The sequence below is a fragment of the Scleropages formosus genome, chromosome 5, assembly GCF_900964775.1.
Source record: "Scleropages formosus chromosome 5, fSclFor1.1, whole genome shotgun sequence".
NCBI classification, from domain to species: Eukaryota; Metazoa; Chordata; class Actinopteri; order Osteoglossiformes; family Osteoglossidae; genus Scleropages; species Scleropages formosus.
The window spans coordinates 26,285,518-26,346,465 of record NC_041810.1 but is presented as its reverse complement, the minus strand read 5'-3'; the positions used below and the strand labels follow the sequence as shown (position 1 = coordinate 26,346,465).

The following is a 60,948-nucleotide window of genomic DNA, read 5'->3' as shown; positions in this document are numbered from 1 at the left end:
TTAAACTCCTCACCAACACGCGCAGAGCAGAAGTCGTTACACAAACTTGTTTTAACAAATTTAAGCGGGATGATGAGCAGGTGAGATCCTGTCCGGCAGCTGCTAGATCAGGACCCGTTCGTCCACTTTGACAATTTAATATGCGGCGACTCTAAATTGCCGTTTATGTGTGTGTCTCTCCTTGGGGATTAATGACGTGGTATCTGTCTGGGTTCACGGTTATTAATGTATCTGATGCTCTTCTCAAAAGCAGTTTGCAGTGTGAAGTTACACTGATTGACCCATTTATACAGCAGGGTAATTTTTACCGTATCATTTCAGAGTAAGTACCTTGATCACGGCGAATACAGCGTGAGGGGGAGTTTGAGCGTGGATCCCAAGCTCTAATCACTGTGCCACCGCCTGGCTGCATCCATCTATCGATCTATGTAATGTAAATTAATTTAATATGAATTAATGTAAATTAATCTAATCTGCAGGAAAAAACCCCACAGATGGGCTCTCACTGGACGTAGAACCAAGTACTCGTGTCGTACCGGTGTAAACATAGTTTACCTCCAATGACACTGCTTCTCACCTTGAACTTTGGGTGTCATGTACTGACGGACTGCGCCGCATCGCCGACACGATCTGTTCCCGCGAGTCTGAAATCTGGACGGCGGCTGGAGGAAGCGAGAGCGACTCGGCCGTTCGGACACGTCACCAGATCGACGCCCCGGCGTCGCGTTTCAGTTTCGGTGCGTTTTCGCGCCGTCGAGAAAACCGGCGCTCCCCGTCCGGGGCGACTAGCCCCGGCTGAGGGACCGGAGCTGGTTGCCATGGTGACGAGGATGCTGAACGCTCACGTCACCTGTTTGTCGCTCCTCTCAGTGCTGAGGTCACAGGTGAGACAGGAGTCACCTTTCCTACTGAAGTCAAAATCATCACAGGGCGTGCAGCCACCCCCCTGAAAGATACACACACACACACACACACACGCACAGAGCAGTGCACCGCAGTGATGGTGTATACCACCCCCACCACGGCGGTACGGTACACAGAAGGTCCCTACCTTCTCCACGCCGAGCCCGTGCCTCCAGGGGCTGTGTGCCGGGGTGCGTGGGGAAGCGGAACCCTTCCCGCCGCAGCGTCTGTGTCCCCGTGCCCCAGTGCCGATCCTTTCGGTCCCTGTGGGGTGCTGTGGGTGGGAGGGCGACCGTTAATGGGGCCCTTGTTCTTTTTCACCGCCTCGCCGTCTGCTTGTTGCTTTTCTAGTTTTGGGAGGATGCGGCGCGCTGCTCGCTTAGGTACCTAGGTGGCTGTTCCGTCACCATGGCAACGGTGAGAAGAGGGAGAAACAGGGAGTGAAGGAGAGCGAGAGAGAAAGTGCAGAGAAGCATCAGAGCACATTTCTGATGTTCCCCCCCCTCCCCCCACACCCCCACTGGCACTGTTAAGTGCAGTGCAGCACCCCCATCTAATGATACAGCACTGCAGTGTTGAGCGATTAAAGTGCGGCATTCAGCCCATCTCTCTGTCCCTCTGTCGCTCTTCCCCCCCCCCCCTTCTGCGTGTGTGAGTGTGCTTTCACAGCTTGCTTTTCTTTTCAGCTCAGTTACTTTATTGACAGAATCCCTGTCGAATGTCCATCCGCAGACACACACTCACATACACTCTTTCAGGCCTTCTCTCTCTTTTCAGTTTTCTTATTTCTGTGTGCTTTACTGACATGACAAATTTTGATACACCAGCATTGCTAAGCGACGGTCTAACAGTAAGTTACTCGGGATTATTCTGTAATTAATAATAATAATAATAATAATAATAATAATAATAATACTAGTAATAATAATGATAAAGTAAAAATGAGAACACGGTAAAAATAAAATAGAATAAGTATTACAATTAAATACCACACCCTGGGGAATGTGAATGAAACACAAAGATTCCACAGGAGTACTGAGCTTCACTGCAACCACACACACACACACACACAAGCTGTGACACGTCGGTCACAGCTGTGACAGTTAAGACCTCGTGAATGCTGCGTCCCCAAGGCCTCCGCGGCACATTTCCTACCAGCGAGCCGTGTGATTAGTGAAGTCGAACCCGCGGCTGCCAGTCTCCCATGACCTTGGGACCTTCCCTCCCCCGCTGGCTGTGACCACGCCCCCTGCTGGGACCCCGGCTGGAATGCAGTTTATTTTCCCCAAACTCCACGGCTGCCAGTTATGTTTTAATGACCTGGCGTCGAGAGGCCGTGTCTCAGCTCAGCTGTTTTGCACCACGGTTCACCCCCCCCGCAAGAGTTCTCACATCCCAGTCGAGAGCTGTAGACCGCTGACCGAGGCTGCAGCGATGATCTGTTAAGCGAAGAAAGTTTCACAGCTAAAAAGACATAAACACTGACATTTACATTTACATATACTAAATACGCTGCACTCATCATCGTAAAAAAAATTAAACGATACAATGTTTCTTTTTAAAGGTGAGAAACAATTTGCATCCCGAGGGCACGAGGTTCGAACGGAGAAGGAAGGGCGAGGCTCCGTTCGGGTCGAGGCCCTCCTGATTAGTAAGGGTCGCAATCCCGTTGACGATACCATCAAAGCGTCTTCGCCGTGGCCAGGCCCCACTCCCCCCCCCCCCAGTGTTTTCTTCGCTAAGTCCCCAGGATGAGGAGGGAAACTGCTCGTATGGACATGAGAAGGGTGCTTTCTGGCCCGGCGGCCTGTCAAAGCGCTCTGACGAGTGGCGGTGCGGCTCCCCCCTCCCCCCTGGCCCTTGGAGCCCCCCGCGCTGCGCTGCCAAAATCCGCCGTTTGCTTATAATTGGGAAGCGCCATTGTTTTCACTGTTTGCTCTGGAAACAGAAATCCTTTGTGTCCCCCCCACACCCCCACACCCCCACACCTCAGCCCCACCCTGCCTTTCAAGGAAGCAAAAACGGAGCCGCGTTCGCTGCGCGTGGGGTCACCGGGCACCGGCTTACATAACCTCGCGCGAGATCGGGGGGTTGGCGTCGAAGGACGTGCTTCGAGGGGAGGGTGGGCTTCCGCTTTTCCTTGGAGGAACCGAAGGGATCGAGGGGGGCGTTCCGGTCGAAACGCTAACGCTAGTAGCGTCTTTCCAGTCGGAGAAAGCCATACAGGGCACGGCGGGTAGCACTGGTGCCTCGCAGCTCCCAGGCCGTGGGTTCGAATGTGGCTCAGTCTGCGTGGAGTTTGCGTGTTCTCTCCATGTTTGTGTGGGTTTCCTCCGGGTGCTCTGATCCCCTCCCACATCCCAAAGATGCGTTTCAAATGAACTTGTGTGTGTGTGTGTGTGTGTGTGTGTGTGTAAGAGACTGCCTTGTGATGGAGTGACGTCCTGCCCTGGGTGTACCCTTCCTCACACCCTGTGCTTCCAGAATAGACTCCGGGCCACCATGACCCCGCACTAAACAAGCGGTTAATGAGAACGAACGAACGAACGGGGCACCGGGTGGTGTAGTAGTTAGAGCTGCTGACCCCTCCCCACCCCTCCACACCCTCCATTTCATTCAAAGAACTTGAGTTTGAATCCCAGCAGCTTGAAAACCACATTTTCCAACTTTAACATGTTTCACGAGGTTCATTCTCACTCCTGGCGACTTAAAAACAGGAGGGAAAAACAAATAAAGGTTCGCAGCGAGACGCCCCGTTCAGGGTGTCGCCGTGTGGGAGCTGCTGCCTGCTAAGCATGACAACAGACACACAGCGGGTTGTGTGTTCTGGCCGAGGACCAGAGGAAGCGTGAGCCTCGGCTGCATATGGTTCCTCGCGTTCTCATTCCTCGCCGCCGCGCTCCCGCTAACTGTGCTCGCTCATGCAGGAGGATCTTTCCACAATGCTTTGCTGCGCTTGGTGCCTGCGAAGCCAGTTAACTAAAGTGGGGTGGGGGGGGGTGACATTTGCATATTTGCGGCCTGCTCAAAGTTCCGTTCCTCGAACGTGACGCACGGCATTTGCATTTTCGTCTATTTTAGCTGCAAACTTCTGCTGTGAAAGCAGCGTACTATTTCAGGTTATCAACATTACGGCACTGGGGAAAAAGCATTCCCAGCGCTCTCCATTCACACGCTGGTGCCGCGGCCCCGACTCGCTCTTCGCGGTTGCACGTTCTTTGCAGCCGAGTACAACACCCCGCAGACCGCGCTGGAAAAGAGGCCGAAACACATGGGCGACGACTCAACTTTTTACTGTTAGAAAAATCTGTTTTGGGGAAATTCGGCTTAATTGTTATTTCCCAGAAATCAATTTGTTTACCCAGCTGGCTGTTTGCTGATGATTCAGGGGATACTGAGTAAAACCACAAAGAGACACCCTGTACCCAGCAGCCTTCTGCTAACAGGTGCAGTTATACCTGCTGCCCTGCCCTCATTTACATATTTTCCATTAACAAAAGGGGATTCAAATATTTTTAAAGTTGCAGAGTTCAGGATTGTGCCAGAGAATTCCGGAAAGATACCGGTGTAAAATATCATTCTCCATCATAATTGTAAGAAGAAAACTGAGCGGTATGTCAGGGGTCGACGAGGACACGCAACATACGCGCTTCACCTGCACTACGACATGAGGGGGGATTTGAACCTGTGTCCTTCCTTGTGCTAGCCGTAGCACTAGTCCTCCAGGTCAGCCGTAGCGCTGGCTAAAGAACTCCACAGGTGGGCCGCGAAGATGGAAGCGGGCCCTGTCGAACTGGCCACAAACGATCTGGGATCATAAAACGCTTCACCGCGAAACACGAGCTGCCGTGACGACGGAGCGGGGGGTCGGAGGGTGTCGCGGGTTCCGACCACACTTCCATACAGCCCCGGAGCCAGCAGGGTGGAGGAAAACAACTGACCGCTCCTGACACGCAACGGAGGCGCGAGTAACGGCCACACGACGCTGTGTAGCGTTCGCTTCGTGCACCAGGTGACTGGCATTTCAATAACTGATGCAGGATGTCCTAAAATAATACCTTAATAACACCCCCAGGGATGAGAGGGCGAAGCTCCATGAAGCACAGAGGTTCTTCCTGGTTACTGATCGCTTGTTTCTAAACAGGCTGCAAAACAACATAGAGTTAAATATAACAAAAGCAGAAACACAAACGCACACACTGTCTGAAACCGCTTGTCCCAAGAAAGGTCACGGGGAGCCGGAGCCTAACCCGGCAACACGGGGCGTAAGGCTGGGGGGGGGGGGGGGACACCCAGGACGGGACACCAGTCCATTGCAAGGCACCTCAAGTGGGACTCAAACCCCAGACCCGCCGGAAAGCAGGACCCGGTCCCAACCACTGCGCCACTGCAACCCCCCCAAAGCAGGAACAATGAATTCTATTTATGTTTTGAATTTATAATGAGATACAGTGCAAATGATGTCAATGACCACCGGTGGTTCAGTTTGTCGCCTTGTGATCTGAACGCTCAAGGTCTGAGTTCCTTCTTACTGCAGTAGCTTTGATCAAAGTACTTACCCCAAATTTCTCCAGTAAGAGTAGCCTGCTGTATAAATGGGTAAATCACTGTAAAATGCAGCGTTGTAATTCGGCAACAGCTAAAGGACGGTTACCAATAATAAGATATTTGTTCTTGCGGATTCTGATTTTGAGCTGTCGGGTGTGAAGTACAGTACTGCTTGAAAGTATGCGAACCCTATAGGGATGCTCATCATTCTCAGATAAAATGTTGAAATAAACTTATAAAATGGATAAATTACTATGATTTACACTCCCGACTTTACTCACCCACCTGGTCTAATCAGTGCGATTCGGGCTTCACTTATTTTTACACGTGCACCACCTCCGTGTTTCCACTACACACGATTTCCCCCGAACAACATATGGAATTGGTCATTACACACCTATCACGTCACATGAGAAGCTCCGACTCTCATGAAATAACTGTTTTGCGGTAAAACCACGGGACGCCAGGGGTTCGCACGCTTTCGATCAGTCCAGTAATTGATGAACCAAGGTAATCGCATTATCAACAGTTTGCAGAGATGTTTCCTTCAGACGCGTTCATCCCTCCACTTTGGTCACATTGAACCTGAAAGTTCAACCGATCCGGTTTCCTCGGCCGGGAAGGGGATCGTGACTCAGGCCTTCGTTCGGAGACAAAGCGGCGGACCTGGAGCTGGATGGGAGGCCCTATCCGGAGATGGGTCCGAAGCCGGACGAGATCGGAGATGGCTCGTCGAAACTTGGATTAGAAAGTGGATCTGACGCCGAGTCGGAAGTCGGATCGGATGTTAGGTTCAGTTCGATTCGATTAATTTTTATAGAGCTCCTCTCAACAGACGGACAGTTGGAGTTGGACGTACATAATGACTGGAGTATCCATGCACTTATTAGAACAATAGGGAGGAAAGGGATAAACACTCCCAGCTGAAACTTGTCATGATGATCGTGGACATGGGAGGGAAAAAAGCCCTGGGGGTCCAAGTGCCAGTGGCTGCCAGTGGCTGCCCACCCAACCTGGACTTGATTCTAGGCTGAAGAAGAAGACTCTTAACCTGGATCGGCCAGAAGTCGGATCGCAACGGGAGCGCCAGCGTGTGCGATGCTCAGAAAGAAAGTAGGAGGGCCGGCTGAGAGGAAGCAGCGACACGAGCTGCGCACCTTCTCCGCCGCGAGCGGCGGACCTTCGGAGCTCCGCCCTCAGCTGGCACCGCCCGCGCGCTCCCGCAACTTTCATTCTCCCGCGAGCGCCTCTCGCCACTCGGTCGGACAGGCGCGCGCCCCCACGGCACGGCGCGACACTCTGCGAGCGCGCGACGTTCTTCCCACAGCTGGCTGGCGCGAGACGCAGGAGGACATGCGGCAGCGGAGCGACGCGTAGCCGCGCAGCAGAGTCCGTCTGAGCCAACTAGTCTAGTGTCCCGCAGCATGGCGGGCCCCCCCCTGGGGACCCTGCTCCTCCTCGGCCTCTTCCTCCAGGTGAGACCCCCCCCCCCCGCGGCCAGGCACCTGCGCGCGCGCCCCGCGTCCCTTCACTTTTCCGCTCAGTCACGAGCTCAGTCTGCGCGTCTCTCCAGCGCGTCTCCTTTACAAACTTCTCCAACCGGGTTTTCCTGCGTTACATCGCTGTACCACGCTTTCCTCTGTTTCACTCTGCTAATTGTTCAGTGCAAATTCCTCCATCACGTGACACGGGTCCTGCCCGAGCGGAGTGGGGTTTGAACCTGCACCTTTCTGGTTACAAGTTGATCGCACGTCACTGTTACTCCTTCACTTAGACGACCCTTTGTTTCAGAGCGAGTTTTTACAACCCTCTTAAGTTAAGTGACTTTTACTGTGGTGAGTCAGTGTAAGCTCAGGACACCAGCAGTGAAGAGTGGGGTTTGAACCTACTACCTACGTGCGACCGTGACACCAGCAGGGTGTGAATTTGAAGAAAAGGGTGTTTCTGAGCCCGGTGCAGCAGTGTACAGTAGAACCTGTTTAGAAACTTTCACCTAAAACCTCTTACAGTGTCTGGCCCATTTACAGCTGGTAATTTTACTGTAGTAATTTCATAGTAACTGAAGCAATCGGCAGTTTCGTACCTTGAAAGTGGGACTCGAACCAGCGGCCGTAACCCTGTAGCACTGTTGTACAGTACACTACTTACTCGTAGCAATGGTTATGGGGTTAGAGCCAACAACTTAGATTTACGTTTATTAATTTTGCAGATGCGTGGGTTGGACCACAGTCCTGCTCTCCGGTGGGTCTGGGGTTCGAGTCCCACTTGGGGTGCCTTCTGACGGACTGGAGTCCTGTCCTGGGTGTGTCCACTCCCCCTCCGGCCTTACGCCCTGTGTTGCCGGGTTAGGCTCCGGTTCCCCGCAACCCCGTATGGGACGAGCGGTTCTGAAAATGTGAAATTTTGCAGATGCTTTTCTCCAAAGTGACTTCCAGTGACTTATCACAGTAGTGTTATGAGGCCACACACCTTATTCACCGCGGTGACTTACACTGCTAGATACACTACTTACACTGGGTCACTCATCCATACATCAGTGCAACACACTCTCTCCGTCACTCACACACTGTAAAATTGCAACCGGAAGGTCCTTGGTGTGAATCCCACTCCAGCCGTACTTTCCATTACAGCACTGACCCTGAATAGAGTAGCCACGGTGTCAGTTACACTGTGTAGCGGTGTAAAGGTGGTCGTGTAACAGTGTAAGTTACCCTGGACAAAGCGGTACGTGGAATAAAGGACAACAGTGCCAAGTGTGGCCAGTCGGGCACTAAGGTACTAAAAATGTGAAACATCTTTATATATATTTTTTTGTATTTGTTTATCGTGATTTGAAAATGATCTGAATAGAGAGGACACTTAGAATTTGGTGCGGTCTTTATTTTTAAGGGGGGGTGCGGTGGCGTGGTGGGTTGTACCGGGTCCTGCTCTCCGGTGGGTTTGGGGTTCGAGTCCCTCTTGGGTTGCCTTGCGATGGCCTGGCGTCCCGTCCTGGGTGTGTCCCCTCCCCCTCCGGCCCTTCGCCCTGTGCTGCCGGTTTAGGCTCCGGTTCACTGCGACCCCGTATGGGACATGCAGTTTGTGTGTGTGTGTGTGTTTATTTTTAATTTCCACAGCAGGAAACTGGCCGATTCTTAGGTAAAATTATACTTGTGGACATGAAAACTGTTAATAACAGAGAATTTCACAATTAATTGAGCAAAAATATCACTATAAAAGATAAAAGCTCTTTGAAATGACAAGACCGGTGAGAAGTGGGACTTTTAACCACGGTCGTTTCGATACTGTCGAGGCGGGAAACGGCGTGGATGTCGGAGTCCAGGGGCTGCGGGAGCCGCTCCTTTGCGTCTCCCTCCCTTGAGTCCTTTGAAGGAAGGGTTCGTGTATGATCGTGGAAAATCCGAACAAGGTGACAATAGTTACGTGCAAAATGTTCAGTGTCCTTTTCCAGGGAGCCAGTTTGTTACAGGTGCTCCGTCGGAGGGCTTTTCAGGAAGCGCACGCACAACCCGCCGGTAACTCGGCGCGAAGGCCCTTTACGTTCCTACGTTCCCTCTGTACGTTTTTGAACAGCTGAATGTAAATTTTTCTTAAAATGCGGTGGCTTCGCTTTGTCGCTTTGCGTCACGCAGCAACGCGAGGCGGACGGGAAATAAGGGACGCGTCTCGGTGCCTCCGGAGGCAACAAGTCTGGCTTGTGATTAAACTTTTCTGGTTCGCATCCCACGAGACGCCTCGTTGCGCCGCCGAGCAAATAAACATCCCTCGGAAAACATGCAGTTGTGCAAAAGGCTCGTCGTGTTTCTTTTGGCGAAAAAACGTCAGATAGGCTAGAAAATAGACGAAGGAGAACAAAGCCTGAAAGTATGAAGATGGAATGAGACGATGTTGCAAATGCGTGAAAGCGACGCAAAATTTATAGTGGGTTCAGGCAATCGGAGCCGAAGTCGTATGATGGAAAAACATAACCGGGAAGTACAATAAGGGTCGAGAAGCGTAATTTTGTGCCGTGCGTCCGAAGAAAAATGCTTGTTGCTTTTAGCCGTCGTCGGCCGCAATGACCCGAAATGACCTCGCTTCTCCAGGAGGTGCGGGAGTGTTTTGCTTTGCACGGCAGGTTTCTGTTCAGTTTATTACTGCGGTCACCGCAGGTCACGCAAGCGCCGCACGTGCGCGGATGCCGGAACGGTCGAGCCGATAGCGGATGAGGTCGGACGCCGGCGCGAAGGGCGCGACGTTGAGCCGGGCGCGAGCGTACGCGGTTCAGGTCATCGGAAGCATCGTCCCGCCGTTGTCCCGCGGAGCTCGGGACCTGTGATGTTTGGAGCCGCCCGCCGTTTGTGGCGCAAGAAGGTGCGGGAGACGGTGTCGCGGTGTTGGCGAAAGTGCGCGTTGGGCCTCTCGGTCTCGAAGGCCACGGGACGAGGACTCGACATCGGTGTTTGAACTGCGGGTGCGGTCAGAAACGGGACCGTGACACTTGTTTGGAACCGCAAGGAGTTCCCACAGTAGTTTGTGCCGAGGTTGCGTTCTCCTTGAAACGGAGACCGGTCGAACACGTTGGGGGCTGGGGGGGGGGTGGATAACACACCCTGGAGTGTAAACAAAGTGCCGTGCTTCGGCGCACCTTCGAGTCGTTTACATCACCTCTTTCCTGTTATTCCCCCCCCCCCCCGCACGTGTCTCTTCTCGTTTCGCATCTGCTGGCCCCTCCAGCACTGTTTACCGTGGTGACCCGGCAACAACATCCTCCGAAAGGACAGGAAAGAGAGCCGAAGTGCCATCGCACAATGCAGCGGAATTTAGCCCCGCGGGGAACTCGGCAGGTGCGTGACCCCAGGCACCATAAGGACGCGTCGTTACGGGAAGCGACGAAATATAGATCCTCAAACTGTGCGCGCAATACTTTTGACACTTGTGAAGAGCTCTCATAACTCACAGCCCGGGCAACTATGGATGGCCGCGTGGATCAATGAGGTGGAGTAGCTCACGGCAACGCGGGAGGGGGGGACGAGCTCCTGGGATGCGAACATACACGATTCCGGAGATAAGCTGGAGGAAGCGCTACGAGTCCCACAGCTCCATTTCTGAGCCAGAGAAGCCGGGCAGGTGGTTGAAGCGCTCGAGGAGCCGCCGGGCGACTTTTTCCCTCTTAAAGCCGAGCAAAAGAAGCGCTTCTCCGGATGGGATGTTTCGGGTCCCCGCGTCGCACGGCAGGTCGCTCTGCTGGCCGGGGGGGGGGAACGGACGGCTCCTGTAACGTGCGTGCGAGGTCCTCTAAAGCTCGATTTGCAATTAGCAGCCCAGGAAAGTACACCGCTTTGCATAAATGTGTGGCCGAAGCTGCCCATAGACCGTTGAGTTAATGAGGGGAACATTGTGACGCACATTATCGGGCCATCGCTGCAACGAGGAAGCGGCTCTTTCCCTCTTGCCATCAAAACGCGTCGCGGCTGCCGAACTCGACGCGATTTTTCTGAAACGGGGGTGGACTCGGGACGGAACGCGGCGCGTTCCTGCTGCACGTTACGTCATCGCTCTGAACAGGAACACGGTTTGCGGGAAGTTTGGGCTAATCGGCCGAGGAGCGGAGTGTTTTTCTCCGAGATGTGCGTCGCTTTGGAGAGAAGCGTCTGCTCGGTTTATACGTGTCAGTGTAGCTACGCGGGGTATGAATTAGCCGCCCGTTTCCAGATCCAGGAGACGTTGCTTGTTTACTTCCCCCCGAAAATTCTTCCTGCTCTTATACAACTGTCATGACCTGTAGAACATCCTACAGAGCGTGTTTAAAAAAAAAAAAAAAAAAGGCCATTAGTGCTATTTCTCCAGGTGGCCACTAGGAGCGCCACAGAAATCACAAAAAAATGATGAGGAGGGTAAAATTGTTTTCTAAAAAATGGAAGCGTTGAAGGAATTTGGAGATGGTAGTTCTGGTGCGATAAGACGCAGCTGATGTTGGACGGACCAGACCGCAGGATGGTGCAGCAGGGAGTCGCATAACATTTATTGATTTAGCTGACACTTCTCTCCAAACCAACTTGTAATACTAAGTTACTTACGATTATTTACCCATTTATACAGCGGGGTAACTGTACTGGAGGAATTTAGGGCCAGTACCTTGTTCAAAGGTGTTACAGCCAGAGGTGGGGATCAAACCTGCAACCTTCAGGTTCGAAAGCAGCAGCTCTAACCACTACGCTACCAGCTGTCTCCATAATAATCGCTAGTGACTCTATAAATGAGACGTTTCCACTCTTACGAATCTGTAGGGCCCCTCCCCTCGCCTCCCCTCCCAGGGGGCACCGCATTTTCGTTATGTCGGGTAACAATGGCCTTAACCACTTGGAAAAGGTTTAAACCCTCACTGGCGCCGCTTCTGCGGAACATACCCCACGTTTTCCCTTTGTGCCAGGGCCCTGGCGCATGGCCGCTGGAAGAAATTCGGCGCGTTGCTTTCGTACAGACACGCTCCTCCACGCTGTCGGACGAGGGTACGGTCCGCCGATGACTTGTCGCACTTTACTGGGAGCCCGCCAAAGCCGAGAGCTGGGAAGGGAGGACGATGCGGCGCTCGTGGGAACCGAGGCGGCTCCTGCGCTTTCGTCCGAGGTCATGTTTCGGGGAGGGCGGTCGCCCCTCCGGGACGTGCGGCTGAAAACCCGTCCTGTTCCTAGAGTCCGACGCGTAGAAACATGGAAATGAAGAACCGGGCGTGTTTGGGATCAGGTATTTCGTTGTGCTTTTTCCTTCTGCCGCGTACTCGGTTAGGTTGCAGCTCTTGTCAGCGTGAGGAGTCGGTTGCCGCGTTTTACCCAGAAACCCGTTTGGCGTTTCGGGGCCAGACAAGGATGGACAGAGCTGCTGTTCCGCAAGGGGACGCACATGGTTTAAGTCCCCTTTTTTGCCCCCAAATATTTTTCCCAGTTAGGAGTTTCTGACTCTTTCAAAAGACCTGTTAATGTTACACCTGCTCTAGCGCTGACACACAGAGGGGCTGAGCGTGTGCGTGCGTGCGTGCGTGAGTGCGTCTCTCTCGCTCTTTTGCGTCGTCCATTCGTGGCTTAATCGGGTCATTAGTGGCGCTGTGTGAACACGCAGGGGTCTGATGTCCTTATGAACCTCGGTGGGGGGCGTCCAGCTACAGACTAGCTGACTGGTGTACTCTGCTCCGGTGGTCAGCGGCTGGCCACGCGTGGGCGGCTTGGCTCGCAGCGAGTACTAGTGTGTGGTGGGAAAGCTCGAGCCCTGTTGTCGAGCAGCTCTGTGCGCATGTCTCTGCTCCCACACACACACACACACACACTTTGCTCCTGTCCAGGACAGATAGGCCACAATAGGCAGGGAGGGTGGTGGTGACCCGGGGAGGCGTGTGTGTTATCAGTACGGCTGTCGGCGCCATGTTCCGTTTTTGCATGTCCTGCTGGAACCGCAGGAGGCCGGCGCGGCCATGGCATCTGACAGCAGTGGGCCTGTCCGCAGACGGTCGCTCCACCGCCGCGTCGTCGGCTCGAGCTCTGGAGCCGGACGGCTTCTTTTCTCGCGGCCAAGCTTGGAGAGGTACCTGCGAGACGGACCCATCCCATGTTGGTGCGCACACACCACTGCTTTGGATTTATCTGGCAAGGTGTTTCGTGGTTTTACTGGCATCAAATATATATTGTTACAAGACGACGTGGGGAAGTGCCGGGTTTTGGTCGTGTAAAACCAAACATCTCTTTCTGTCACCTGAGTGCAGTAACCAAGCCATCTATAGCTGAACACGAGTTGCCTATTAAACATGAATAAAACCACAAACGGATTAGACGGAAGAACGATTGGAGGGATGCCCTCGCCCTGCCGCTATAATATCTGTGACAAGTGGGTTTGGATAGTTGGCCTTTTTTTTTTTTTTTTTTTTTTTTTTATTCAAATAAACTTTCCTTTTGACCTCAGTCCTAAAATGAATATTAATATCGATTGTGGGCCGAGTGTACAAGTCGCCAGTCATTGAAGGATGGAGCGCTAGGTGTTGGGATGCGTGGTCACTCCAGTGTGAGTATCAGTGCGGTGTCAGCGCTGTGCTTCCGAAAGAACAGAGACACCGCGGTGCGGTAGAATGGTGCGAATGCGGTCCGACCCCATCCGCAGAACCACCTAGAAACCATTCGGGGGCCAAGTCTTCCCTGCTGGCTGCTGCCACATGCTATACGCTGCAGGATATTATATTCGCGAGATGGGAAAAATATGAATATGACATGTTCTTCTGAAAATGTTTTAAATATATCTTAATTTTAGGGACAACAGGTAGCATAGTGGTTAGAGGTGCCACCGTGTAGGAAGGGCTTGGCTTTAAATCCCACCTTTTCTGTGGTGTCCTTGGTCAAGGTACTTACCCTGGTGTTGGTAAAGCAAAAATTAACCTGAAAAATACAAAAATAACTCGGTGTTATATTGTGCAAACTGAACGTTTTGGACGGAGAGCGTCAGACACTTTTACCATGGTATTTTTAACAATCAATAGGACAGATTAGCCTTGTTTGCATGTTTAATTTTGGAAGTGAATCGAGGTGTCCCCAGAGCGCGCTGCACACACTCCACGTGGCCCATGTGGCAGGAAGCGAGGCCTTAGGCCAATGTTCGATGAAAGGAGTTTGCGGAAAACGCCAGGATCTGTTCTTCTTCTAGGAAGGCATGAAAGCAGCCGACGACTCGGACTCGACCCGCACGCCTCCCGCTTCAAGTGACGATTCCAATCCGAGTTCCTGCAGGTTCGTGGGAGGACGCATCTTGTTAAGGGACGGTTTCCCGAGTTTTGTGAGCTCTGTTATCAGGAGGAACCGGCGGCATCTCGGCAGAAGTGTGTCGGCAGAAAAACTCTTGCCGCGTTTTCGGTTCTTTGGTCACAGCCTGGAACTTGAAACGAACACAGAGCATCTTTCAATAAAACGAGGACAGCAAAGTGTAGCTATAAATAAAGACGTTTGAAAATGAATTAGTAACGGCTCGGCTTTCAACATCAAGTGTTCCCATTGAGCAGAGCCCATCGGCTTGATAATAGAAATGATTTACGATAATTAATATAAAAGAGTGAAACGCGACCATAACATGCGTCTGACAAACGAAAAATTTTATTAGTCCGTTAGGTTTAAATTTGGCCTGTATTTCATGTTCAAAGTGGCTGTTGTGTTTCGCAGTGTGACTGGTCCTCGCTATGAAGAGCCAGTGGCAGTCAAATCATGACATATGGTATCATTTTCGTTCATCAATAACTATCATGTTGATGAACACAAATATTTGTGTCTAAATGCAGCGCCTCAAATTTGCTAAAAAAGAAAAAAAGTGACAGAAACAAGGTTCTGATCCTGGATTTTTGAAATTTTTTTTAACGTTATGTGACGCGATACTAAAGAGTTGGGATTTCACTCTTTCCTCTCCATTCGGATCCTTTTTCCTCTTCTTCCTCGTAGATTAGACACTCAGTAACTCTTGGTAAGTATCTGATGTTAATAGCTCACTTATCTCCATAATGCCCTTGTTTTGTAACAAGACTAGATTCATGTTGTCATCTGTTGTTTAAAAAAACTCCAGGGTTTGAATCCATGTACTTCCTCGTTTGTTTGTTTCCTCGAGCCTCCCAAACACCTTATGTCCCCTACGATTCTATTTCAAAATCATTTATTTACCTAAATATTGGAAAGTGTCAATTTGTTAATGTCAAAACAAAAAAAAAATTAACGTTACAAATACGAAGATTTATCAAAGACGGATTATAATTTAATAATAATTTTAACTTCTGCGAATGAACATGCATTTGGGGCCCATGCAGGAATACAGAGTCTCTACGAGTATCAAACAAGGGATTCAAACCTTTGCTTTCACTCAGACGTTCACGAGCAGTTCGGACAAAGCGGTGTTTCTGATGCTGAGTCATGTTGTACCTCGGAGCTGGAACGTCTGAAGAAGTCGGGAATAGGTTCTTAGCTTTATTTTCAGGCGAAGCGGCGGGGCAGACCGAAGCCAGGAATGAGTGCGTTGTCCCCCGAGGGCCCGACAGGCCCCTCGCCCCGATGAGGAACCCCCGGCCCGTGTCGGAGGAAGTGCTCGGCTGGAATGGCTCCAATGTGATGAATGCCTTTTATTGTGGGGAGAAGGCGCGTCGCAGCCCGCTGCCCTGAATGCCCCGCATTGTGTGTTACGACCGTGCGCATGAATAGCCTGCGTGGCCCATTGTGGGGAAATGGGAACCACAGTGTTTCTTTTCTTCAGGCTCAACCATACTCTAAATTAGATGAATGTAAATCCAATTTCTCGATTTCTCAATGGACGTTTTTTCCCGCACATGTTGGAACTTTTTTTTTTCTTGCCAAAAGTGTGGAAATGCCATGTCGTTTGGCTTTAGACTGTTCTTTCTTCTTCTTCTTCTTCTTCATATAAGTGGTAACTGTTGTATCCATTGGGTGGAAAGACATAAAAACCAAAGGAATATCGGAAGGTCACATTTTAACATGCGCTTCGTATCGGTTTTCCTGTGTCCGCACTTGGTAGTGGCTGCTTAGGGTGTGAAAAAATGAGAAATGCACCAGATTAATGAAACAAGGTGGGTTCTCGCCAGCTTCACACGTGTGATTCGTTTGCTGGATCAGCAAGTGGTTTGATGGTCAAGGATCGGGATTTGTAACCCGAAGGTTGTTGGTTCACGTGCAACTCGCTGGTTCTTCGGTAGTTTCCTCGACCGTGGCACTGAACCGAGCAAAAAGCTGCTTTGGAAGGAATCGTCTGCTAAGATACAAATTAGAATAATCAAGGAAATAAGTTTTTCAGCATATAATGCTGCTGCTTTTTGTTTCCTGCATCAGGTTCTGATATCAGTTCAGCGTTCGGTTCCTTGACAACACTGACAGATGTTGTCTCTTCTCTGGAAGGAGTTCCATGGAAATACGAGGAGAAACAGTGAATGACTTTCCTGCATCTCCGTTACATAAGGGCGCCGGTGCAGAAATACGTGTGAAATATGAAGTCCGCTGACCGTCTCGGGTCATTTCCAGTTGAGTCCCTTTCTCCACGTGGTCAGCACTACTGTGTGGCCTGACCGGTTGCCAGTGAGACATGAGCTCAGTCTCGATGAAGACGGGAAGTACTGTTAGTAAACGCATTGTCCTCCGTGGGCCGCCACTCTGCCGGGGCTGCGGGAACGCGGCCCCTTCAGGCCTCGGTGACGTCCAGTCCCACCGTGGCCAGGAGATGGGGAAGGGCTGGGGTGCGCGTCACTTCCCTTAAAGAGGAGGAAAAGGAGGCGCGCCAGCACTCCGGCTTTTCGTTTCTGTCAACCTTCCGAAGGGTTTACTGAAGCGGCGGTACGATTATCGCTGTTCTTTGGCTGTGCCGCACAGACAAAAGGTGCTCTGTGCCCTGGGCGTTAAAATGATGGCCTGCAGAGCATGTTTTGGTGGACATTAAGTACTGACACACTTTGTTCCTTTACTTCCCATACATTTGTTTGTTTCTTTGTTGCAAAATGTGGCGGAGAACAATCTCCTACCGCTTTCTTCCCTGTGCGCAGCTGTCAACGAAACCAGGAAGCCATCGACCGTGAACCTCCTCCTTTGCTGCTCCATGTTTGTCACAGAATTTGCGTATTTTCATTTAATCTGAAACACCGGACGAACAATGACACGTTGTTGCGAGGCGCGGTTAAGGGCCCTCGTGATAAGATCTAAAGATGTACTGTGGAAAATAAATGTGAACTGGGGAGAGATGTGCAGTTACAGCAGATGTACACGTGCTGCTCGGGGCTCGAGAGGTCATGGCACGTCGGTACGTGTTCCGCTAATCAGGTTGCTGTAGCACCCCTGCGGAGCTAATTTGCATAACTTATTTTCCTTGCAGCTTCCTCGTCGGCTGACCCAAAAACTTGGAAATCTGGAATTTTAATGTTCATTCATGCATGGAGCAGTTTTATCTTCCACTGCAGACGGACCAGTCCTCATTTGTATGTGGGAGCAGAAGAGCAGTTTGCAGGGTGTGCGTTTCCTTGTTCGGCGCACCGCTGCTGTTCCCGGTCCCGGGGTTCGAGTTGTTTCATTACACAAGGGAGCTGGCTGGCTTGTCGCTGGTGGACTGTGCCTTGCCTCTGGCCTTCATGAACAATGGGCTGGGAAATTCAGCTCTGCGACGGGTTTCTTCCTGCCTGTGATGCCAGAGCTGTGCCGCTGGGTGGGAGGTCAGATTGCCCTGATAAACAGGCCCTCCAGATGCAGCCGAACCCACCCGCAACCCCCTGGGGCCTCCGCGCTGCCAACCCCACGCACGCAGTGTCTGGATGCAGGGCTCCATATTAACCCTTTCCTTTAAAAAGCTCTTTTCAAAGTAGTAGCCAGGGCTCCTCAATATTTCTGTCTGGTGGTCCACAGGACAGATACTGTTTACATTTTACCTGTCCCATCCTATTTTCCACCTGGACCGCACTGGAAAGGGAAAGAATAAGGTAATGTCTACGTAAATTGTAATTAAAATTTAAGATGATCGCAGTGTCGTGTGAAAGGAAGTGAACTTGCAGGAACGACAACATAAAGAAACTGACTAAAGCAGCAAGATATCGGGGGCTTTTCAGCTTTATTCTTGACAATTTTGATCGCTTTCTGCGGAGAAAAAAATTTAAATGAAAATGCAGATGAAACAACTAGTGACATCACAGTTTCTTCATTATTATGGCACTCACTGTTCTGTATGGAATTTCTTAGTATTTTACCTTATCATCCACCTGTCCACATCTATGAAAACGTAAGCAAATGACCTGTCCCGCACAGCTGATGAACCATTAACACTGAGCCCTGGCGGCAGCATTGTCACAGTAAACAAAACAAGACTTCTAATAAAAATCTGAGATCAAATCTGAGTTTGTTTATTGATAGTAATCTGCCTAATATTCAAATGTTTGCATACGAAACGTTACAGACTGCATTAGGAGAACAGGCAAATTACATGTTATGTGGACCTTCAGCGAATGTTTTGTTTTGAAAGTGAGCTTTATTCGCTAAGCCGAGACATGCTCCTCCTGTAATGCTTCCCGCACCAGCTGTCCGACGTCACGCCGATTCACCCCGTTCCATGTTTGCAGTTCAGTAAACAGTAACCCATAAAATCCGATAGCCTTTGGCGTGTCTGCAGGGGAATGTCCCAAAGTGAATGTTTTTGTCAATGATTAAGGGGTTTCATGCACCTCCAGGAAACTCGGCCCAGTATTCGCCATTAGAGAGAAGGCAGACGTGGTGCTACTCCTATTGTCGGTGTTTCTATTCACTCGAGTGCAGCTCACAATTGGAGGAAGACTTTTTTTTTTTTTTTTTTTTAAAAGTCAGTCTTTTATCGTTTCACTTCTCTGTTCTGCTGTCTGACAGGTCTGTTTGACAACAGCTATTGCTCACCTTCATCATTTTTCACTTTCGCTGCTCAGCTGCAGTGTAGTTAATGTTGTTTTATTAGTTTATAGACAAAATCCAAAAATGCTTTACAAAAATGTCCAAAAACCCCTTACGTGACTGGACATCTGTAGAAGAAATTCGGATCAGGTGTCTACTTTGGGATGCGTCTCCAACTGTCCTGTTTTTAAATGTATATTTAAATCTATTTATCCACTGTATGTGTAGTAGCAGAAATTAGGTATTTACCATTAATTTAGTTAAATGGTTATCCGTCCATCCATCCAGTTTCCATAACTGCTCGTCCTGCTTGTAGTGATCCAAAGGCTATCCCAGAATCATTGGGCACAAGGCTGAGGGGGGGTACGCTCTGGACTGTACATCACAGCGTAGTTGCACACACACCCACCCACCCACACACTAAGGGCAATATAGCATGACCAGTTCACCCAAACACCACATCTTGGAACTGCGGGAGGAATCTGGAACACACGCAGACACGGAGAGAACGTGCAGATTCCACACAGACTGAGCAGGGGTCAAACCCACGTTCTCTCGCACCATCCAGGCGCTGTGAGGTGGCAGCGCTAGTCACTGCACCACCATGCTGCCCATATAGTTGTATAGTTATTTTTAGTTAGTGAAGTTAAACAAATTGTGCAGTAAAATATGAGCACAATACTGCAGAGCATTCTCTGACTTTTTTCTTTATAGATTGTGATATGAAATTTTCTACACAATGAAATTAAATTACACTACTGTAAATGTACTGTTAAATATAATACAAGGTTGATTTGAAACAAATTATAACATAACTGCAAAGATCTTAATACAAAGATAAACATCTGTAAAAGCCATGTTTAAAGGCTTCCAGTTAGAAATGAACTCTGCATGTGTCATGCCAGATGGGGGAGGGGCAGCCTTTTCGGGGTCATTGATTTTTCCACCCCGTTGTGAGTTTTCCGTCAAACGTTTCTGTGGCCCAAATGTACTTTGACTCGTTACAAAACACACATTGAGGTTCTTGGGGTTTGGGTGTGCGGTTTCTTTTGGCACTCCCATCAAAAGGTGAGTTTCTTATGCTGATCACAGGTTAAGGACACAATGTTAACTTGTAATGCTGTTTATCGTAGTTTTTAATGCTTACATATCAACAAAAAAACCAGTTAAGCCCGCTCCAACGTGCATTGCAAATACTTCTCCCTTGAATGCTTTATGCTGCTCGGAATAGTGATTTTGTTTTCATTTCTTCCTCTTTTAAGGCCATCAGGCCTCTGACTTACATTGAAGAAAGGTCTCAAAACTCATTCCTTTCAGACTCACTTCTCCCACGAACTCCTGTATGCTTGATTAACATGTACTTGTTTAATAATGAAAAAAGCAGATATACAGCTGTCCGTGTAATGTACGCTGGTTTATACTGCGGTATGACACAAGTGCACTGTACTCATGAATAACATGCCTGCATCCAAATCTCTCCTTCTGTTGGTTTGATGGACTGACTGACTATTGCTCTATGAGCTGAATGTTGCTTTGGAGAAAAGTGTCTGTTAAATAAATACATGTAAATGTACCCCCAGCCCAGACCACCAAGCTACACAGGGAGCTAACTAGTCTGGCTCCCACTGGTTACATACTGTTGCCCCCTACTGGTGAACTGAGCTCCCAGCAGCTTTGTAAACTGCATAATAACATGGCAGTAAAGAGCTTCCAAACACAAGAGCAGTGTGGGACCTGTGCTGATACGCTTAAGTCAACTCCCCACACTCAGGCCTGGGAATAAAAGTAACATTTTGAAGTGTGCCCCCCCACACTAACTAAACGAGGGCTCTCAACATGTGTTTGAATTGGTCAACACCCTGCATCATAACTCTTGCATAGAGAAAAAAATATGCCTAGAAAGGGAAGTACATTTGTTTTACCGGAGGAATTTGAATGTACCACCATTTACTGCAGAATTTCCTCTTTCAGTTTTAGCAGCTCATCTCAATTGTTACTTTTCGGAACTTGAGTTAAAGGTGTCGCAACAGAAAGTAGAAGCAAAAAAGTAAAATAAGTAAATGAATACATTAAAAGTAAATACACAATTAGTAAAATAAGTAATAAACTTTCAGTTTGCACAAGAATTTACCAATTTTTACATTATTTTAAATTTTTTGCATTGACTGATATAGACTTAGTGGGGGGTGCAGTGGCGGAGTGGGTTGGACTGGGCCCTGCTCTCCCAGGTGGGTCTAGGGTTCGAGTCCCACTTGGGATGCCTTGTGATGGACTGGCGTCCCGTCCTGGGTGTGTCCCCTCCCCCTCCGGCCTTACGCCCTGTGTTGCCGGGTTAGGCTCCGGTTCCCCGCGACAGCGTATGGGACAAGTGGTTCAGACAGCGTGTGTGTGAGATACAGACTTATAAATAAATCATTATAATTTACACCCCTGATTCTACTTACCTACTTCGTTTGATCAATACAACTTGGGCTTCACTTACTTTTACAGCTGCACTACTTGTGTGTTTCTACTACGCACATGACTTCATCTATAGGAACATATGGTTCTCATTACATATAACATTTTGTGGCAAAACTAAAGGACAAAAGGGACTCACATACTTCAAGCAGCACTGTATAATAGAGAAATTACTTAGTATATTTACATTTATTCATTCAGCAGATGCATAAAGCAAAGCGAAGAACATAATATTTACAGTATTCTGGAGTGTATTTCACAGACACACGCACACAGTCTGAAACCGCTTGTCCCAAGCGGGGTCGCAGCAAGCCGGAGCCTAACCCGGCAGCACTGGGCACAAGGCTGGAGGGGAGGGGCCACACCCAGAATGGAATGCCAGGCCATCCCAAGGCACCCCAAGCAGGACTCGAACCCCACACCCACCACATAGTGGGACCCGGCCAAGCCCGCTGCGCCACCACACTCCCCATTTCATGGACATTTTGGCTAAATTTGATTTCTAACTGCTTTTCTTTCCTTTTTAAGCTGGAAAGTATTAATTTTACTCTAATTTATTTCAATTATATTTGAGGTGAATTTTTCTATGTTTGGTTGAAAAAGAATATCTAATTCCATTCTCACAGATTTTGCTTTTAGTGGAATTTTTTCTTATGAAATTTTACTTTCAGTATGGCTTTTATCTTCTGCATAACTTCTTGAGTTTTGATGGGGTACAATGGAAAAATGACTCGATGTGTGTAAGAATATCTGGGTTTATTAATATCTACTAAACACAGAAATAACTCCTAAATCACTCATTTTGTAATTTTCATTACACCGGTTAAGACTCACAAGTTTTAAGTGGTTGCAGTTTCCTGTTCTTCAAAATACTTTATCAGAAAATCCAGAAAGATTTTGTGTAAGATATTGTTGCATAATTTGAGCATTGTCTAATTTTTAATAAAGTATTCTTTTCTCCTTTCCAGGGCTGTCAAATAGAAATAATAGGTGAGTACAGTAATGACTCGTCATTAACTTGGTTAATTTTTTGCCCACTCTTCCTCCTTCCACCGTGTGATATTTTGAAGGCTTTCTTGGATGTTCTTCCCACTTAAAGTGACTCCAAGGGCATTTTTGTGGGGTTAAGATCTGGGCTTTGACTTGCCTGTTCCATGCAAAATTTAGTTTTTCAGTTTTATCTGTAAAATTAGATCATCTTTATCTGTCAGTATCTTGAAGTGACAATCAAACGTCCTTCTGTCGAAAAATGTAGAAAAAGACCGACCTGTTCATAAGGTGTACTTACTTTTTCACACCAGTGTATATACTGCACTGCAATGGAGTGGCATCCCATGAGGTGTGCCCTGCCTCTTACCCTGTGCTTCTAGGATAGGCTGTGGAAAAATAAGATCCTGGATTGGACAATTTGTTGATAAAATTGAAAATGGTAACATGTACAAAACACTACATGCAACTCAGTCTACAAATCAGCCTGTAGATAAGCTTACAAACAAGTCTATAACTGAGTCTACAATTCAATCTACAGCCCAGTCTACTACCCCGTCTCCTGTCGTGTCTTCAAGTAAGTAATTCAAGTCCCATAATTATTATAAATCCGAACCATACTTGAACCAAATAGCCAAATTGTACTTATAAACAAGTCTATAACTGAGTCTACAATTCAATCTACAGCCCAGTCTACTACCCCGTCTCTTGTCGTGTCTTCAAGTAAGTAATTCAAGTCCCATAATTATTATAAATCCGAACCATACTTGAACCAAATAGCCAAATTGTACTCATAACAAGTCTATAACTGAGTCTACAATTCAATCTACAGCCCAGTCTACTACCCCGTCTCCTGTCGTGTCTTCAAGTAAGTAATTCAAGTCCCATAATTATTATAAATCCGAACCATACTTGAACCAAATAGCCAAATTGTACTTATAAACAAGTCTATAACTGAGTCTACAATTCAATCTACAGCCCAGTCTACTACCCCGTCTCCTGTCGTGTCTTCAAGTAAGTAATTCAAGTCCCATAATTATTATAAATCCGAACCATACTTGAACCAAATAGCCAAATTGTACTTATAAACAAGTCTATAACTGAGTCTACAATTCAATCTACAGCCCAGTCTCCTGCAGAGTCTGCAGTTCAGTCTACTACCCCGTCTCCTGTCGTGTCTTCAAGTAAGTAGCTCAAGTCCCATTATTATTATAAATCCGAACCAGACTTGAACCAAATAGCCAAATTGTACTTATAAACAAGTCTATAACTGAGTCTACAATTCAATCTACAGCCCAGTCTACTACCCCGTCTCCTGTCGTGTCTTCAAGTAGCTCAAGTCCCATTATTATTATAAATCCGAACCAGACTTGAACCAAATAGCCAAATTGTACTTATAAACAAGTCTATAACTGAGTCTACAATTCAATCTACAGCCCAGTCTACTACCCCGTCTCCTGTCGTGTCTTCAAGTAAGTAATTCAAGTCCCATAATTATTATAAATCCGAACCATACTTGAACCAAATAGCCAAATTGTACTTATAAACAAGTCTATAACTGAGTCTACAATTCAATCTACAGCCCAGTCTCCTGCAGAGTCTGCAGTTCAGTCTACTACCCCGTCTCCTGTCGTGTCTTCAAGTAAGTAGCTCAAGTCCCATTATTATTATAAATCCGAACCAGACTTGAACCAAATAGCCAAATTGTACTTATAAACAAGTCTATAACTGAGTCTACAATTCAATCTACAGCCCAGTCTACTACCCCGTCTCCTGTCGTGTCTTCAAGTAAGTAGCTCAAGTCCCATTATTATTATAAATCCGAACCAGACTTGAACCAAATAGCCAAACTGTACTTATAAACAAGTAATGGTTCTATTCCACTGAAGTCACTTTCCAATATGGAGGCTCTCAATCATTTTCTTCACCCTTTCAATTTTTTGTACTTTAAAGAAGGTTCCCTCAATCCCTGCAGCTGATCCTCTCTGAGCTGTAGTCTACACACTGTATTTACTTCCTAGTCCTTCCTCTTTCTTGTTCCATCTTGTCCTTCAAGACCAATGACAAAGTTGAGTAATTTTCTGATAACCTCATAATGTAGGTGCTGTACTTTCATATTCTGTCTGGTACTGTCTTGTTTTTCCAAATCTATTCTTTAACCACCATCTCATTTCTAACTCTTCCATCCATGGTATTAACATCCTTCTGTAGCACTACATTTCAGAAGAGGATATCGTTTGTTCATTGTCTTTTCTGATAGGCTATAATTCAAAGCCATGAAAGTGGACTGACCAAATATACCATTTTAGAGTATTCAGAGACAGCTTGAGGTATCTAATTTTTAACAGCATGAAGTCTTTTTAAGGGTACAGTATTAAAGTCTACCTTTGCTCGGACTGTTCTTCACTTCATCTCCTTTATACATCTCCCGTCAAGAAAATAAAAAAGTAACGATAGATCTTGGATTTATTTCACATGATATTTGTTTTCACAGTTAAACGGATAGGAGTGATGAGTGAGGTTCTGTCTTTTAATGTAAATATCAACATAACATATGAAAAACTATGTTTATAAAAAAGACAAATTAGCAACTCAATGAATACCTAAATGGGGTGCCGAGTGAAGAAAAATATGAATTTTTTTTTTCTACATAGTGTTTAATGGTTTATAGTGGACTGGAAGTGGAAGGAGCTAATTTATGATGATTCATCTCAGCTTTGCTTGCAGTGGTATTATATGCCTGCAAAAACCACTGTCATCAGAGTGTACATTAGGCTTAAACCCTTTGATTTGAACTGATTTTGAGATTTTTCCATGTGCTGTCACGTCGACGCCTGCATCACAATCGACAGCAGCTGACACCAATCGGAGCACGCACCCTTAAAAGACCTTCCCCAGCTCTCATGCACTTGTGGAATCTCACTGAGACAACCGTCCCGTATGCACTATGTCCTGTTCTTCCTCGTCCCTAGCTTCCTGTCTCCGTTCCCCAGCTTTCAACCCTTCACATCATCTCCTGACCATGTCCATGGATCCTTGCTCTCACTCTGACCACCAATTGACCGACTCTTCGCCCATCCCCGACAATGAGAACTCGCCTGATCCCTTAGTTCCTGATGAACGATCCTGCACTTGGGTCCAGCCCCCCCCCACGTCCTCGGTTCTGCGTGACATGTGCTAGTGTTCCACAATGCCTTCACTTTTCAGCACCTGTGACTATTGCCAACCTTAATGCCACAGCAGTCAACACAACGGCATTATATGTAAAATGGACCTGAGAAAGTTACCAGAGCAACTTCTATTATCTAGTAAATGTTTCTAACACCAGTAACGTGCAACAAACCCTTAATACTACAGAAGAAATGGTTGTCATCTCCGACCTCCTCCCAGGAACGTTTCACAAATTTGTGGTGGTTGCAGTGGTGAGAAACATCTGGTCAGAGCCTGCAAATGTTACCATCTACACAAGTAAGAAAGCCATCTTATTCAGTTTCACTTTGACATTTTACATGGTTATATGATGAACTGGTCAACAAACTCTTAAATGAGTTTGTGGAGACAATGTATTTTTTAGTCAGTAGTAGTTTACATTTCAGTGATACTGGAATTTAATAAAAATACTTAAATGTAATTATACCCATATCCAAGGTTTTTACACTCCCTAACTAGGGAATGAAATAAGGGCATCTGTATTGTTAATTTTGTATTGACTGTAAATTAGTTTTAAAGTGTCTTTCGAGTTTTGAACAATATGAGTTGCAAACTGACTTCAGGGTCCTATTTAGTTAAACTTTAGAGCCAAAGTACAGTGTAAAAGTACTAGTTCTGGCAAAATACTGGGAATTAGTGATTCAGTTTCATCTGAATAGTGAGCATAACGGAAAAGAATTTTTCACTACTTTTACTTAACGCAAGATCTTTTCTAAACTTCTGTTTTTAATTTACATTACATTGTAGTTTGTATTTCAGTACATTTTAAAGAAAGTGTGGTGTGATCGACATTGCAATCTACAATCTTAAACTAAACAGTGAATACTCAACATGTGATTTTAAATTCCAGATGAACTTGAAAAATTTTACAGCATGAAAAATTTATGGATCAAAGTGAACAACTCTGAAATCTAAAGATGTTCAAAAGTAATTTATGCTAAAGATGAAGAAGAGTTTTACTTGGCAATTTTAATACTTTAATTCGTAATATTTTTAGAAAGCATTACTTCTATTTCACAGAATGGTTTTTCAGCAAAACTTCTGATGAGATGTGAAATACAGTGAATGCTTAATACATGGTGCTCTCAAAGCTTTTCCTTTAATTACCAAGTAGGGATTTAATATCCACATAAATACTTTTTCAATGTTACTGAAAATTTTAATGAAAACTGAACATATTCCTTATATAAAATATTCTAGAACAAGCAGCCTGTGATCAACTTTCTGAATTCCTCACCCAGAACCATCGCCTCAAAGGATATCAGTCTGGATTCAAAGTTGGTCACTCCACAGAGACGGCACTTATGGCAGTGTCTGATCGCCAGAGCAGCCTCCCTCTCCTCGGTCTTCATCCTCCTTGACCTGTTTGCAGCATTCGACACTGTCAATCACCAGTTTCTACTCTCCTCTCAGCTTGGAATCAAAGGAACAAAACTAAGAAGGAAAAACCTATCTGACAGATCCTATCAAGTGGTCTGGCAGGACTCCCCTTCTCCTCTGCGTCTCTCAACCGGTGTCCCGCAGGGCTCAGTACTGGGTCCTCTGCTCTTCTCGATCTACACCTCCTCCCTCGGCCCTGTCATTGCCTCCCATGGACTCGGATACCACTGCTACGCTGATGATATCCAGCTCTTCCTCTCCTTTCCACCTGGAGCATCAGACATTTCTGCGTGCATTGCTGCCTGCATGTCGGGCATCTCTACACAGATGTCTGATGACCACCTACAGCTCAACCTCTCCAAAACAGAGATCATACACCTCCCAGCTGGCCTGTCTTTCTGTCATGATCTCTCAATCAAATTGCACAACTCACTCATTTTGCTTACCTTCTCGGCTAAGAGTCTGGGAGCGATGACTGACCGAAGTCTATCTTTCTCTCAGCACATCGAAGCCACAACCCGGACCCGCAGATGGATCCTGCATAACATCCCCAGAATCCATCCTTACCTCACAACAACTCTACCCAACTACTTTCTCAGGCCACGGTGACATCCCGTCCGGACTACTGCAACTCTCTCGTGTCTGGCTTTCCCGCTACTGCCATCAAACCTCTACAGCCGATACAGAACGCTGCTGCCCGAGTTGTGTTTGACTCGCCGAAAGGTTCGCACGCGTCTCCCCTACTTGTTTCTCTGCACTGGCTTCCCCTAGCTGCCCGGATCAAATTTAAGACCCTGGTTATGGCCTACGAGTGCATCAGTAGAACTGCGCACTTGTACTACTGAGTAGTACAACTATCTACAAGACTTGATCATTCACTACACGCCAACCAGACTGATTTTTTTTTCCCTTCCTGAAGAAATGGAGTTCATTGAGACAAACAACTTTTATTGTTAGGCACTATCAACGTTGCACAGGTGAATGGTATGAATGAGTCAGCAACTACAACTGAAAAGGAGTTGCTCGAGACAATTTTTTTTCCTGAGGCAGTATAAATAAGTTTTAAATGTATTTTGGGTCAGTTTAAAATCCATCCATCCATCCATCTTCCTCCGCTATCCGGGGGCAGCAGTCCGAGCAGAACCCTCCAGACTTCCCTCTCCCCGCACACCTCCTCCAGTTCCTCTGGGGAAACCCCAAGGCGTTCCCAGGCCAGCCGGGAGACATAGTCTCTCCAACGTGTCCCGGGCTTGTCCCACTGGGAGGAGGCCTCAGGGCAGACCCAGAACACCTCCCCGGGGAGGCGTCCAGGAGGCATCCGGAACAGAGGCCCGAGCCACCTCAATTGGCTCCTCTCGATGTGGAGGAGCAGCGGCTCTACTCCGAGCTCCTCCCGGGTGACTGAGCTCCTCACCCTATCCCTAAGGGTGCGCCCAGCCACCCTGCGGAGGAAACTCATTTCTGCCACTTGTATCCGCGATCTCATTCTTTCGGTCATGATCCAGAGTTCATGACCATAGGTGAGGGTAGGAACGTTGATCGACCGGTAAATTGAGAGCTTCGCCTTACGACTCAGCTCCTTCTTCACCACAACAGATCGGTACAATGACCGCATTACTGCGGACGCCACACCGTTCCGTCTGTCAACCTACCGCTCCATTTTTCCCTCACTCGTGAACAAGACCCCGAGATATTTAAACTCCTCCACTTGAGGGAGCAACTCCCCCCTAACCCGGAGAGGGCAATCCACCTTTTTCCGACTGTCAGTTTAAAATTTCTCAAAAATTCCGTTAACTTTCTGAACTGGTGTTCAGGAAATGTGACATGGACAAAATTAAACATAAATACTTAAATATTTTGTAAAGTCGCATAATATGGCTATAAATGGACTATTTTTCAGTCCAGTTATGCTACTGTAAGTATCTGTTGACAGTCATGTTTTCTAAGTTGAACGGCAAACACGACTCATTTCTACGCCCGGTGGATAGATGGCAGTAAAGAGCACAAACAGAATTGGAGCGTGGGTCCGTCTTAATTTCAATTCACCTCACTTCCACTGTGTTAACAGGTCATATTTGGTGTTCCTGAGTGTCAATCGTAAACAGCAATACTAGAAACATTGCAAAATGTCAATGGTATGAATCAGTCAACAACTGGAGTTGAAACGGGGTTGCTCGAGACAATTTTATTCCTCAGGCACTATCAATAAGTTCTTGATGTATTTTGATTCAGTTTAAATTCTCTCAAAAATCCAGTTAACTTCCTAAACTGGCATTCTGGAAATGTGACATGAACAAAATAGAATAATTAAACAGTATTTTGCAGAGTTGCGTAATACGACTAAAAATGGTCTCTCTTGAAAAATCTTGCTCAGGATGAGTGAAATAGTGAAAACAAATGCCCACAATTCCCAATTCAGGTTTTTTTCCCCCCATTCCCGACCCCCTCTCTTCCACGCACAGGGCCTGAAATCATCAGGAACCCGATCATCACAGACATAAAAACCACATCTATCTCTCTGAACTGGACTCAACCTGTAGGAAACGTCGCCTTCTATACAGTACAGTGGAGTAACGCTAGTGGAATCCAGAACAGTTCTACCAGTAACACATTCATTACGGTCAATGGTCTGACGCCTGGAACTCAGTATACATTCAGCATCACTGCGTTTGCAGCGGATAACCAAACTTCTGGAGCCACATTTACTATATCTCAATGTACTCGTAAGTTTTGGTTCAGGAACATTGCACGTGTCAATAGCATGAATCAGTCAGCAACTGGAGTTAAAACGGGGTTGCTCGAGACAATTTTATTCCTCAGGCACTATCAATAAGTTCTTCATGTATTTTGATTCAGCTTAAATTCTCTCAAAAATCCAGTTACTTCCTAAACTGGCATCCTGGAAATGTGACATGAACAAATAGAATAATAAACAGTATTTGCAGAGTTGCATAATACGACTAAAAAATGGTCTCTCTTGAAAAATCTTGCTCAGGATGAGTGAAATAGTGAAAACAAATGCCCACATTCCCAATTCAGGTTTTTTTTTCTCCCATTCCCGACCCCTCTCTTCCACGCATAGGCCCTGACGTCATCAGAACCTGATCACACAGAGATAAAAACAACATCTATCTCTCTGAACTGGACTCAACCTGTAGGAAACGTCGCCTTCTATACAGTACAGTGGAGTAACGCCAGTGGAATCCATCCCGACCCCCTCTCTTCCACGCATAGGCCCTGACGTCATCAGGAACCCGATCATCACAGAGATAAAAACAACATCTATCTCTCTGAACTGGACTCAACCTGTAGGAAACGTCGCCTTCTATACAGTACAGTGGAGTAACGCCAGTGGAATCCAGAACAGTTCTACCAGTAACACATTCATTACGGTCAATGGTCTGACGCCTGGAACTCAGTATACATTCAGCATCACTGCGTTTGCAGCGGATAACCAAACTTCTGGAGCCACATTTACTATATCTCAATATACTCGTAAGTTTTGGTTTTGTTTATCTTTTAAAAATTAATTCTATATGTATGTGATATACATGATTCCCCCCCCCCTTCATATGTCCAGTGACTAAGGCACTGTCTTCTAACAGACGCATATGTTATGTTCACGAACAGCATTTAGTTGTACTAGACGTGAGATCATTTTATTAACTGATACTAATTCATAAGCTAAGAAAACTCCCTTTGACTTTCTGAATTAGAATTCTGGAAATTCATTGTGAATGAAATAACATAACTGTGAATTTTAACTCAGTCCAGTTATGCTACTGTAAGTATCTGTTGACAGTCATGTTTTCTAAGTTGAACAGCAAACACGACTCATTTCTACGCCCGGTGGATAGATGGCAGTAAAGAGCACAAACAGAATTGGAGCGTGGGTCCGTCTTAATTTCAATTCACCTCACTTCCACTGTGTTAACAGGTCATATTTGGTGTTCCTGAGTGTCAATCGTAAACAGCAATACTAGAAACATTGCAAAATGTCAATGGTATGAATCAGTCAACAACTGGAGTTGAAACGGGGTTGCTCGAGACAATTTTATTCCTCAGGCACTATCAATAAGTTCTTGATGTATTTTGATTCAGTTTAAATTCTCTCAAAAATCCAGTTAACTTCCTAAACTGGCATTCTGGAAATGTGACATGAACAAAATAGAATAATTAAACAGTATTTTGCAGAGTTGTGTAATACGACTAAAAATGGTCTCTCTTGAAAAATCTTGCTCAGGATGAGTGAAATAGTGAAAACAAATGCCCACAATTCCCAATTCAGGTTTTTCTCCCCCCATTCCCGACCCCCTCTCTTCCACGCACAGGGCCTAAAATCATCAGGAACCCGATCATCACAGACATAAAAACCACATCTATCTCTCTGAACTGGACTCAACCTGTAGGAAACGTCGCCTTCTATACAGTACAGTGGAGTAACGCCAGTGGAATCCAGAACAGTTCTACCAGTAACACATTCATTACGGTCAATGGTCTGACGCCTGGAACTCAGTATACATTCAGCATCACTGCGTTTCCAGCGGATAACCAAACTTCTGGAGCCACATTTACTATATCTCAATGTACTCGTAAGTTTTGGTTCAGGAACATTGCACGTGTCAATAGCATGAATCAGTCAGCAACTGGAGTTAAAACGGGGTTGCTCGAGACAATTTTATTCCTCAGGCACTATCAATAAGTTCTTGATGAACAAAATAGAATAATTAAACAGTATTTTGCAGAGTTGCGTAATACGACTAAAAATGGTCTCTCTTGAAAAATCTTGCTCAGGATGAGTGAAATAGTGAAAACAAATGCCCACAATTCCCAATTCAGGTTTTTCCCCCCCATTCCCGACCCCCTCTCTTCCACGCACAGGGCCTGAAATCATCAGGAACCCGATCATCACAGACATAAAAACCACATCTATCTCTCTGAACTGGACTCAACCTGTAGGAAACGTCGCCTTCTATACAGTACAGTGGAGTAACGCCAGTGGAATCCAGAACAGTTCTACCAGTAACACATTCATTACGGTCAATGGTCTGACGCCTGGAACTCAGTATACATTCAGCATCACTGCGTTTCCAGCGGATAACCAAACTTCTGGAGCCACATTTACTATATCTCAATGTACTCGTAAGTTTTGGTTCAGGAACATTGCACGTGTCAATAGCATGAATCAGTCAGCAACTGGAGTTAAAATGGGGTTGCTCGAGACAATTTTATTCCTCAGGCACTATCAATAAGTTCTTCATGTATTTTGGTTCAGCTTAAATTCTCTCAAAAATCCAGTTACTTCCTAAACTGGCATCCTGGAAATGTGACATGAACAAAATAGAATAATTAAACAGTATTTTGCAGAGTTGCGTAATACGACTAAAAATGGTCTCTCTTGAAAAATCTTGCTCAGGATGAGTGAAATAGTGAAAACAAATGCCCACAATTCCCAATTCAGGTTTTTTTTTCTCCCATTCCCGACCCCCTCTCTTCCACGCATAGGCCCTGACGTCATCAGGAACCTGATCATCACAGAGATAAAAACAACATCTATCTCTCTGAACTGGACTCAACCTGTAGGAAACGTCGCCTTCTATACAGTACAGTGGAGTAACGCCAGTGGAATCCAGAACAGTTCTACCAGTAACACATTCATTACGGTCAATGGTCTGACGCCTGGAACTCAGTATACATTCAACATCACTGCGTTTGCAGCGGATAACCAAACTTCTGGAGCCACATTTACTATATCTCAATATACTCGTAAGTTTTGGTTTTGTTTATCTTTTAAAAATTAATTCTATATGTATGTGATATACATGATTCCCCCCCCCCTTCATATGTCCAGTGACTAAGGCACTGTCTTCTAACAGACGCATATGTTATGTTCACGAACAGCATTTTGTTGTACTAGACGTGAGATCATTTTATTAACTGATACTAATTCATAAGCTAAGAAAACTCCCTTTGACTTTCTGAATTAGAATTCTGGAAATTCATTGTGAATGAAATAACATAACTGTGAATTTTAACTCAGTCCAGTTATGCTACTGTAAGTATCTGTTGACAGTCATGTTTTCTAAGTTGAACAGCAAACACGACTCATTTCTACGCCCGGTGGATAGATGGCAGTAAAGAGCACAAACAGAATTGGAGCGTGGGTCCGTCTTAATTTCAATTCACCTCACTTCCACTGTGTTAACAGGTCATATTTGGTGTTCCTGAGTGTCAATCGTAAACAGCAATACTAGAAACATTGCAAAATGTCAATGGTATGAATCAGTCAACAACTGGAGTTGAAACGGGGTTGCTCGAGACAATTTTATTCCTCAGGCACTATCAATAAGTTCTTGATGTATTTTGATTCAGTTTAAATTCTCTCAAAAATCCAGTTAACTTCCTAAACTGGCATTCTGGAAATGTGACATGAACAAAATAGAATAATTAAACAGTATTTTGCAGAGTTGCGTAATACGACTAAAAATGGTCTCTCTTGAAAAATCTTGCTCAGGATGAGTGAAATAGTGAAAACAAATGCCCACAATTCCCAATTCAGGTTTTTCCCCCCCATTCCCGACCCCCTCTCTTCCACGCACAGGGCCTAAAATCATCAGGAACCCGATCATCACAGACATAAAAACCACATCTATCTCTCTGAACTGGACTCAACCTGTAGGAAACGTCGCCTTCTATACAGTACAGTGGAGTAACGCCAGTGGAATCCAGAACAGTTCTACCAGTAACACATTCATTACGGTCAATGGTCTGACGCCTGGAACTCAGTATACATTCAGCATCACTGCGTTTCCAGCGGATAACCAAACTTCTGGAGCCACATTTACTATATCTCAATGTACTCGTAAGTTTTGGTTCAGGAACATTGCACGTGTCAATAGCATGAATCAGTCAGCAACTGGAGTTAAAACGGGGTTGCTCGAGACAATTTTATTCCTCAGGCACTATCAATAAGTTCTTCATGTATTTTGATTCAGTTTAAATTCTCTCAAAAATCCAGTTAACTTCCTAAACTGGCATTCTGGAAATGTGACATGAACAAAATAGAATAATTAAACAGTATTTTGCAGAGTTGCGTAATACGACTAAAAATGGTCTCTCTTGAAAAATCTTGCTCAGGATGAGTGAAATAGTGAAAACAAATGCCCACAATTCCCAATTCAGGTTTTTCCCCCCCATTCCCGACCCCCTCTCTTCCACGCACAGGGCCTGAAATCATCAGGAACCCGATCATCACAGACATAAAAACCACATCTATCTCTCTGAACTGGACTCAACCTGTAGGAAACGTCGCCTTCTATACAGTACAGTGGAGTAACGCCAGTGGAATCCAGAACAGTTCTACCAGTAACACATTCATTACGGTCAATGGTCTGACGCCTGGAACTCAGTATACATTCAGCATCACTGCGTTTCCAGCGGATAACCAAACTTCTGGAGCCACATTTACTATATCTCAATGTACTCGTAAGTTTTGGTTCAGGAACATTGCACGTGTCAATAGCATGAATCAGTCAGCAACTGGAGTTAAAATGGGGTTGCTCGAGACAATTTTATTCCTCAGGCACTATCAATAAGTTCTTCATGTATTTTGGTTCAGCTTAAATTCTCTCAAAAATCCAGTTACTTCCTAAACTGGCATTCTGGAAATGTGACATGAACAAAATAGAATAATTAAACAGTATTTTGCAGAGTTGCGTAATACGACTAAAAATGGTCTCTCTTGAAAAATCTTGCTCAGGATGAGTGAAATAGTGAAAACAAATGCCCACAATTCCCAATTCAGGTTTTTTTTTCTCCCATTCCCGACCCCCTCTCTTCCACGCATAGGCCCTGACGTCATCAGGAACCCGATCATCACAGAGATAAAAACAACATCTATCTCTCTGAACTGGACTCAACCTGTAGGAAACGTCGCCTTCTATACAGTACAGTGGAGTAACGCCAGTGGAATCCAGAACAGTTCTACCAGTAACACATTCATTACGGTCAATGGTCTGACGCCTGGAACTCAGTATACATTCAGCATCACTGCGTTTGCAGCGGATAACCAAACTTCTGGAGCCACATTTACTATATCTCAATATACTCGTAAGTTTTGGTTTTGTTTATCTTTTAAAAATTAATTCTATATGTATGTGATATACATGATTCCCCCCCCCTTCATATGTCCAGTGACTAAGGCACTGTCTTCTAACAGACGCATATGTTATGTTCACGAACAGCATTTTGTTGTACTAGACGTGAGATCATTTTATTAACTGATACTAATTCATAAGCTAAGAAAACTCCCTTTGACTTTCTGAATTAGAATTCTGGAAATTCATTGTGAATGAAATAACATAACTGTGAATTTTAACTCAGTCCAGTTATGCTACTGTAAGTATCTGTTGACAGTCATGTTTTCTAAGTTGAACAGCAAACACGACTCATTTCTACGCCCGGTGGATAGATGGCAGTAAAGAGCACAAACAGAATTGGAGCGTGGGTCCGTCTTAATTTCAATTCACCTCACTTCCACTGTGTTAACAGGTCATATTTGGTGTTCCTGAGTGTCAATCGTAAACAGCAATACTAGAAACATTGCAAAATGTCAATGGTATGAATCAGTCAACAACTGGAGTTGAAACGGGGTTGCTCGAGACAATTTTATTCCTCAGGCACTATCAATAAGTTCTTGATGTATTTTGATTCAGTTTAAATTCTCTCAAAAATCCAGTTAACTTCCTAAACTGGCATTCTGGAAATGTGACATGAACAAAATAGAATAATTAAACAGTATTTTGCAGAGTTGCGTAATACGACTAAAAATGGTCTCTCTTGAAAAATCTTGCTCAGGATGAGTGAAATAGTGAAAACAAATGCCCACAATTCCCAATTCAGGTTTTTTCCCCCCATTCCCGACCCCCTCTCTTCCACGCACAGGGCCTGAAATCATCAGGAACCCGATCATCACAGACATAAAAACCACATCTATCTCTCTGAACTGGACTCAACCTGTAGGAAACGTCGCCTTCTATACAGTACAGTGGAGTAACGCCAGTGGAATCCAGAACAGTTCTACCAGTAACACATTCATTACGGTCAATGGTCTGACGCCTGGAACTCAGTATACATTCAGCATCACTGCGTTTCCAGCGGATAACCAAACTTCTGGAGCCACATTTACTATATCTCAATGTACTCGTAAGTTTTGGTTCAGGAACATTGCACGTGTCAATAGCATGAATCAGTCAGCAACTGGAGTTAAAACGGGGTTGCTCGAGACAATTTTATTCCTCAGGCACTATCAATAAGTTCTTCATGTATTTTGGTTCAGCTTAAATTCTCTCAAAAATCCAGTTACTTCCTAAACTGGCATCCTGGAAATGTGACATGAACAAAATAGAATAATTAAACAGTATTTTGCAGAGTTGCGTAATACGACTAAAAATGGTCTCTCTTGAAAAATCTTGCTCAGGATGAGTGAAATAGTGAAAACAAATGCCCACAATTCCCAATTCAGGTTTTTTTTTCTCCCATTCCCGACCCCCTCTCTTCCACGCATAGGCCCTGACGTCATCAGGAACCCTGATCATCACAGAGATAAAAACAACATCTATCTCTCTGAACTGGACTCAACCTGTAGGAAACGTCGCCTTCTATACAGTACAGTGGAGTAACGCCAGTGGAATCCAGAACAGTTCTACCAGTAACACATTCATTACGGTCAATGGTCTGACGCCTGGAACTCAGTATACATTCAACATCACTGCGTTTGCAGCGGATAACCAAACTCCTGGAGCCGCAGTTAATATATCTCAATATACTCGTAAGTTTTGGTTTTGTTTATCTTTTAAAAATTAATTCTATATGTATGTGATATACATGATTCCCCCCCCCCTTCATATGTCCAGTGACTAAGGCACTGTCTTCTAACAGACGCATATGTTATGTTCACGAACAGCATTTTGTTGTACTAGACGTGAGATCATTTTATTAACTGATACTAATTCATAAGCTAAGAAAACTCCCTTTGACTTTCTGAATTAGAATTCTGGAAATTCATTGTGAATGAAATAACATAACTGTGAATTTTAACTCAGTCCAGTTATGCTACTGTAAGTATCTGTTGACAGTCATGTTTTCTAAGTTGAACAGCAAACACGACTCATTTCTACGCCCGGTGGATAGATGGCAGTAAAGAGCACAAACAGAATTGGAGCGTGGGTCCGTCTTAATTTCAATTCACCTCACTTCCACTGTGTTAACAGGTCATATTTGGTGTTCCTGAGTGTCAATCGTAAACAGCAATACTAGAAACATTGCAAAATGTCAATGGTATGAATCAGTCAACAACTGGAGTTGAAACGGGGTTGCTCGAGACAATTTTATTCCTCAGGCACTATCAATAAGTTCTTGATGTATTTTGATTCAGCTTAAATTCTCTCAAAAATCCAGTTAACTTCCTAAACTGGCATTCTGGAAATGTGACATGAACAAAATAGAAGTAATTAAACAGTATTTTGCAGAGTTGCGTAATACGACTAAAAATGGTCTCTCTTGAAAAATCTTGCTCAGGATGAGTGAAATAGTGAAAACAAATGCCCACAATTCCCAATTCAGGTTTTTTCTCCCCCCATTCCCGACCCCCTCTCTTCCACGCACAGGGCCTGAAATCATCAGGAACCCGATCATCACAGACATAAAAACCACATCTATCTCTCTGAACTGGACTCAACCTGTAGGAAACGTCGCCTTCTATACAGTACAGTGGAGTAACGCCAGTGGAATCCAGAACAGTTCTACCAGTAACACATTCATTACGGTCAATGGTCTGACGCCTGGAACTCAGTATACATTCAGCATCACTGCGTTTCCAGCGGATAACCAAACTTCTGGAGCCACATTTACTATATCTCAATTTACTCGTAAGTTTTGGTTCAGGAACATTGCACGTGTCAATAGCATGAATCAGTCAGCAACTGGAGTTGAAACGGGGTTGCTCGAGACAATTTTATTCCTCAGGCACTATCAATAAGTTCTTCATGTATTTTGGTTCAGCTTAAATTCTCTCAAAAATCCAGTTACTTCCTAAACTGGCATTCTGGAAATGTGACATGAACAAAATAGAGTAATTAAACAGTATTTTGCAGAGTTGCGTAATACGACTAAAAATGGTCTCTCTTGAAAAATCTTGCTCAGGATGAGTGAAATAGTGAAAACAAATGCCCACAATTCCCAATTCAGGTTTTTTTCCCCCCATTCCCGACCCCCTCTCTTCCACGCACAGGGCCTGAAATCATCAGGAACCCGATCATCACAGACATAAAAACCACATCTATCTCTCTGAACTGGACTCAACCTGTAGGAAACGTCGCCTTCTATACAGTACAGTGGAGTAACGCCAGTGGAATCCAGAACAGTTCTACCAGTAACACATTCATTACGGTCAATGGTCTGACGCCTGGAACTCAGTATACATTCAGCATCACTGCGTTTCCAGCGGATAACCAAACTTCTGGAGCCACATTTACTATATCTCAATTTACTCGTAAGTTTTGGTTCAGGAACATTGCACGTGTCAATAGCATGAATCAGTCAGCAACTGGAGTTGAAACGGGGTTGCTCGAGACAATTTTATTCCTCAGGCACTATCAATAAGTTCTTCATGTATTTTGGTTCAGCTTAAATTCTCTCAAAAATCCAGTTACTTCCTAAACTGGCATTCTGGAAATGTGACATGAACAAAATAGAGTAATTAAACAGTATTTTGCAGAGTTGCGTAATACGACTAAAAATGGTCTCTCTTGAAAAATCTTGCTCAGGATGAGTGAAATAGTGAAAACAAATGCCCACAATTCCCAATTCAGGTTTTTTTCCCCCCATTCCCGACCCCCTCTCTTCCACGCACAGGGCCTGAAATCATCAGGAACCCGATCATCACAGACATAAAAACCACATCTATCTCTCTGAACTGGACTCAACCTGTAGGAAACGTCGCCTTCTATACAGTACAGTGGAGTAACGCCAGTGGAATCCAGAACAGTTCTACCAGTAACACATTCATTACGGTCAATGGTCTGACGCCTGGAACTCAGTATACATTCAGCATCACTGCGTTTCCAGCGGATAACCAAACTTCTGGAGCCACATTTACTATATCTCAATTTACTCGTAAGTTTTGGTTCAGGAACATTGCACGTGTCAATAGCATGAATCAGTCAGCAACTGGAGTTGAAACGGGGTTGCTCGAGACAATTTTATTCCTCAGGCACTATCAATAAGTTCTTCATGTATTTTGGTTCAGCTTAAATTCTCTCAAAAATCCAGTTACTTCCTAAACTGGCATTCTGGAAATGTGACATGAACAAAATAGAGTAATTAAACAGTATTTTGCAGAGTTGCGTAATACGACTAAAAATGGTCTCTCTTGAAAAATCTTGCTCAGGATGAGTGAAATAGTGAAAACAAATGCCCACAATTCCCAATTCAGGTTTTTTTTCCCCCCATTCCCGACCCCCTCTCTTCCACGCACAGGGCCTGAAATCATCAGGAACCCGATCATCACAGACATAAAAACCACATCTATCTCTCTGAACTGGACTCAACCTGTAGGAAACGTCGCCTTCTATACAGTACAGTGGAGTAACGCCAGTGGAATCCAGAACAGTTCTACCAGTAACACATTCATTACGGTCAATGGTCTGACGCCTGGAACTCAGTATACATTCAGCATCACTGCGTTTGCAGCGGATAACCAAACTTCTGGAGCCACATTTACTATATCTCAATATACTCGTAAGTTTTGGTTTTGTTTATCTTTTAAAAATTAATTCTATATGTATGTGATATACATGATTCCCCCCCCCCTTCATATGTCCAGTGACTAAGGCACTGTCTTCTAACAGACGCATATGTTATGTTCACGAACAGCATTTTGTTGTACTAGACGTGAGATCATTTTATTAACTGATACTAATTCATAAGCTAAGAAAACTCCCTTTGACTTTCTGAATTAGAATTCTGGAAATTCATTGTGAATGAAATAACATAACTGTGAATTTTAACTCAGTCCAGTTATGCTACTGTAAGTATCTGTTGACAGTCATGTTTTCTAAGTTGAACAGCAAACACGACTCATTTCTACGCCCGGTGGATAGATGGCAGTAAAGAGCACAAACAGAATTGGAGCGTGGGTCCGTCTTAATTTCAATTCACCTCACTTCCACTGTGTTAACAGGTCATATTTGGTGTTCCTGAGTGTCAATCGTAAACAGCAATACTAGAAACATTGCAAAATGTCAATGGTATGAATCAGTCAACAACTGGAGTTGAAACGGGGTTGCTCGAGACAATTTTATTCCTCAGGCACTATCAATAAGTTCTTGATGTATTTTGATTCAGTTTAAATTCTCTCAAAAATCCAGTTAACTTCCTAAACTGGCATTCTGGAAATGTGACATGAACAAAATAGAATAATTAAACAGTATTTTGCAGAGTTGCGTAATACGACTAAAAATGGTCTCTCTTGAAAAATCTTGCTCAGGATGAGTGAAATAGTGAAAACAAATGCCCACAATTCCCAATTCAGGTTTTTTTCCCCCCATTCCCGACCCCCTCTCTTCCACGCACAGGGCCTGAAATCATCAGGAACCCGATCATCACAGACATAAAAACCACATCTATCTCTCTGAACTGGACTCAACCTGTAGGAAACGTCGCCTTCTATACAGTACAGTGGAGTAACGCCAGTGGAATCCAGAACAGTTCTACCAGTAACACATTCATTACGGTCAATGGTCTGACGCCTGGAACTCAGTATACATTCAGCATCACTGCGTTTCCAGCGGATAACCAAACTTCTGGAGCCACATTTACTATATCTCAATGTACTCGTAAGTTTTGGTTCAGGAACATTGCACGTGTCAATAGCATGAATCAGTCAGCAACTGGAGTTAAAACGGGGTTGCTCGAGACAATTTTATTCCTCAGGCACTATCAATAAGTTCTTCATGTATTTTGATTCAGTTTAAATTCTCTCAAAAATCCAGTTAACTTCCTAAACTGGCATTCTGGAAATGTGACATGAACAAAATAGAATAATTAAACAGTATTTTGCAGAGTTGCGTAATACGACTAAAAATGGTCTCTCTTGAAAAATCTTGCTCAGGATGAGTGAAATAGTGAAAACAAATGCCCACAATTCCCAATTCAGGTTTTTTTCCCCCCATTCCCGACCCCCTCTCTTCCACGCACAGGGCCTGAAATCATCAGGAACCCGATCATCACAGACATAAAAACCACATCTATCTCTCTGAACTGGACTCAACCTGTAGGAAACGTCGCCTTCTATACAGTACAGTGGAGTAACGCCAGTGGAATCCAGAACAGTTCTACCAGTAACACATTCATTACGGTCAATGGTCTGACGCCTGGAACTCAGTATACATTCAGCATCACTGCGTTTCCAGCGGATAACCAAACTTCTGGAGCCACATTTACTATATCTCAATGTACTCGTAAGTTTTGGTTCAGGAACATTGCACGTGTCAATAGCATGAATCAGTCAGCAACTGGAGTTAAAATGGGGTTGCTCGAGACAATTTTATTCCTCAGGCACTATCAATAAGTTCTTCATGTATTTTGGTTCAGCTTAAATTCTCTCAAAAATCCAGTTACTTCCTAAACTGGCATTCTGGAAATGTGACATGAACAAAATAGAATAATTAAACAGTATTTTGCAGAGTTGCGTAATACGACTAAAAATGGTCTCTCTTGAAAAATCTTGCTCAGGATGAGTGAAATAGTGAAAACAAATGCCCACAATTCCCAATTCAGGTTTTTTTTTCTCCCATTCCCGACCCCCTCTCTTCCACGCATAGGCCCTGACGTCATCAGGAACCCGATCATCACAGAGATAAAAACAACATCTATCTCTCTGAACTGGACTCAACCTGTAGGAAACGTCGCCTTCTATACAGTACAGTGGAGTAACGCCAGTGGAATCCAGAACAGTTCTACCAGTAACACATTCATTACGGTCAATGGTCTGACGCCTGGAACTCAGTATACATTCAGCATCACTGCGTTTGCAGCGGATAACCAAACTTCTGGAGCCACATTTACTATATCTCAATATACTCGTAAGTTTTGGTTTTGTTTATCTTTTAAAAATTAATTCTATATGTATGTGATATACATGATTCCCCCCCCCCTTCATATGTCCAGTGACTAAGGCACTGTCTTCTAACAGACGCATATGTTATGTTCACGAACAGCATTTTGTTGTACTAGACGTGAGATCATTTTATTAACTGATACTAATTCATAAGCTAAGAAAACTCCCTTTGACTTTCTGAATTAGAATTCTGGAAATTCATTGTGAATGAAATAACATAACTGTGAATTTTAACTCAGTCCAGTTATGCTACTGTAAGTATCTGTTGACAGTCATGTTTTCTAAGTTGAACAGCAAACACGACTCATTTCTACGCCCGGTGGATAGATGGCAGTAAAGAGCACAAACAGAATTGGAGCGTGGGTCCGTCTTAATTTCAATTCACCTCACTTCCACTGTGTTAACAGGTCATATTTGGTGTTCCTGAGTGTCAATCGTAAACAGCAATACTAGAAACATTGCAAAATGTCAATGGTATGAATCAGTCAACAACTGGAGTTGAAACGGGGTTGCTCGAGACAATTTTATTCCTCAGGCACTATCAATAAGTTCTTGATGTATTTTGATTCAGTTTAAATTCTCTCAAAAATCCAGTTAACTTCCTAAACTGGCATTCTGGAAATGTGACATGAACAAAATAGAGTAATTAAACAGTATTTTGCAGAGTTGCGTAATACGACTAAAAATGGTCTCTCTTGAAAAATCTTGCTCAGGATGAGTGAAATAGTGAAAACAAATGCCCACAATTCCCAATTCAGGTTTTTTTCCCCCCATTCCCGACCCCCTCTCTTCCACGCACAGGGCCTGAAATCATCAGGAACCCGATCATCACAGACATAAAAACCACATCTATCTCTCTGAACTGGACTCAACCTGTAGGAAACGTCGCCTTCTATACAGTACAGTGGAGTAACGCCAGTGGAATCCAGAACAGTTCTACCAGTAACACATTCATTACGGTCAATGGTCTGACGCCTGGAACTCAGTATACATTCAGCATCACTGCGTTTCCAGCGGATAACCAAACTTCTGGAGCCACATTTACTATATCTCAATTTACTCGTAAGTTTTGGTTCAGGAACATTGCACGTGTCAATAGCATGAATCAGTCAGCAACTGGAGTTGAAACGGGGTTGCTCGAGACAATTTTATTCCTCAGGCACTATCAATAAGTTCTTCATGTATTTTGGTTCAGCTTAAATTCTCTCAAAAATCCAGTTACTTCCTAAACTGGCATTCTGGAAATGTGACATGAACAAAATAGAGTAATTAAACAGTATTTTGCAGAGTTGCGTAATACGACTAAAAATGGTCTCTCTTGAAAAATCTTGCTCAGGATGAGTGAAATAGTGAAAACAAATGCCCACAATTCCCAATTCAGGTTTTTTTCCCCCCATTCCCGACCCCCTCTCTTCCACGCACAGGGCCTGAAATCATCAGGAACCCGATCATCACAGACATAAAAACCACATCTATCTCTCTGAACTGGACTCAACCTGTAGGAAACGTCGCCTTCTATACAGTACAGTGGAGTAACGCCAGTGGAATCCAGAACAGTTCTACCAGTAACACATTCATTACGGTCAATGGTCTGACGCCTGGAACTCAGTATACATTCAGCATCACTGCGTTTCCAGCGGATAACCAAACTTCTGGAGCCACATTTACTATATCTCAATTTACTCGTAAGTTTTGGTTCAGGAACATTGCACGTGTCAATAGCATGAATCAGTCAGCAACTGGAGTTGAAACGGGGTTGCTCGAGACAATTTTATTCCTCAGGCACTATCAATAAGTTCTTCATGTATTTTGGTTCAGCTTAAATTCTCTCAAAAATCCAGTTACTTCCTAAACTGGCATTCTGGAAATGTGACATGAACAAAATAGAGTAATTAAACAGTATTTTGCAGAGTTGCGTAATACGACTAAAAATGGTCTCTCTTGAAAAATCTTGCTCAGGATGAGTGAAATAGTGAAAACAAATGCCCACAATTCCCAATTCAGGTTTTTTTTCCCCCCATTCCCGACCCCCTCTCTTCCACGCACAGGGCCTGAAATCATCAGGAACCCGATCATCACAGACATAAAAACCACATCTATCTCTCTGAACTGGACTCAACCTGTAGGAAACGTCGCCTTCTATACAGTACAGTGGAGTAACGCCAGTGGAATCCAGAACAGTTCTACCAGTAACACATTCATTACGGTCAATGGTCTGACGCCTGGAACTCAGTATACATTCAGCATCACTGCGTTTCCAGCGGATAACCAAACTTCTGGAGCCACATTTACTATATCTCAATATACTCGTAAGTTTTGGTTTTGTTTATCTTTTAAAAATTAATTCTATATGTATGTGATATACATGATTCCCCCCCCCCTTCATATGTCCAGTGACTAAGGCACTGTCTTCTAACAGACGCATATGTTATGTTCACGAACAGCATTTTGTTGTACTAGACGTGAGATCATTTTATTAACTGATACTAATTCATAAGCTAAGAAAACTCCCTTTGACTTTCTGAATTAGAATTCTGGAAATTCATTGTGAATGAAATAACATAACTGTGAATTTTAACTCAGTCCAGTTATGCTACTGTAAGTATCTGTTGACAGTCATGTTTTCTAAGTTGAACAGCAAACACGACTCATTTCTACGCCCGGTGGATAGATGGCAGTAAAGAGCACAAACAGAATTGGAGCGTGGGTCCGTCTTAATTTCAATTCACCTCACTTCCACTGTGTTAACAGGTCATATTTGGTGTTCCTGAGTGTCAATCGTAAACAGCAATACTAGAAACATTGCAAAATGTCAATGGTATGAATCAGTCAACAACTGGAGTTGAAACGGGGTTGCTCGAGACAATTTTATTCCTCAGGCACTATCAATAAGTTCTTGATGTATTTTGATTCAGTTTAAATTCTCTCAAAAATCCAGTTAACTTCCTAAACTGGCATTCTGGAAATGTGACATGAACAAAATAGAATAATTAAACAGTATTTTGCAGAGTTGCGTAATACGACTAAAAATGGTCTCTCTTGAAAAATCTTGCTCAGGATGAGTGAAATAGTGAAAACAAATGCCCACAATTCCCAATTCAGGTTTTTCTCCCCCCATTCCCGACCCCCTCTCTTCCACGCACAGGGCCTGAAATCATCAGGAACCCGATCATCACAGACATAAAAACCACATCTATCTCTCTGAACTGGACTCAACCTGTAGGAAACGTCGCCTTCTATACAGTACAGTGGAGTAACGCCAGTGGAATCCAGAACAGTTCTACCAGTAACACATTCATTACGGTCAATGGTCTGACGCCTGGAACTCAGTATACATTCAGCATCACTGCGTTTCCAGCGGATAACCAAACTTCTGGAGCCACATTTACTATATCTCAATTTACTCGTAAGTTTTGGTTCAGGAACATTGCACGTGTCAATAGCATGAATCAGTCAGCAACTGGAGTTGAAACGGGGTTGCTCGAGACAATTTTATTCCTCAGGCACTATCAATAAGTTCTTCATGTATTTTGATTCAGTTTAAATTCTCTCAAAAATCCAGTTAACTTCCTAAACTGGCATTCTGGAAATGTGACATGAACAAAATAGAATAATTAAACAGTATTTTGCAGAGTTGCGTAATACGACTAAAAATGGTCTCTCTTGAAAAATCTTGCTCAGGATGAGTGAAATAGTGAAAACAAATTCCCACAATTCCCAATTCAGGTTTTTCCCCCCCCATTCCCGACCCCCTCTCTTCCACGCACAGGGCCTGAAATCATCAGGAACCCGATCAACACAGACATAAAAACCACATCTATCTCTCTGAACTGGACTCAACCTGTAGGAAACGTCGCCTTCTATACAGTACAGTGGAGTAACGCCAGTGGAATCCAGAACAGTTCTACCAGTAACACATTCATTATGGTCAATGGTCTGACGCCTGGAACTCAGTATACATTCAGCATCACTGCGTTTGCAGCGGATAACCAAACTTCTGGAGCCACATTTACTATATCTCAATATACTCGTAAGTTTTGGTTTTGTTTATCTTTTAAAAATTAATTCTATATGTATGTGATATACATGATTCCCCCCCCCCCCCTTCATATGTCCAGTGACTAAGGCACTGTCTTCTAACAGACGCATATGTTATGTTCACGAACAGCATTTTGTTGTACTAGACGTGAGATCATTTTATTAACTGATACTAATTCATAAGCTAAGAAAACTCCCTTTGACTTTCTGAATTAGAATTCTGGAAATTCATTGTGAATGAAATAACATAACTGTGAATTTTAACTCAGTCCAGTTATGCTACTGTAAGTATCTGTTGACAGTCATGTTTTCTAAGTTGAACAGCAAACACGACTCATTTCTACGCCCGGTGGATAGATGGCAGTAAAGAGCACAAACAGAATTGGAGCGTGGGTCCGTCTTAATTTCAATTCACCTCACTTCCACTGTGTTAACAGGTCATATTTGGTGTTCCTGAGTGTCAATCGTAAACAGCAATACTAGAAACATTGCAAAATGTCAATGGTATGAATCAGTCAACAACTGGAGTTGAAACGGGGTTGCTCGAGACAATTTTATTCCTCAGGCACTATCAATAAGTTCTTGATGTATTTTGATTCAGTTTAAATTCTCTCAAAAATCCAGTTAACTTCCTAAACTGGCATTCTGGAAATGTGACATGAACAAAATAGAATAATTAAACAGTATTTTGCAGAGTTGCGTAATACGAGTAAAAATGGTCTCTCTTGAAAAATCTTGCTCAGGATGAGTGAAATAGTGAAAACAAATGCCCACAATTCCCAATTCAGGTTTTTTCCCCCCCATTCCCGACCCCCTCTCTTCCACGCACAGGGCCTGAAATCATCAGGAACCCGATCATCACAGACATAAAAACCACATCTATCTCTCTGAACTGGACTCAACCTGTAGGAAACGTCGCCTTCTATACAGTACAGTGGAGTAACGCCAGTGGAATCCAGAACAGTTCTACCAGTAACACATTCATTACGGTCAATGGTCTGACGCCTGGAACTCAGTATACATTCAGCATCACTGCGTTTCCAGCGGATAACCAAACTTCTGGAGCCACATTTACTATATCTCAATTTACTCGTAAGTTTTGGTTCAGGAACATTGCACGTGTCAATAGCATGAATCAGTCAGCAACTGGAGTTGAAACGGGGTTGCTCGAGACAATTTTATTCCTCAGGCACTATCAATAAGTTCTTCATGTATTTTGGTTCAGCTTAAATTCTCTCAAAAATTCAGTTAACTTCCTAAACTGGCATTCTGGAAATGTGACATAAACAAAACAGAATCATTAAACAGTACTTTCCTGAGTCTCGTAATACGGCTATAAATGGTTAGATGCTGACAAATACTGCAAAGGTTGTTGACGTTAATAGAAGTTCAGCTGGGGACTGGCATCCATAGTGTTCCCTGCTACATTCTGTATGTTTTGAGGATAATCTGTCAAATATACAAACTAAAATATATCTTATAGTACATCGAATCTGTAAATGACAAAACAAGGGGTGTCTGCAGTATTACACTTTTTTTGACTGATGCAGTGGTTGAATTTATGAACAAATTGAGTTACAAACAGGATTCCTGTCACAGTTCTGCTCATAAACCGAGGAGAAAGCATATATGTTTGTTACAGGAAATTATTTTCCTGCTGTGAGATAGTAAACTTTATTCTCCCGTTGCCCCCAATGTCCTAAGGACCCTACTCTGCAGTGAACCTGACTTCAACAAGCATCAACACCTCCAGCATTAGTTTGATCTGGATGCAGCAAGATGCTAAAGACAGTTACAGTTATCTGGTGCAAGTGTTAAATCGCACCAAGTTAGTCAAAAATCTTACCACGAACACAACCAGTGCCACCATCCTGGACCTTGAGTCGGGGAGCAGCTTCACATTCAGTGTGACAACTCAGGCAGCAGACGGAACCACATCTACACCAGTATCCATTTCTGAATCCACCGGTGAGTCTCCCTCCCAACACACACATTTACTCAGAGAGCTGTGGCTTATGCTCCATTTCATGTGCTTGGTCTTCACATAATTCAGGCTGTTTTATTGGCAAGACAATTATATCTCTTTGCTATTTGACATCCCCGATTTACATAAGAGATGGTCAGCTTGGCCAAATTTAGTTTACTACGTATTATATGTTTTTTAGGTTGTATGGATTCTAACAAATTTTTTCAACTTTAATAAAGGATTTAAAACACGGAATAACATACAATTTAGCAGAAAAAAAACATATCACATATCAGAACTTGTGATATTAATCTCCTTGGGGAAATTGTCTTTCACCTGAATGTACAGTATGTTATGGTTGTGACAAAGCTGGGGAGTGATAGATTTCTGAACATTCCATTTTTCATCTGAAGAGTTTCAAAAACTTGTTCTGAAAAACAACTGTCATAAATAAGATTTACAGTATACTGGTTCTTTATTGGACATTTGAGTTTTGAATAATCAAAGATACAATCTATCTGTACAGTTTGATTTTAATAGCATCCTCATTCTATTTTCTAAAATTTCTGTTAGCAAGCAAAAATGACCTGCATTCTCCTCCCTGCCATTAGCTAGCAACAAAAACACACTCAGAAAGAACCAAAATTAATTAATTCAACAGGCTTCCAGTGCTTACGGCTCAAAGTAGCTTAACTTGTACCACACAATTCAAGTACAGTAGCTACAATATTTTTACATAGCCTTATAAAAAAAATCAAAGAAAATTGGTTTTAAACTTTTATTGATTGTGCAGATGAAGAAATAAAGATTTCCAAAGCTGATAAACATTGAAAATGGTTATCTGAGGTTAATGGCATTGAAAGAGGGGTTGTGGAGATGAGGTACATTTTTTATTTTCATTAACTTAAAACAAGTTTTAATTTTAATGTACTTTGAAGTTAATAAAAACGTGTCAAACTGCAATGTGGCAGCATCATAGCCAAGGTTTTTCAACAGCAGGGATCCAGGTTTTAGATATCCTAAGCCGTTAAGGGGAGGGTTGTCTATATTATTCAGCTTTTATCAACTGAGACAGTGGTAAAGTGACTTTGATACTGTCAAAACAAATATAGTTATGAAAGGACTTCCAGTCCCAGTTATGTTCATAAGTTTAGGGCACAGGGTAATGTAACAACCTGTGTTACTGCAAGTTTGAGCAGGAAAATGGATTTATTGTAAAGAGTTGAATTATGGGTAAAATGGAACTGTGTACATCTGCTGTGGGGACTCATGGGGAATATAATGGGCTGAGTGTGTTAGCCAGTAAGAGAGGGGAAAAGACTGAAGGGCACTAAGTGGGCTGGGAAGGCTGGCTTGAGGTGCAAGTCCTTGAGTAAAATAGATCCTTGGATCGAGAGCATTATTTCCTTGTATTCGCCCTGATAGCTCTTGCTGTGTGCTGGTGTTCCAATAAATGTCTGTGATGAATTCTGTCCGTGTGTCCTTCACGCTGTTTGAACCCAGAATGCAGTGCGCTACAATATTTTTCTGTCTTTTTGTCTTATTCTTGGAGGACAGAAGCGATTCTCCAGGGTACAAGAATATTTGAAATAGCTTGTGCCAGCAGAACATTTATGTTCTTTTAATTTTATTCAGAACTAGAGCGTTCAGGCTCTTTGAGGCTGTGCAGACAGAGGGTAGTAAACTGGGGCAGAAAAAGTCTAGTACACATCCTTCAGCAAAGTACTGTAGGTAAAAGCCTACTATGGGTGTATTCTAAATATTCTGACTTCATGGTTGCAAATTGGAATCATAGCTGAATGTACAATTTCGCCACTGGAGCTCACAATGGCAACAGAAGTTGTTATAAGGGCTTCCAAATGGGTTGTCAGCGGCAAGAGGCTGCATCTCCCTCCCATAAGAGTATTTATGGACGACATGACAGTTGCGGCTACAGCCCCTTGTGCTCGTCATTTATTGTCTAAGTTTAGCGATAATTTGAAATGGGCTAAGGTGACAGTTAAACCTAGTAAGTCAAGGAGTGTGTCAGTTGTTGGTAGAATGGTAATGCAGGAGAGGTTTTATATCGATAATATGGTAATTTTCTCTGTTGTGGAAAAATCAGTTAAGAGCCTTGGCCTTGGCAAATGGTATTGTTCAACATCTGTTCTGACTGCTGGTGGGATGATGGGACTTTGGGTACAGTTTACAGCTTGTACAGGTAAATGCTGGGAATTAACATATTGTAAATGCAGTGTATGGTATCCATACCTCAGAGATTAACAATAAAGTATGTACCAGTCCTATGATTCTCTGTCCTGATTTTCTTTATTGGTCAACAGACACCATGCTGACTATACACACTCCAAATCTTACATGCACTTTGTGGTTTTTTTCCACTGTTGTATTTTCAGATGCTGCTCCTCCCCTTAATTTCAGCTGCAGTGGTCCAAATGGCACAAGTGCAGAACTTATCCTAACTTGGAACGCACCAACTGGATCCAACCAAGGGTTTACAATCAGCTTGCTGAATGTGACAGAGCAGTCGGCCAACTGCTGTCAACACACAGTTTCCAGTCTTTCCTATAACTTGAACTATGCAGTTATTATCTGGACACTCGGGCCAGGAAAAAACAGCACTAAAGAGAACAGAACTTGCACAACAGGAATCACAAGTATGTGCCTAATGGGCAGGCCATCCTCTCTCATAGATCCAGTTTTTCTGGAAGTTTTTCCTCTCATCACAAAACAAAATGTGTACAAAGTGTTTGCACTGACTTACTAAGCATTGTCTTCTTGTCTCTTTCCAGAGCCACCCACTCCAAACATTGATTATGCTTCAGTTACACAATGTGGACATCAAGGTTTTGTTTTGGAACTAAACTCTAATTTCTTCAGTGACATCCATGGACCTGTCACAAGTTACGGAGTATTGATAGCCTTACAAGGTGGGCTTCAGTGGTGTCCTCTTTATTCAGACTGTCTTTCTTCAGAAAATATATCATTTTTGATATTTGGTTGTATAAATGACTTATATCTGTATTTTGGTTTATTTTATTTTAGATTTTTCTGGTAATTTTAGTGAAGGCCTCGTAAAAAACTATAACAACTGGAAGGACAATGAGGCAACTCCCTACCTGGCTGTCGTAAAGAACAGAACAGAGGTGAGGACAAAAAGTTTAAGTGATGCGACCTCTATCACCATAGGGGACAAAGCTGTGTGGGAACAATATTACAACGGACCTCTGACTCCAAGGAAGACATACAGGTATGAACACATCTGGTTAAAAAAACAGTAACAATTTCCACTGGCACCTCACCTTAGAAATCCAGCTGAGGCCAAAAGCCTGTTTGTGACTCAATTCATTTATACATCTAAAGGCACTTTTACCACAAAGTCACAATCCTAATTAGTGTAATAATGTACATCAGTTGCTTTATTTACATGTTCGGTTCGCTAAAGAGTTTCAGATATAACCATGATAACATAAGGTCGTACAAAGTTTTTTCGTATATAAAAACAACTTTGAATTAAGAACTTTTCATTAAGCAGTCCTCCACCTATTCTGAATGTTATTTACTGCCACCTGTTGGCAAACCATATAAAAACTGGTAACATTTGCTCTTAAACAGGGAGAAATTTTAAGAAAAAGATAAATGAAGAAAACACAAACAACAGAGAAATTTTTTTTCTATTCTTAACAGTAAAGATATAAAACTTAAGTCTTCATTATTTGATGAGCTAATGTACCATTGTAATGCTGCATCTGTTGATCTTTTATGGAAGATGCTGTGGCAAAGGACATTTCACTGCCATTGTTTCTATGAAACTGAGTTGCTTCTAATTCTGTAAGCCTTTTAGCCAAAATTCTGTCACAGGTTATGTAGTTGTCTATAAGCAACTATACTTGCTGTAATTCAGTGCACCACTTCAGTACTGAATTATACAAATAATAAATTCCTAGAACATAATTTACACTGAGGCCTGTTTTTAAAGATGCCTTACACATTGTTAGTTTGATTATTCTTACATCAAGGAAATACTCCAAGTAGTCCAATATTAGCTTAAGATTGGTTTACTTTCATATGTTATGGGGTGTTACATTTACATCTATAAAACCAGAGTGAAAATGATCTTTTTGGTTAATTTGATTCTCCTTTTTTCCCAGAGTTGCTGTTGTTCTATTTACTCAGCTTCAAGTGCAGAACAGCCTTATAAACCCAGCACTGTCCCTTTTCACAGTCTCCACACAAATTCAAGTAACGCTACCTGAAAATCCAGGTGTGAATCTGTTTTGTTCTTATCCCTGTTTTGATGTATTTTACCTTAATAAAAGTATTTAAGACATGAAAGATTTTTGTTCAGTTTAGGACTGATCACCTGCCCTTTCCTTTCTTTAGCTGTTATCGGTGGAATCGTTGGTGGAATTCTGGCAGTTTTAATAATTTTGATTGTGACCGTTGCCATTTTCTGGAGAAGGTGAGAGTTCCTTACTACTACCTGCCCTCCCATTATTTTTTAAACTTATGCATGTAGGAATAAATTAAATTAATATTTTTTCAGCAACTGATATGTACTGATGTATTCATGATGGAACAATTTTCACACAGGCGTACCAAAAACAACTTAACAGAAATTCCTATCCAGGCCATGAGGTACTTCTTTTTTAAAAACAATTTACTCGTTTAAATAAGTGAATTTCAATTATCACCCAAATGTACATTCATTTGAAGTGCTCTGGGCTTCATCTATTGTTTAATACTTTTAATACTTTATATTTTTATATATTTTTATCCTTTATTCACATATTCTATCTTCTCATCTGTCTTGTCACTGTCATTCTGTCTGTGCTGTGGAAGTTTCTGTCACCAAGACAAATTCCTTGTGTGTGAACATACTTGACAATAAAGCTCGTTCTGATTCTGATTAACTTATTTTTGTTTCTCTTTTAGGGCTAAAGTGTAAGTAAACATTTGCGTAGCTCTGCTCATCTGCTACACTCACCATGATACATTGTTAGGAGTGTGGTCTTCAAAAAAAAATTTTTTTTGACTTTTTGACCTCTGCTTCTATAGTAGCATACCGGTAAGGGTGGAGGACTACGAGACTTACTTCAAAAAGCAACATGCTGATTCCAACTGTGGCTTCGCTGAGGAGTTTGAGGTAACAGAATTTTAAATTAGTATTTAATCTTAGTGTCTCCAACCCTGCAGCAGCTTTGGTTATTCTTATATACATAACCTGAATGAAGAAAACTGATTACATGACTTCCATTCATTTATCTGACTGTTTCTTACAAAGCTATTTATAATGTTAAGCTATTTGGCAATTTACTGATTTATACAGTAATTTTTACTGTATCAGTTCAGGGTAAGTACCTTGATCAAAGGTACTACAGCAAAACATGGGATTCAAACCTGTATCCTTCAAATGTAAGGTGTTACCTGTAACCAGTACACCACCTACTGCACTTACAGCCCCAGATTTTGAAAATAAAATTACTTCAGGGTCATTTATAAGCCACTGCCTTATAGATATAAGTGATAACACTCACTGTGTTTATAATGAGCAGAATGTTTGTATTTATACTTTTTACCATTCTCAAAATGTTCTGAATGAACACTGACTCTCTAATGCTAGAATACTGTAACAACTGGGGCGCTGATTTTATCCAGTGAGTCTTGCTTTTGCAGGACCTAAAGACTGTTGGTGTGGCACAGTCGAAGACCAGTGCCCTGGCACAAGAAAACAAAGCGAAGAACCGCTACAACAATGTGCTCCCATGTAAGACTGCCTGTGCCAAGTGTGACATCACCAACTTTCGTTGTGAGCACTTAACACCAACACATTGAATTGTACTGGATCTCTGTCAGCTCCCTCTTTTGCTTCACAGATGACTTCTCACGGGTCAAGCTCTCAGTCCGTGGAAACCCCTGGGATGACTATATCAACGCCAACTACATACCAGTACAAACTGCCCCTATGCTTTTTTTTAGAATCCAAAATAACTGAAGTGTTACCAGTGGACTAATATGGGGACAGGAGCCCAGTCATCACTTGAAATATTGATGTTACTTTGTTAACAATTGGGGTTTCATTTTACCCATTAACCAACCACTTTTTTAAAATTCTGGGAAATATATTAAAAAATAATATTGTGCTAAACTGGATTGTGGGGGCATTCAAACATCCAGTCACCCACAGTTCAGTCGCAAACAGATGAAATGAACGTGTAGCCCAACGTGTGCTTGTGTGTGTAGGGCTATTCATCTAAGAAGGAGTTCATCGCAACCCAGGGTCCACTGCCTGGCACACTGAATGACTTCTGGAGGATGATCTGGGAGAAGAACATTCACACCCTGGTGATGCTGACCAGATGCAATGAGCAAGGAAGGGTAGTATTTACCCAGACTTCTGCTTACAGATTTCTGCTTTATTATTCCTTTGTCAAAAAATGCTTAGAGGAAAATTTTGCAAGCTGTAAGTCCACCACTTTTGTTCTCTGTAACCACCTTTTCAATATTCCCCCTTTTTAAAAAAAAAAAAAAAAAAAAAAATCGAATAGTAATGTGAGCACACAGTTTTATGGCTATGCTGCAAGTAGTCTGGATAGGTTTCAGCTTTGGTGAGTTTTGTAACTCCACGTCTTTGTACATGCAAGTTCAAGTGAATACAGGAACGACCACATCACATGTAACCCTACTACTAAGGAAATTTGTGAAATGTTAACACAAAAGTGAAGAGTAAGCAACAATAACAGTGCTCAGCATGAGTAAAGGTTGTCCATCTGTGAACTCATACTCAAAAATCAGGCAAAAGTAATATAGTTTCATAAGGTAATCCTAACGACAAACAACGCAACAACTAAACACATTTGTATAAAGAAAAAAAGATAACTTTATACAGGTAGACTTAGACTTCGCTTATGATATATGGAATGTAGGAAAACCCGGACTTACAACATCCGTCCCATCAACCTTCTAATATTTTTGAGGCCCAATATCTGGTCGTAACACCTAACAAAAATCTTACTGTCCGCAAGCCATATTTCTTATTGATTCAGTCAGTGTGTGTATCGGTGATCGGGATTTACTTAAAAATGCGCTGCTTTGTTTACAGAATGTTTTATTTGTGATTCCACTCAAGTAACTACTTTTTAAAATTGCTAGGAAGCGAAAACGTGAGAATTTTGTGATGCAGAAAGGAAAAGTCGAAACAGATTTAGAAATCAAAGTGAAACCAACAACAGTGCAGCATAAAAGGCAATTATAATATGAAAAACTACTGGTTAAGCCATTTTAAAATGAAAAAGTAAAATGACTGTGAAAATATATATTTTTAAAAAAATCCCACCGTACAACGTAGCATTCATGCACCTGAACTGTTTATATATACTATATAGTTCATATAATGCAGTTTTAAACTGCGGTTTAGTTTTAAACTGAGTTTATCATGCCACTTACTAAGGAAGTCGAAGTACAAGGTCCTCGGAACGGAGCCCCGTCGTAAGTGGAGGACTGCTGAACAAGTGCTGAAATGCCCCTGAGCAGTTGGACCTTCTTATAACCACTACGGCTTGGTCGCTGGGGATGGACAAAAACTGGAAAAGTCTTATTTTTTCCTCTCTGGGCTTCGGAATGCAGGGCAAAGATGATCGATGAAATGGCGCTGGAGGCTCACCTCCCGCAGCTGTTCGAACCGGCACGCGCTGACTGGAGCCCGCCAAAACCACTTTTTGGCGGGATTCTGGAGAGTCTAACGGGGATAGTAGAAACTGGCGTCAGTGAGAGCGTTGTCTTAGGGGTCCGGTGGCAAAAAAATTGTCTGCTCACACATTTCTTTTTGTTGACCTCTCAAACACAGTAAACACATAAATATGTTCTACTTCTTAATTAAACTTAAGTTGAGAACGTCTGGAAAAGTAATACTCAAATCCGTGTGGAAAAACGGTGCGAGTCACAACTCCTGCAACATTTATTTAAATTCAAACCACTAACACAGTTCAAGCATATTAACGTTTATAAAACAATACATTAATTTTGATTCATTCATACCAAATGTGAAAATGAAAGTGGTTTCGCCTCAGAACTGACCACCCACACACTGGGGCCAAGTCATTTCAGCAGGTCCGTTCCTCAGTACGCACAGCGCTGATAGTTTTCTCCGCCCACTTCGGAGAGCGCAGGCGCTTAAAGTGACACTGTCTTCGTAAAACCAGAGTACTCTTGAGCAAGGTATTTAAACTAAAAATTTCTTCAGGAAAATTACCCTGCTGTATGAATGGTTAAATAACTGTAGGTAAATTAACATCGTAAGTCGCTTTGGAGAAAAGCGTCAACTAAATGAATAAATGTAAATGTAAAAGAAAAACAAAGAAATAAAACAACCACTTGAACTTGCAAAATTATTCAGCAGCTTTTTTCATCACGATTGCATGAAGTAGTGAATTTGAAGTGGGTTACAGATGCGCACACAGAGACATAAACCCACATTTACATACACTTGTTTTTGCCAGATGGCAGTAGAGCTACGCTGGTGCGTTTCAAGATTAAATGTGCTTTGTTGTAGCATTATAAATGGTCCATTCTAAACATTGTACTGGTACCTCTTCCATTAGGTGAAATGCGAAAAGTACTGGCCCTCGGACTGCAAACACTTTGACAACATCATTGTGACAAACACAAGCGACGTTGACCTGGATGACTGGACCATAAGAGACTTTAGCGTCAAGAACGTTAGTAGAGAGGGCGCCTGGGAGAGGATAACTGGCTGAACACTTGCACATGTGGCCCTTAATACCCTTCTTGCACCCTTTCCAGGTGAAGACGGCAGAAACCCGTTTCATACGGCAGTTCCACTTTACGGCCTGGCCCGACCACGGTGTGCCGGAGACCACCGAGCTACTCATCAACTTCCGCTACCTGGTGAGGGAGCACATGAACCAGTTCCAGAACTCACCCGCTGTGGTACACTGCAGGTGAGTCCCGAACCCGTGAGCTCCTACGGTGTTTCACCGCAGTACGTTGTAGTTAAAGTCTGTTATTGTTTTTATCATAAGAAATGTATCATTACTTGATGTTCCCTTCATCCATTACATATTTGTTGATACCTAATCCAATATTATGCTGTTTAGATGCATTAAATTTCTTTAAGAAATCTATAGAACGATATGAACAAGGGCAGTGTTCATGTTACAAAGACCTCCGCTGTTCAATGAAGTAAGACAATATGGAGTGACAGACAAGATTTCGGTTTCATAATTTTATATTCTGAACAAAACGCAAATCTACACATTTTCCTGGTAAAACTGACCATTGTTAAACTGGAAAAGGCAAATGTTACTTGTTTCCATTATAACCCATTTTCGTTTTCACCAAGATCCACGCTGAAGCCATTGTGAATTAATCCAGTTTAGACAATAAAGGAATTAAGATAAATGTTCAATGTGTCACAGAACTCCAATTAACAGTGTAAATATTAATGGAAAATTATTCAGAAAGAGGATAAATACCAAGAAAACTAAAATGCAAATTGTTTATAAACATAAATTATAGTTAAGAAATTATAATCAAATCAATAGAACCACAATGGAAAAAGCTCAATCATACATGTATTCCGGAGCTTTAATTACTAAAGATGATAAATCTATAAAGGAGATTAGGTCAAGGGGAGCACAAGCAAAATCAAGCTTTAATAACCTTAGATGTGTTACATGCTGTTACTTAAACTCAACTCATGCTTATGTTCAACTTAAATATGTCAAGAAGACTCAGAAGACTCAGAATACTGAAGTATTATGTTTGGTCAGTCTTCTTGTATTATGGTCAGTAAGAAGACAAGACAAAAGGAGAAAATGATCTTTTGGAATGTTGTGCAATATAACTTTAACGCTACCATGGACAAGAGTAAGAAATGAGGAGGTAGAAAAAGAATAGCTTTGCAAAAAACCAACCACCTTCTGAAGACTTCTATACCAGGGGTGGGGAAGCCTGGTTTTTTGATCCCATTAATGTCTTAAATTCATTACTCTGTGCACTTTTTGGACATTCTGAGCTTACTGTGGTGTATTACAGTGCTGGAGTGGGACGAACTGGCACCTTCATTGCCATCGATCGCCTCATCTACCAGATTGAGCAAGATGGCGTGGTGGACGTTTTTGGCACCATCCACAACATGCGCATGCACAGGACCCTCATGGTGCAGACCGAGGTGAACAGTGCTCCCTTCTCAGCATTTGGCCTCTGCTGCAGCTCAGCTACAACATATCTGAGCCTTGGCATTAGTGTTGCCATTAGTATTACCTTTGCCTCTGGGCATTGGTGTTAACGTTAGTATTAATGCCGAGCGTTTGGGTTAGTGCTACTATTGAACATGACTAGCGCTTTTAGCGCTTGTCTTAAGCGTCAGCATCATTGTTAGCATTAGGGTTAGCATCACTCTTGTGTACTGAGATTAGCTTTGGCTGTAAGGATGGTCATGCGCTGAGTATTGTCATCATCAATGTTGAGAATTTTCCTTAGCATTCGCATGAATGTTGAGCGCTGTCGTTAGCGTTGACATTAGTGTTAATGCGTTGGGAATTATCGCTAGCGCTAGGATTAGCATATCTTAAATTAACATGAATCCCTAACCACCCACAATGCCGTAGTTTCAGCAAAACTACAGGCAACTTTTCCACAGAGATGTCTTTAGAATTAGACTTCAGTGTTCTGTGCATGTTACTTGGTGTTTCCTGAAAATTATTCCCGTTTCCTTTCCACAGGACCAGTACGTGTTCCTAAACCAGTGTGTCTTGGACATTATCAAATCCAGAAGCGGGACCAATGTGGATCTTATCTACCAGAACACAACAGCACTTGCCATTTATGAGAACATTAAGCCCATGAAGGGAAGCATAAAGAATAGCTTGTAACAGGCCAAGCCCATACTTTGAAGCCCAGCTGTCTTAAAACCCTTCATAAAAGGGACATATTGATTGTATTTATTTATTTGTGACATGTGGATGACTAGAAAACATTTTTTTTCTTTTTCCACTTGATCTGTTGTTCATTTTTATTTAATTATTGATGTTAAGCATACTATGCTCAATTTAATTGCTTTAGAAAAAAATTTAATCAGAATAAAGTATAGTAGAAGATTTTGCAGTGCAAATGAAGAGCTTCTTGAAATAAGATATTGTTTTAAAATTAATACTTGGGATACATTCCACTTTATTTTTGTGCTACTGAAAATTCTAAATGTAGTATGTTAATGTATTCTTTTACAGTAAGTGCAATATGTGACTTCAGAGTGTAGCTGTTTTTATTCTGATGAAAATGTGTTCATGCAACATCTTAATGGCCTATTCTGACAGCAATAAAATATTAAAACAGATTTTTAATGAGCTCCTTAAGCCGTGCAAGGATTTTGATATCTCTGCGAAAAAGGATTTGTTAAAAATATTTGTCTTCCAGTTTTTTATAGATTAATAATAACTTTTACTCTATTTAAAAGATAACCACTTTGAAAGTTGGAACAACTAGCAACCATATGGAGAAATATCACATGAATTTGTCACTCAGTCAGGTGAGATGCTAGAGCCTGTACACAGGACAGCTTTTTAATATTTAGTAATGCACTCAAAGATTTATGTTTTGTAGTTGCAGAAGTTTGATCAAAAGTTTCTGTTGAGCATGGGCTGGTTAGCACTGGAACTTGTGTAAAATATGTGGCAAATGTTTTGTGGTAGTTGGAAGGTTTTGTAAGAGCACCTTTGGTGTAAATTTCTAATGATTCGATATATATTGAGTCGGTTTGACAAAATATCAGCAGCCAGTGCTTCTCCTATTTGAATCCAACTGAGAGACTGCTACTAGGAACCCTTTGCTGTATCATAATCACAATATATTTTGTACCTCAATCTTTCTTAAATGATAAAACTATTGAAAGGACCATTTAAGCTAATTCACTGGTTGGATGTTGGATGTAGCTCTTTTTTTGTTTTGTAACAATATAAATGCAAATTTGTAAAATTTGGGGAAAAATACACTCTGACCTTCCTTTACAGTAATAATTGTTATAGGGTTTTGAAACAATGGGGGTGTGGTGGTGCAGCAGTGCAGCAGGTTTGGCCTGTGCTTGCTCTCTGGTGGGTCTGGGGTTCGAGTCCTGCTTGGAGTGTCTTGTGATGGACTGGTGTCCCATCCTGGATGTGTCCCCTCCCCCTCCAGCCTTGCGCCCTGTGTTGCTGGGTTAGGCTCCGGCTCGCTGCGATCCTGTTTGGGACAAGCGGTTTCAGTGTGTGTGTGTTTGTGTGTGTGGGGGGGGGTTTGAAACATGAATCTGCTTGTGCAATATTACAGTATCACAGCTGCTTTCCTTTTTTAATCATTGCTTCATGCTGTTTCAGTGAAGCTGATATCATGAAGACGTCACAGTAATATTGTGCAGGAAGTATAGCTATTCCAAAAGTATGTGGATCTGTTGCCTATAGTTGAGCAACACACTCATCTCATAATTATATCAAAATTCTATTTAATGTTTTGTTTTTATGACTTAATTTATGATATACAATAACAAAATAATATGAGACTTGTGCACTGTTAATTCTTTTTTATTGTAATCATGTTTTGGAGAAGAATATTATTTATGTTGCTGAAAGTTTTGGGCATTGTTTGCTCCTAAGCTGCACTCGTATAATTCTAAAGTAGTGTGTGTGCTGGCTCCTATTGTCAGATTCAATTTAATAGGACTTGAATAGATGTTTGAAAGAGAAAAATGGGCTGGGGGAAGTATAATGAAGAATCCTGTAGTTGCTGAATGACTTGTTATTCTTGCTCAGATTTTTATAAAAGTGCCTCTGTGTATTTCTGTGCTGTCATTTTATGGCTTTTTTCTCTTAGATTCTGAACATGTATTCTGT

At 43.2% G+C, this 60,948-nt stretch overlaps 1 protein-coding gene across 17 annotated transcripts; it reads left to right on the top strand.

Annotated features, from left to right (window-relative positions):
- The first annotated feature begins 22,727 nt into the window (after positions 1–22,727).
- On the top strand, positions 22,728–59,009 carry LOC108942417 (receptor-type tyrosine-protein phosphatase eta-like). 17 transcript variants are annotated; one of them, XM_029251757.1, is made up of 45 exons: positions 22,728–22,872; positions 23,128–23,163; positions 23,274–23,309; positions 23,420–23,479; positions 23,590–23,625; positions 23,732–23,767; positions 23,878–23,937; positions 24,048–24,083; positions 29,348–29,608; positions 30,120–30,380; positions 31,767–32,027; positions 32,391–32,651; positions 33,487–33,747; positions 34,110–34,370; positions 34,734–34,994; positions 35,829–36,089; positions 37,553–37,813; positions 38,176–38,436; positions 38,799–39,059; positions 39,423–39,683; positions 40,520–40,780; positions 41,144–41,404; positions 41,768–42,028; positions 42,865–43,125; positions 43,488–43,748; positions 44,112–44,372; positions 45,209–45,469; positions 45,833–46,093; positions 46,933–47,193; positions 47,806–48,069; positions 50,461–50,721; positions 50,857–50,994; positions 51,110–51,314; positions 52,216–52,328; positions 52,448–52,526; positions 52,658–52,702; positions 53,000–53,008; positions 53,123–53,210; positions 53,741–53,831; positions 53,941–54,014; positions 54,308–54,442; positions 56,665–56,781; positions 56,867–57,024; positions 58,121–58,256; positions 58,810–59,009. In XM_029251757.1, exons 1-45 carry the CDS (start codon positions 22,743–22,745, stop codon positions 58,957–58,959), a joined length of 7,974 nt encoding a protein of 2,657 aa, XP_029107590.1. In that variant the 5' UTR covers positions 22,728–22,742; the 3' UTR covers positions 58,960–59,009. The 17 variants fall into 17 exon arrangements, with proteins under 17 accessions (XP_029107590.1, XP_029107591.1, XP_029107592.1 ...); XM_029251758.1 differs by lacking the exon at positions 23,128–23,163; XM_029251759.1 differs by lacking the exon at positions 23,274–23,309.
- Positions 59,010–60,948: the final 1,939 nt, after the last annotated feature.

What these genes read in the sequence shown, in the direction of transcription:
- LOC108942417 (XM_029251757.1), top strand. Translation starts at nt 22,743, where the DNA reads ATGTACAAAACACTACATGCAACTCAGTCTACAAATCAGCCTGTAGAT. An exon ending in TACTATATCTCAATTTACTC is followed by an intron (nt 39,060 to 39,422) that starts GTAAGTTTTGGT and finishes TTCCACGCACAG; the next exon opens with GGCCTGAAATCATCAGGAAC. An exon ending in AACGCTACCTGAAAATCCAG is followed by an intron (nt 52,329 to 52,447) that starts GTGTGAATCTGT and finishes TCCTTTCTTTAG; the next exon opens with CTGTTATCGGTGGAATCGTT.